We start from the raw sequence: 69,495 nt of genomic DNA on the forward strand, positions 1-69,495 counted from the left end.
GCCCAGAAGGCCGAATTACTGCCCCCCAGAGCCCCGAGCACGCCCCCACCTGCCATCTGCTGCTGCCTGATTGCCTGCTGCCCACGTGCCCTGCCATTTGCTGCCTGCACGTCAGCCCGGGGTGCTGTTGCTGTGACTACCCCTGCTGGAACCGAAGACTCCCGACTGCTATTCCATCACTCCACAGCCCAGCCCCAGGACCCAGTTGCCCACCCACACTTGCCTCTGGGGTTGCCATGTCAGGCACTACTCTGGCACCATTGGCAACCCCCAGCCAGAGAGGCAGAGGGCCACCAGCTTCACTGCCACCCAAGTTGGTGTCCTGGTGGAGCAAGTCCTGGGGCAGTATGATGCCCTCTTCGGAAGGTCGGCCGTCGACAAGGAAGGACGGACTCGGATCTGGACGGACATCGTGACTGCCATCAACGCGGAGGGGGTGGCAGTCCGCGACTTCCAACATGTCAAGAAGCGCTGGGAGGACTTCAGGTCCAGGACCCTCAACAAGGCCCGGCGCCTCTTGAAGGCAGCGGATGCTAAGGGGCGCCGGGGCCACCTGTCGCAACATCAGATGAGGGTCCTGGAACGCATATGCCCAGCGCTCCACGTCCAGGTCCTTGAGAGGCAGACCCGTCTGGAGTCGAGCGGTGAGTGTACATGCATACTGATTGGAAGCTGTGCGTGTGGTGGTGTGCCAGTAGTGTGCGGGTTGTACATGTGGTTTTGTAGGGCCATGTATGGATGTGTATGTACAGGGCTGTGAGGCTGACACATGCAAGTCCTTTCATGTGTGAGACACATGGATTCTGTATGTGTGGGTAAGCATGCAGGCCAAATGCAGATGTGTGAGCACACATGTTTGGATTACTGTGTATGTAAGTAGGCATGGTTGTGGTGTCACACATGGATGTTGGTTCCAGCTACATGTATCTGCACCGTGTACATGTGCATATGTGTGTATTTGACATGGGTGCACCAGTGATGCAACATGGATGCATGTGAGACTGATATGTAGAAGACTGATTGCCAGATGTGACATGGATGCCAATCTCATCACTGCGACTGTTGGCGGAGGTGTACACATGCATGTAATTGTGGTGGCGTGTGTGCATGTCTAGTTCACTCCCTGTGTTTCATGTGATGTCTGGCTCACCTTTGGCTGCTCATGCTTTTGTATGTGTATGGATGGTGCTGGCTGTTGCAATATGGCTGTGGAATAGCTCATGTGTGTGAGTTGCAATGACATGTGTGTTGGGGATTGTGATCCCATGTCTGAAGTTTGACAATGCCACTCATGTACAACTGTCATGTGTGTATAAGTCCATTGTACAGTGCCCTGATGCCTGTCTCCTATCTCTCCCTGTCTGCACCGTCAACTGATGAAGAGGGCGGAGAAGGTGCTGTGGAGCACAGCGGCAGGGATCGCACCGCCAGCCGGAGACGCATGGCCCGGCTCCCCTCCCAGGTTGTCATCTCGTCGGGGAGTGAGGAGTCCGGTGCCGCGTCCCAGGTCGCAGCCGAAGGGGCAGCTGATACCCCACAGGGCCTGATGGAGGAAGATGGCACGGAGTCATCCAGGTTGGTGGGGGGTTGGGTGGAGGAGGAGGTCGTGCAAGGGACAGAGACGGGGTCTGGAGGTGGGGATTCCACTGGTGCTAGTGGTGCAGTGCAGGGGCAGGGACAGGAGGCAGCACAGGCCGCCGCGGAGGTGCCTGTGTGTAATCCTGTCCCCGATCCTGTGACTGCATCTTGCACCAGCAGGGATACCTACGTCCAGACCCGTTCTCAAGGAGAGGATTGGCTTACACCAACTGGCTTCCTCTCCCTGCGGATGTGGCTATCCGGCACCGGGTTGAGCCTGTCCTGGGTGGGGTGGCGTTGCGTCAACGTGCCATGCAAGCTGACCTGCAGTCTTTTCATGAGGAGACTGCACGTCTTCTCGCATGGCTCGTTGACCGCGTTGACCCACTGGGACAGCTCACCAGGGCCGGATTCCTCCGTTTTCTGGACCTTGTTCCGACCCCCTCCTCAACTGAACCCCCTATGCGCCAGTCGTCCTCCGTGCCATCTTCCCACCCATGTGTCACCTGGGTGCCCTGTGGAGCTGCCTCTGACCCTGCGGCCAGGCTGGTGGAGGACACCTCCCTGCCACAGTTGGGAGTCGGACGTCCAGCAGGGGTGGTCACCTCAACAACTGCACCCCATCTGGAGGAGGATGTGCAGGCAGCAGGAGCCAGGGCACAGGCAGCGGCACAGCAGCAGCAGCAACAAGGTGGGAGCCATGATGGCTCGGGGCCTTCATCATCGGAGGGGCAAGCATCGGCCGGAGGGCAGGGGGACCCTGGACAGGAAGTGTCTTCTGTGTGGCAGCGGTTGGGCCATGCGATAGATGCGGAGCGGCAGCGGGTGGAAGAGGCACGGCTCACGATGGTCAGGGCGGAGAACTCCATGCGTAGGGCCCTGAGGGGGGCCGAGTGCCTCGAGGCCATTCCCAGGGACCTGGAGTTTCAGATGTCATCGTCCCTGCGAACCCTCGGGCCATGGAAGAGGACCGCCTCCGGGACATCGAGCAGGAGTTCCATGATTCCCTGGCCCGGAACATCAACATGTGAGCCGTTGGACTTGCCCACTGCCCTTGTAAATAGTTAGTTAGTATTAGGTTTCCTTTGGTTTTTTCTTTATTTTGGACCGCATTTTTGTATATAGTTTCTTTATTAGGTAGTAGTTTTTGGTAGGTTTCATTTCACAAGTTGGGCTCATGGACCCTCGATTCTTCAATTGTACATAGTTTTACATTGGATTTTTTGATATTTTTTTTGTGTTCACCATGGAACAATGGTTTTTACTTTTTTATTTTCCCTTGGATTTTATTTTTTGAACTGTGACTGTGGGCAACATTTCTTTTTGGATTTCTTTTGCTTATGTTTTCTTGATTTTCATTATTTATCTGACATGGACCATTTCTTTTGTTATTCCCATTGTTGTGTGTTTAATTTGATTTACGTTCATGTTATCTTTAATATATTTTTTTTTTTATACTTCCATTTGTGGCATCATCTCATTGGTTTCATGCATGTCATGATATGGGTTTTGACATTCACTTGCACCGATTGTGTGTGTGTGACGGACATGTGTTCATTTACATACTTGCCATTGGGGTTGTATCATGTAATTTGCATTTCTATGTGGGTGGATGCAATAATTGGGTGGGTCTTTGGCATGTGGAGGCTGGCCATAAGGGCCAGGGATCTAGATTGTGAGGATGTGTTGGCTGGGGACATGTGTCGGGGCCTGCTGGCAGGTGCCCTGCACTGCTGGGGGGTGGGGGTGCAGGGGACATGTGTGGGGGCCTGTTGGCAGGTGCCCCTCAGTGCTGGTGGGTGGGGGTGCAAGGGGACATGAGCGAGGGCCTGCTGGCAAGTGCCCTGCACTGCTGTGGGGTGGGGGTACAAGGGGGTAATGCGTTGGTGATCACTAGTGCAAGGTGACATGTGGCTTGGCTGGGGGGCATGCCCATGGTGGAAGGGCTGCCTGCGGGACATGACCAGGGGTGCAGGGTAGTCCCCTGTGGTGTGGTCTGCCTGCAGGGGCCGTGGAGAGTGTAGAGGGAACACCTGGGAGGACCCACACTGCCAATTCACGTGTAGGACTCCCCTGCACCCCCGGCTGGTTTTGGAGGCTAAAATACATGAATACGCTGTGCGCGGATATCGATTTTAGCGCACGCGGCTGGCACAGATATTCGCACGCGCACATTGTGCGCCAGCCGCATGCGCCACTTTTGTGCGAAATTCTATGAATTACCCTGTTAGAGTCTAGGAAATGTCTTATTTTTTTTAATTCTTTTTTTAAAAAAAATGTTTTGTTCCTGGTTGCACAATGTCAAAATAGTCAATCAATCAACACAAGTAATAACAATCAAGTCATCACAATTTACCACAGCACAAAAAGTCATAGAAGCAACATATAGCGAGTTTGCCAACCACATAAACCAACTTCTTAGTTAGGTTTACATTATCTTAAGTTTATCAAACTTGACTCTTGTATAAAAAAATGTAAAACAACAATCATACATAATATTTCCTCTCCACTAGAGATTCTGGCAAAAAAGTTATTATTCAGGACTGCTGGATTGTATATAAACCAAGTTAAGTAGCGATATCTGGTTTGGGTGAGTGCCGTGCAGGATAATAAAATGTGTTTTCTGTTTTGGACTGTAGATGAATCCCCACATAAATTGCATGCTACATTTACTTCATTCTGAGCTCTGACTTGGCAGATCTCTCAGGTCGGGAGAATATTAAGACGGTACCTCAGAAACTGGTCTGCCCAGTATGAGTTTGGGAATTTCTTTAGGTCATTTGGGTGTCTCCCTAAAGCCTTATCTAATGGGGACAAACTATAGTATAATGTATATTGCCGCATGGTTGTCATTGTGGTTATCCAATCTGACCTCAACATAGCAGTTTTTACAACATACGGATAGCTTATGAGGTCTTCTATTGAGGACTCCAGGGTAGAGAGAGAATCGTTTCAACTCTTCTCTTTCATTTATTAGCCGCCTTACATCTTCCTGATTCTAGCTTAACCGCCAAGTCAGCGTACAGAGAATCCTGTACAGGCACAATACATTTTCTGTACAGCGTTATAATTCTTAAATCTACCATGCAGCTTAGTGAAGTCAACCCTAGCTCAAATCACAAAAAAGCCACAGGGACACACTCGTAATCCTAGAGTGCGTTTCCATATCCTAGATTCTATTTTACTAAAGGGAAGGAAACATAATTTATCACTGATCTCAATTCCATACAAAAGGCTAGGGATCACCTTCATTTTGTAATAATATAAAAGATGAAGCAAAGAAAATGTACAGTATTTAGATTTTTTTTCTCATCTGAGCACTAGCTTGCATAGCCTTCGTTAATAGATTGTTCAGCCGCTCCTGGGAATTATCAGCTGAATTCAGGGTAAAGCCCAAATAAGTCAAAGATGTAGAGGGTGTTATATCTTGATCCCCCATATACCATCTGAATCCCATTTTCCTTTTGCTATTATGAGTGAATCTTATAATCGTAATTTTCTGTTTGTTAATACACAGATCATTCACCCGTGCACATTCTATGAGGGCATCTAGCTAATTTGGTTATGATCCCTCAGCACATCATCATCATCAGCATAGGCTAAATATGGTATTATCAAGTTTAGAATTCTTGATGGAGCAAACAAAAAATCACCAAGAATGAACCAAGATAAGACTGATACAGATTAAACAGAAGAACCGCTAACACACAACCTTGTCATATGAGCAAAAAAGGTCTTTGTGGTGTTCCCCAACCCATTAAGCTGAACTCGTAGGGTGGTCTGATCATGTAGGTTGGTCAATATCGTAACTAGATGGTTTGGTATTTCCCATTCCTTTAACATACGCCACAAAAGGTTATGATTGACACAATCAAATGCTTGCATGAAATTTACTGCAGCGAAGTAACCAACTCACTACCACACCATTAAGACCGGTACCCATCCCACAGCTGAAGCCGGTATGAAGTTTCTGTAAGCGCCCAGAATCGGTGGCCCATTGTTTCAACTCTTTCAAAACTAGTCCCGAGAATATTTTGCAGCCACAATCAGAGATATTGGATGGTATAAGTTTTATGTATGTGTTTTCGATATGAGTTTTATATATCAGAGATATTGGACAGTAATTTGTGGGACTTAGTCTGTTGCCCCTCTTATAGATCGGAATAATAATGGCAGACAGCCAAGAAGGTGGTGTCATTTTAGTTGATAGCAAAGACTCAAAATATATTGAACAAAACCTTTGCCCACATCTCCGGGACCAGTTTAAAAAGAGCATTTGATAGTCCATTTGGGTCCTGCAGCTCTAGATGTGGATGCTTTTTTAATCAATGCCTCAATGTCTTCTACTGTCATCGCTAGGCTCCAAGCCGCCATACTTTCTCAAAGTGCCTGATGCATTCATTCTCTGTGCTTGGGTTGGACTGCAGGGAGATCTGCGTTTTCCCCCATTGAGTTTATTAAATCCCAGAAGTTCCTAGTGTCTTTCTTGGTAATAACTTCCAACATTTGCCAACCCTTCTCCTGAAATGTATATGCTTTGTAGCATCTCAACCAATTTTTAAACCGTTGTTTACAGAGTTTAATGCTGGTCAGTAGTAAGGGCTCTCCTAATAATCTCCTTTTTACATTACATATTTCTTTTTTCAACTGTTTCTTTTTTCCTTGTATCAAGATATCAAAAGGATATGATTGAGCGGAAATTCTTGGGACAGAACTGTTTGTCCCCCATTTAAACCTATCCACAAAAGCATCAAAATAACATTGAGTCTGGTAGGCACCACTTTCAAACTCAGGGAGAGTTTTCAAGCAGCTGATAAACTCGCTCTTTGAACTTACTCAAGTTATCTACATGCTTAGAAAGTCTATTTCCCACAGGAATCACCTTTAGCCCACTTAAACCACCCTCAACAGCTGACTGGGAATATACCCTAAATGTAGCTACCAGCTTCCTGTGATCACTCTCCTCACTATCCAACAAGCTCAATTCCTCACATAGATTAAATAATGTGGGTGACATAGCAATATAGTCCAAATGTGCTGTGGACTGTCCAACATGCCATGTTGCTCTCGCCGGAGTATGAACTACAATCGCACCATTAAGGTGTCTAAGATTCCAGCAAGCAAACCATTCTCTCCATTTGCTACCTGGTGAGAGTACTCTCGCTGTCATAGTGTCCTCCCTTGTCTGACTCGGACCTGCAATCCGCGTAAAAATCACCTGCCATTATAATGTTGCATCCCTTGTGCACACAAAGAAAGGTTTCACATACTGCCCCACAGCTTTCCCGAAAAGAATCACAGTCCACTTGAAGCGGATTACAATATACATATACCAGTAGAATTGGTTGTTGCTGACAAAGATATTTTACTACAACCTTTATTGCTAGTACCCCAGAACATTGTTCACGGAGGATCTCAAAGTCTAACAATCCCGAGTTATTTACCAGAATAATTAGCCCACCTGATGGTCTACCCATAGAACCTTTTGTGGCCATTCTACTCTATAGCCGTCTACAATTATCGGCTCACATAACAGTCTCCTGTAAAAATAAAATGTTATGGCTTTTAATAATGGCCCTTCTGTCCTCGGAAAACCAAAAAACTATCAAAATCATGAGTGTTCTAGGCTCATGAACCGTATCTTATGCGTGTGGGTTGGTGATGTTGGAGATAAGGTGCAGGTCCAGTTAAGGGAGTTCATTTGTTTCTGGTAGGTGTCTTAAAGGATGGTCAATGCTTCTTTGTGCCTTGCTGACGAAAAACAGTAGCTAGGTTGCTATTGCATACAGTTAGCTTGAATCCTAGGTCAAACAGGACATCCGGATGCGTGCTAGTAATGAGGTAATTACTGGTGAAGACAACTTAATTAGGGCCCAATTTGTGCTACTCTCCCATTTGGGAAGTTCTACTCGAATTACATCAGAGTTGCCAATTGCAGACAGCCAGGGAATTTATTTCAACATGTCCAGTCGGTGGGATCGATTCAGGAAAGGATGGTCGTATCTCAGATAAAGTTCATCTATTTTTACCAAGTTGTTCAAAGCAGCAAAGGAGTTGGGATTGAAATAAGTACAGGAGTTTAGATTGTTGACCAATCTATTTCTCCTAGTGAATTGTGGTTGCTGCATTATTGAATAGGCCATTTGTCGACTTGGCCTGCTCTCAATACCTTCGCTACTAGGCACTACTGAGGCTTCAACTGAAGGTTCGGCATTAGCAGGCTCTATGACTGGATCTTTCAACTGTAGTTTCAGCCATTTATCTAAAGGGCCACTCAGTTCTACTTGTTTGGTAATTCTGTTGCCTCCGGCTTTAGTTCCAACATAATGGCCCGAACAAGCCGGGTCCGTCTGTATGTTTGTCTTGGCGGCTCTGGCGCCCGAATCTTAAGTCGGAAAGGCAACTCGCTTGAGGCCTTGCGATCGAGGCTCATTGATTTTACACTTAGCCTGTTTTGGTGTTCACCCAAGACTTCTCATCATTGAGATTTCAGGACACAGGATTTCCATAGCGTCTTCTTCAGTAGCCGCAGCAATTGAGAGTGGGTCCATCTGGAGAGGCAATGTATTGGACACTACAGTGTCTTGGGGAGCATCCAAAAAATATACACCTTTTTCATTACCAGTAGCTGTTATTTCACCCAATTGACTGTCTTCTGCCTCATCCTCCAGTGATATCGCTGATGAGTTCTGCACACTCACTGGAGGGTTACACTCAGCACGTAGATTAGCGCTATTTTCTAGAATCACGTCTACCACCTTTGTTAATGGACACTTATGTCTTGCGGATCTGCTGCAAGATTAGAACACAAAAAAATGAGCGCCTCCATTTTTGCAAGAATCGCATCTAGTGATGAGCTAACGGGGGCTAATAATCTGGTCTTTGATCTGCTGAAAGATTAGAACACAAAAAAATGAGCGCCTCCATTTTTGCAAGAATCGCATCTAGTGATGAGCTAATGGGGGCTAATAATCTGGTCTTCGTCGGTAATATCTGCAGAATCATCTCTAAATGAGACCGATTCCTTTGAAGTCTCCAGAGTAGAATTGAGTGCCTCCAAATTAGGGCTTGCAGACAAGTTGGTCCCAATTATGCTGTCAAAGTCTTCAGCCTCTCGGCCCAATGACGTCCTCCTGATGTCTAAACACATTTTCAGCAATTGACCACCATTATCAATTGTGAAGGATTTATGAGAGGTCGTCATATTGTCAGTGATTCGATTCTCATTTCCTCATCATCCATGGGTTTAAAAAAAGAATGCAAAGCTTTTTCATGAGGGTTGTAAAATTAGGATTTGAAATTAATATAGAGAAAACTCGCAGCATGGTCTTTTCCCCTTGCCACAAGAAGAGAGTTCTAAAAATGACATATTAAGATTGGAGGAAATGAGATAAAACAGGTCGACAGATTTACATATCTAGGTATTGATTTAAGATGCGCCTTCAAATGAGTCCTGGGAGCGGTGCTTTCACCCTGGCACTGGATGTCTATAACGTGCAAGTTAAGCAGCACTATATATAGTGTTGAAAAATGGGGTATTCGACAACACAATAGGAGTGGCAGTTTTTGAACAAACATTTTTAAAGCAGGGGTTACGGCTACCAGCTTATACCTCCCAGGGGTGCACAACTGGTTATCACAGAGGGCCGAATGTACCTTTGAAATTGCATACAGTGGGCCGGACTACTAATTGTGGCGTGGAGCGGGGGAAAAGGGATCACACGGCATATAGAAAAAGCGTCCTGGTCATGAAGACGGAGGACTTAGAGGATAAGTACGGTGACGAGGAAGAACAGGACCACCTGTCTCCGTCTTTCTTTCTTGCCCCTCTTCCTCTCTCTCTCTCTCTCTGTTACTATTTCTGTTGCCCTCTTCCTTTCTCTCCCGTTTTCCCCTCTTCCCTCTGTTACTATTTCTCTTTCTACCCTTCTTTCTTTCTCTCCCCCATGTTACTGTCTTATTTTCTGTCTTTCTATTTCTTCCTCGCTCTCTCTTCTGGTTACTATTTGTGGCACTCTCCCTCTTTCTGTTCTTTCTCTCCCCTACCCCTCCTCCTCCTCCTCTTTCTTTCTCTCCCCGTTACTATTTCTGTCTGCCTCGCCCCTCTTCCTCCACGTTACTATTTCTGTTGCTCTTTCGATCTCTCTTTTCTTCTACTACCCGCTCACTCTCTCGTATGTCTTTCTTCATCTCTATCGTCCCTCTCTCACTCGCTTCTCCTCAACTCTTCTCATTTTAGTAATCCTTTTTTGTAACTCACTCCTAACCTCTCTCCACTCTCACATTATAGTTCTTTCTCTCTGCTCGCACACACACATTGCTATGCTGAGGGGGTCAGGGAGCATTTTGCTTGAAGTGCCAGGGTGCAGCTCCGCCACCCATGTAAGCTACACTCCAGGAGTTTGCTCCCCTACCTCTCTGTGCCACCCGCACCACCTTGCAATCTTCCATTTTCTCTGGCAAGATTTCTTCCACATGTGGCAGGTCTGCCGCGGCTCATGCAGACCCTCCCGGGCTGCACTGTCCTGCATGGCTGATCTGGCTTTAGACAACCACCGCACGACAGCCCCTCCCTTCAACCGGCCCTCTCTGCTATGCAGACAGAGTCTGGGAGCTATGTGCCTGACGTCCCAATTTAAAGTGGCATAATAAATTGGTTTCTTTTGGACTGACCCAAAAAAAAGGAACTATTGCCATGCAAGCACACAAACCTACTCATGCATCGGTATGAGCGCAGCAAAATAGGTTCATGCATCAAATTAAATGAATAAATTAATGTAACGCAAAAAAGCAATTATTTATGCCCAAGGAACAAATACATGCTGTCCAGGAAGTTCCTGGAATGCAGCACTATATATTCCGCAAATGGCCAATGTATTTGTTGCTTTTATTGCCAAAACACTATGTACCAGTAAGTCACCGACTGCCATGTGCCAAAAAATGACTTTGGAACTTAAAGATCATCTGTCGCCAGGGTAAAGGTCCTTTATCAGTACAGACAGGGACAGCGCCCAGGCCTTTCAAATGAAAGGGGCCGCGAGCCTCAGGGGGGCACCCAGCAACTGTCCCAATATTGTGACCTCTGTAGGGATATATGGTTTGAATAAAGCGACGCTGAATGCGACAGCCTGGTCCTTTCAGGTCCCCCTGATCATCCTGCTAATGACTGATGTTCTTCATATGTACGGTCAGGTTATGGGAAGCATGGTTTCACTGTTGCCTGCGCTGCGTGAGGACGTGTGTTTTTGTTTGTGTTTCTTTGGTTGGATGGTCGGACACCTCTATCCTAAGTGCCATACACTCACATGTGCAGTTAGTGAATGCATTGCCTTTGTACAGCTCCATCGATTGTCTTGGCGAGCGGGAGCCGGGTAGTTTAGCGGTAATACGTTGGTGCATGAAAGGGGAAGTTTGGTCACAGTGAGACTTGCATGATAAACGTGCTGCACATTAAGGCAACTGGGCTGTAAATACATGAATACAGTATAGATACATACTGAACAGTAATTTCCCATCGGGATAGGGCAGGCTGGGCAACTAGGGGGGTTAAAAGGCCGCTCCAAAGTGCCCATTCACGTGATAGCAGGTGGGGTGTAAGCACTGTCTTTAATAGGTACAACGATTAAATGGCCTGGATGACAGAGAGAAGAGCATTACTCAAGCTGCGTTGGCTGAAGCCATCCAGCTGTCACTTTCATTGGGGAAAACAGAAGTGTCACCTCATTGCCTTTCAGCACTGGTTCCTCATCGTCAGCCACTTGCCTACAAAGAAGGATTCATTGCTACTCAGTGGGAATTCATCGTTTCAGCTTCCTGCTGAGCATCAATGAATCCTTTTTTGTAAGCAAGTGTCCGACAGCTGGCTCGTGATACTTGACGGCTATTAACCTTATCTTTATCTCCATTATAATGCATGCCCCCCACCCCAAAGGGTGCTTTGCGTTCTAAGCAAAGGAGGGGGTTCATACATTATAATGAAGATAAAGATCAGGTTAACAGGTGACACCAGCAATGGTCACGGGCAAACTGTTAACTTATGTAATGAAATGCGGCCACCTGCTTTAAGTGGACCGGGTCTCATTACAAAAGTAAAACCTCTTGCGGGGCCGCAGATCATGGGATGGAGGGCCGCATTTGGCACCCGCGCCTTATGTCGGGCAGTAGACTTATGTTGTTAGTAGAACTAAGCGAAAGAAGTATTATGAATGATTTAGCCATTAGACCCGTCCTTTATTGGGTTCGGCTTTGGTCATCACCTTAGTTATTTAAATATAGGGAAGCTATTCAGGATTTATTAGCACACGATGGAGGGTCTCCAGTTCCTTGGTGTACGGTTGTTAAATCTCTACTCTCAGGCCTAGGCTTAACCCATTTTTGGACTAACATGGACTTGATCGATACGAATGCCAAAAATGAGGTAAAAGAGGCACATTCAACCAAGACTTTAACAGGTGTGATGATAACGGAACATAGCCTGTATGTTGGTGACTAATTACTGGTCCCACAAATCCATCATGCGACGAGAAAGATATATTGACATGATTGTACCCCCCTTTGATAGATCACTTTTATGAAATTCCACTTTGGAATATTACCTGTTGCATCGCTAATGAATAAATGGAATGCAGGTATTAGCGAACAATGTCCGACCTGTTAATTGGCAAAAGAAACCCTGGTAAATGTTTGTTCTTTTGCACAGGTAACAATACATTAAGAACATTTTATTTAAAAACCTTACTGAGAGAGAAGCATGTAAGATCTGTAAGGGACTGAAGATGATGCAATTATGATCAGAGTAAGCATGTTGATTTATAGAGCGTGACTTATAAGGAGATGCCTAGCAAAAGAAAATGAGCCAAGTAGGTGATTGGCATTCCATAATCTATAGCTGCCCCAATAGGATTTATAATGGATCATAGCCTGTGGTTTTATATAGTCAAGGATGGATTGTTACTGTGTATCTGCACTAGAGGTCTCTGAATCAATGTATTCCATTTTATTCTTTTGATTTCTTTGTCACTTAATTGTTATATGAATGTGTTCAATTGCTGCTGTATGACATATTGTCGAATGAAGCAAAATGAATGAAAAGAATATAAATCACAAATTTGAAAAAGTGCAAACTCAATTCCCCCACTGCTTGTGCTACGCAAGGTGTAGACATCTCTTCATAGCATTACAGATTCCCCCAACACTCCATGGCATGGCCATGGCTGTTGTCCTGATTTCTGATACCTAGACACCAAGTGTAGGAGAGCAACATCACAAGTCTATATTGGCGGCATGGCCCTGTTCACGGGCAACACTGTCACTCTGTACTGGTCTCAGCAAACTCCTTGAGGCAATGGCAGCACAATAATGCAATTACAACAGGCTCTTTGGAAAGGCAACATCACCGACATAGACAGGAGGGCAATATTGTCATTTTATTGTACTGTCTGGATTGTAAAATAGCCCCTTTGAATTTTAATATGAATGAGACCACGGTGGTTGCATAGTGTGAGGATTGATTTTAAGACTGCATCAGGAGAGGTAGCCATCATTTCACCTTGTATTGGTAGCATGACTATGACATAAGAGGTACTCAGAGTGGCACCTTCGAATGGTAGTAAGACTGTGTTGCGATGGTGCCCTTAGTGAAACCCTGAATTAGTGTATCATACCTCAATCATAAGGCAAAGACCTACATTACACGTGTCACCTGAAACCAAAGAAGATAGTAGTGTTAATGCGATTGAGTATATTATTGGCTTGAGGCTCCATCTGTTTCTTGAGTTGGCTTGTTGTTAACTGCACAATGGTCAGAGGTAGCCGGTACCAGCAAGACAAGCCCAAATATGAAGACTCACCGTAGGGCTAGGGAGGCAGTAGTGTTGCACCATTTTCATGGGAGAAATAGTCTTTGGCAAAAGGAAATGGCCACCTAAAGTATGGACTGCATTGTCAGCATTACTCACTATCAGAGTTATCTTAAAGGACTACTCGATTGGAACAGAAGAGGTACAGTCCAAGCCTCTGCAGACATGAAGTCATGTTGAGTTTCTGCCCAATAGCTGCACCTGGAGTCTTTGGATGTAGACCAAGAACTAGTGTAAAAGTTTCCATTGCAACTGGATTTAAGTCACTGGGACAGTCTGGTTTTTTTAAACAAAAGCTCCACCCTCAGACTCAACAGTCGTCACTGCCGTTGGCACCGAATGCATCTTCTACGGCAAAGCTTGCATAGATAAAAATCCAGTCGGTCATGATCCAGCAGATAAAGTTACTGGATCATCTGTGCGAACGGCGGTTGCCATTCATTAGCATTCTGAAGCAAAGGTTTCTCGGTATCTGCCAACTCCTCCTGTGACGCCCTTTCTGCAAGAAAAAATATGGTCACAAAGGATTAGACTGGATACAGATCACCATCACTCATTATGCACTGCTAGCGAGGGTACGGGTACCTTGCCATCATGGCAAAACCACGTGGACCCTGCTAGCGAGGATGCGCAGTACGGGTACCTTGCCATCATGGCCAAACCACGTGGACCCCCTTCCCTTTAGATGAAATGTATACATTTGAGTAATCCAACTAAACCGTTCCACCCGTCACTACTTCCTGTATATGCATCGAGAATGGAAGTCCAGATTGTCTAGAGATCCTTTCATAGCCCTGTAGTTATGAATCCCATACTGTTGCATGTCTCGCTGTTCCAGCGTGCACAAAATTCACAGTATTTATGAGTCGGCCCACATTTCTCTCATACCATCACCATACATTCCATTGGGTGCTCTCTCTCCGGTGTTCAAATCTCCCAAGAAACATCTATTACCCCATGGGCACATCCTTCCCAAACCACTTAATCAAAGGCCTTGCTTCACACTCAACCACCTTCAATGGATTCCAAATTTCGTAATAAACATTGTGAGGATTGCTTACATTGAAGAGTTTCGCGTTTCTATTCCCTAAATAGGTTTGGTAAACCAAATATTGTCTTTCGAATGATAGCCTGAAGCGCAGGACCCCCACCTTCTAGAGCCCTCTTTCCATCTCACCATTGCTCACACCCCTGGCTATGCCCACCTGCTTGAGATGTGTGCTTCTTGGACACAAACACAAATCATCTCCTTGCAAGCCATTCACCCAAATTGCTTTTCAGAGAGTGAGAAGTCCAGAGGTGTGGAGTGGGTTGGGGGTGAAGAATCAGTAGCAAGGAGGGATACAGAACAGATAAGAAGCATAGGCAGTAAGAAAAGAGGGAGCAGAAAGGAGAAGAGCGTTAGGAGTTGATCACATAGGGACTTTGAGGAGGACTACTTTGGGAAAGAGGATCTCTGAGGCAGGTCACTCCGGGGTTAAGGGTTGTGGACATGAAGCGTGAGGAGGACTAAAAGGGGGCCCAGAGATGGCCAGCTGTAGTTGCATGGGCAAGTGAGTCTTTCAATTGTGTAGGGAGAATGGAAGTGGTGCGAGAGTGAATGGAAGTGGCGACGATGCTCGAGGAGTCTAACCGCAAAGCTAATGACATTTGGACCATGGGAAAATGAGTGCAAAATACATGATAGCAGGTCTCAAAATGTGCAATTGCCTTAAACCAATGGCAAGTGATAATTGACTCTTGGTGAGCAAGAACCAGTGTGCTGTGAGGAACAGAGGTGGTGAGTGACTGTGTACATGGCTAGTACATGCAAATCTAAAATTGTGTAATGTAATATAAGTGGTCTTGTATAGCGCCTGCCTGTTACTACTGGTGGCCTTGCTGCGCTTGGCTATACAAGAAAAAAGGGGTTGGGTTTCATTAATGGGAAAGTGGGAAAGGCAGTTACAAAACCTGTGGTATTGATGGGGGCAGGTCAGAAGTACCCGGTTCCTGAGTGCCAATCTGCTTTCTATGTGTTTGGCAGCAATACTTGGGAGTATGATATAGGCGAGAGCCTAGGATCCGATAGACTACTGCGCTTTGGGTCTGAATATCCGCTGATGTGGGAGAGTGCGACAGGTTTAAAGGAGAGTTTAGTTGTGGCTCAGTTGGTGTTGATGTGCTCACGGCTAGGCCTGTGCTGCTTGTTTGAAGGGGGTTTGTGTGTAGTTTAAGGCGGTAGGAGCGCTTAGTGGGGAGATGGTTAGTGAGAGAAAGTGGGAGTAGGCCTTACAAGGCAAAACAACCTCCAACCCTGCACTCCCACCACTGGCCACTTCCATACAGGTCCCTTTTCACTAGCTCATACTTTACTCATTTGTGTCTTTCTCTCTCTCTCTCTCTCTTACATTGTATCACATGTGAAACAAAACAAGCATCTGTAAATTGGGAGATGAGCGGGTAGGGTCAGTCTGTAACCTCCAGTCAATTTCCATAATCTACAGCTGAGGGTTATGGGAGGCAAGACGTTGGTTCTGAGAAAGGGCTACTTGAAATTTGGGGGGACAGTCACCCATTTTGCCCCGCTTATCATGGTGGTTGGCAGGCTGAGAGAAGCCTCAAAGTTCACTCTGCCATGCTCAGGTGCTGTGCTCAGTGGCCTGCTGGGAATTCTGCCTGTTAGGGCAGGGCCACTCTTGGACAGAGCAAGAAGGTGTTTGTCAGGCGTTGAGTCGCTGCTCATTTCACCCAGAGGTATAACCTGCTGTCTCCCTCAAGCCCCAAACTCTTCTCACACAATCCAATATGAAAATCCCCCCTTCACCGCCACTAACAGACTCACCAAGTTGTGATTTGGCATTAAGCCTTCGGTATCAAAGTGCAGGGGATTCTTCATGATGAACACAGCCGAAAAGATGGGGACCGGTTTTGGATTCCTAAAAAATGTGCTGCACCTTGGTGTAGAAAAAGGGGACTGGGAGGTGCGACAGCTACAGGTGGTGAGGAAAGGGGTTCTTTGCAGATCTAGCTAAAACACAATCCAATAGAAGAAACAACAGATACGTGTCCTTTTCCAACACCTCGGGATCCTCCAGTGGTTCTGATCCCTCCCTTAGTAATCATATGGGTTCTAATACAGGAGGTAGAGGAGGCCCTTCAAATCAACAGGGTTTTCCCAGGGGCAACCAACGAGGACGCCCAAGACAGGGCCCAGGAATGCGTACCAGGCAGTGGTACATGAACCAGTGAGCCGAGATCAAATCCCTGTATTTAACTTATCCACAGAGGCTTTGAACGCGGTAGAAGTTAGTCTTTTTTTTCAAGGAGTCTTTTTTTTTTTTTTTTATATTTTTATTGGTTTTTACAAACCTTTAAAAAAAAAAAATCAAACACAAAAACGTTCACACATCTTCACCAAGTTTCCCCTGCCCCATTCAAGTTCCTTCCCTCATTACAGCTTCCTCCTCTCTTTTCAAGTATGGGCCTTCAGCCACGGGCTCCGTTCTCCGAAGTGCTTTCCTCCAGTGGTAATAAACGTGCTTCTATGGTTTCCAGCAGTCTTGTTAGAGGCAGGATTAATTTTAGGTCGGTTCCTTGATACATTGAACTCCACCACTCATCCGCACACAATGATGGGTGGACTAAGCTCCATGGACCCAAGTGTAAGGTCCTCTCAGATCTCAATTTGGTGCAAAATAAAACTAGATGTTTTAGTGATTCAGGACCTTTAGCCTACATTCCGGGCTTAAATGGGCAAAGCCCTTCCATGATCGGAGGCGATCCTTCGTTTTGAACATGTTTAGCCTAAACAGCATAAACAGTCTGCGTGCCTGAGAGTTGGGAAATAGAGACACATACTTCTGAAGGCTGTTAAAGGCACGTGCTTCCAATGGCGCATGACTCGAACTTCCAGCAGCCGCTCTTTCCGCACAGGTCTCGTCCCAGTCTGTCCGCCAGATCTTTAGTTTAGCTGCATCCGGGTTCTCGTGAAGCAAATCGGCCGTTATATCATATTTTTTCAAAATTGCCTCACATCTTTTCAACCACATCTGGATAATTTTAGAGTTTCCAGGTTGGATATTGTGAAGAATCTCGAACTGTGGTATCTGCGCTCGACTGCAGGTTTTTCGATACAAGCTCAACAAGCTCCAACAAATTCTTGCGTGCAGGGATATTAGCGCCAGTTCATATCTTATGCAAGATGATTTCACCCCCCTAGGGAGTGTTAATACTCTCGACCAAAAGCAGATTTCAAGATTGGCCCAGGTCTCGTAAGGGCATCCCAGCGCATTTTCTGCACCATAAGACACAACCGGTATCACCTTCTGTTGGTAAAAGGCCAAGACTGGACGTAGTGAGAATTTGCCAAACTTCTTGTTAAGTATCAGGGCTTGGTTTGCGAGTTGGATGCACTTCCTTTTAGTTTCCGCGAGCCAAGGCCCGTCGTTGATGGAAGAACTGATTGTCATCCCAAGATATTTGACACATTGTGCGACCTGCAACTTTTCATGCCCCAGTGACCAGGCTATTCTTTTCCTTCTACCTACGCCGCCGCCGTTCAAGTTCTGCAATACCAGTACTTCACATTTCTTGATATTAATTACAAGATTATTGGACGCGACATAATGTTGTACAGCATTCAATTTCCTTTGCAGGCCAATTGGTGTCATGTCCAAAACAATCAAGTCATCAGCATAAAGCAGCCAACTTAGATGTGTGTTAGCTACTTTCGGGGAAAAGGATTTTGCATTATTGATCGAATCGCCAATGTCGGAGATGAATAGTCCAAAAATGGCTGCTGCTAATGGACAGCCCTGCTTTACACCCCTATTAGTGTCAATGGGGGCAGATAGCAGACCCGAACGGTCTAGTCTCACTCGAATGGAAGTCTTTGAGTGGAGTTCCTTAATGGCTGCCCTTAAGTCTGCTGGACAACCCCAGTTCTTCAATTTCTCCCACAAAAGCGCTCTATCAATGGTGTCGAAAGCGTATGAAAAGTCTATAAAGGCTAGGTACACCTTTGTGTTCGTTTTAATTGCCTCCATTTTGATTATGTTTATCAGTAGGAGGTTTAATGAACAGCCCACTTGTTTAACAAAGCCTGATTGACGTTTGTCGACGTGTAGAGAGCTTATTGACCACGCTAATAGTTTCTTCTGTAACATTGTTGCGTACATTTTCCCTAACACGTCTAACAATGCCACAGGCCTGTAATTTTTCGGATCTGATCTGTTACCCTTCTTAAAAATAGGCACGATGATCGCACTCTTCCACGATTTTGGGGATTGCCGAATCTGTACTATTCTATTGAAGAGTGTCTCGCACAGGCTTGCCCATATCTCGGGGAACTGCTTAATCGTAAAGTTTGTAAGCCCGTCTGGACCTGGAGCCCGAGAGTTTTTTGCTTTCTGAATGATTTCTATTATATCTTCTTTTCTAAATTCCAGATCCCATGGTTTAGAGCAATCCTCAATTCCGACCTCCGAGTGTTCAGTTGACATGTATAAGTTTCTAAAGTGCGATATCCAATCAGCCTCTGACACCATACAGGTTTGAATTGCTTCTTGGGGCGCGTGCACATTGTTAATGAGAGACCAGAAGGCTGATGTATTTTTATTTTGTAATGTCCTCATCAAGACTTCGGCGTCTTTTTGTAGTAACATGTGTTTGTGCGATTTTAGCCAGTTCTTATACGATTGTTTTGCAACCTTAACTGCTTGTATGCGGGCCAGTTGACCCAAGGATTTAGAATGTCTTAAGTTACTGCGTAGCGTACGTTTATGCTTTAGTACCTCCACGTCAAAACTGTGAGCACGCGCATGGCCCATATTTTTTAGACCTACCCTTTTAGGTTTAAATTGCTGTAGCAGCTGCTCATATTCCAACTGCTGACTAGCCTTACAGTAGTCGCTTGTAAGCTTTTCGAGCTCGTCTTTCTTTAGGGATAAACGCACTCTGTTCGAGGTAGCCTGGATGTTATATTGCCACTTCTGAGATGGAATTTTTTCGAGTGCGGTGAGTTCTGCTATCAGCATATCATGGTCACTAGCGTTTTTCTTTATGATCTTAAATGAGACTATACGCGGGTGTAACTGCTCGGAGACAAACATATAGTCAATCGTTGAAGCCTGGTCTGCACGGCGCCAGGTATTAGCAGGGGGCATGTCGTTACAGGTATTACCATTTAACATTTGGAAGTTACGAACGGCCATCTCTTCTAACCATGCCTGCTTCAAGTATGTTTTTGACCTCAAGTTCGGTGTTTTCAGCAGGTCAATATTAAGGTCTCCACATAGCATTATGTTAGGCCATCCTGAAATTGACACCAAAGAGTCCAATATCTCCATAGTTTCGTCCATGAAAACTTGTTCGCCGGCCTTTTTATGATTCCAGTAGATGTTGACCACTATTAAGCAGTCCACCGCCAAGCCTGCTATACCGGCCCGTTCTAAATGGGTAGATTGAATGAAGGGTGAGTGGTTCATTGAACTTACAAGTCTCCAACCCGAGGATCTTCTGATCATAGTGGCCAGCCCCGCCATAGGACGCCCTTTACTAGATTTAATGGCGGGATTAATCACCACCTCAAAATCATTCGAAATCGGGACTTCCGTTAGCCATGTTTCTTGAAGGCAGATTATCTGCCCTTCATTGATCCAGTTTGAGTTGAATAAATGTATAAATCCCCGCGTGTTCCAAGATACAATGCTACACGTATTTCGAGCCGTAGGGTTCTGGCATTATTGCTGAGAGGTGTTTGCCAAGGCCTTTGGTAGCCAGCCCCACTCCAGATCTTCTGTGCTGGATGTCTCGGATTGCACTCCAACATCTTTAATGGTGATCTGGGGTGAGCTTCCGTGTATTGTTATGGTTATCTCGTCTTTTTGATCCGCCAGAACCGTTTTATGAGTCGATACGTCCTTCTCAACTGCTCGTGGATTGTTTATACCACGCAATGAATTTTTATTATTTCCTAGACCACAGGTTTTCTTTTTCCCAATGTCCTCTAGCACCCTATTCCCTAATGATGGTTTCAGAATGGATACTCGGGCTACAGGTTTATACATATTAACCACGTCACCTGTGTTAGGTGATACTTGCTGTAATCCATTCCATTCGTATACGTCGAAGCCCAAAGAGAATAGTGCTGCATTTGCTTTCATGATTGTTGCTACAATTAAAGAGGACGCCACATGCAGCACTACTTTGTCGTTTCTGGTCTCATCGTAAAATTCCACAATCTTCAGGTCGTTTGAACTTATCGATCGTAGAGAGGGGACCGAATGCAGCAATCTAACAATGTTTCCTCGGTTCAGTATTAAGTTATCCGTAATTTCAAGGCTCTCAATTATAATTTTATTGGTCGGCATAGACGAGGAATTTTTTCCTGACGAAGATCTTTTGCTAAATTGCACATGTTTTGGCACTTCCTTTGTGTCTCTAAGGCAACCCATATTTCGTGTCGAAGGCTGTGTACTGTCGACTCCTTTTTGGTCGTGTGATTTTTTTCTTTCCACATATACAGGGTTACGTACCATCGATGTAGTCGCCTCTGATGTACTGAAGAGCTCTTGATGGTTTGCTGCCAGAGACCGCAGCCTCTTTTCTAGTAAAGTCAGAAAGGGAGGGCTCTCAGAACCTTGTGAACATGACAAGGCATGGTTGTTTTTGTTGACAATCTGGCAAATTCTGCCACCTGGCATCGTTGGTCGACCCATATCATGAGGAAACTCTTCTTGATTTCGATCTATGTTTGATGTAACGGTTCCCGTTACGAGTGCCTGGTGACCATTTGTGCGAGCTTGTGTGGTTACGCTCATCGGATGCTCCAGTGCAATTTGTTGCTCACTCCCAGAAAGTAACGGTTCGTTTCCAAGGTCTATGCAGTCCTCATCATCGTAGGTTGACATATTCAACAATTCTATTGAGGTCTCTTGCGTTTGATCTATAGTGACTGAGTCAGTGTTAAGTGTGAAAGTTGATTGGCAGGCAGATGTTTGTTGTAAAGGCTTATTTTGCAAGGCCGAACTACATATGCTTTTATTTAGAGAGCTGACTGCGTTTTGAACCACATTGATGTTTCGCAAGAATTTGCGAGCTCCATTTAAGGACTTTTGTTTTCTGCTCGGTTGATTCTTAGTTTTTTTTAATTGAGTTGTCGAGTTCCCGTTTGACCTTTTTGCTTGAGGTAACATTACCACTGGTGGGTGCCCTCCGTTAAATAACGGATAGGTGGCAGTCTGAACCCCTTCCAAGTTTTTTGCAGACGACTCTGCGGAGGAGTTTTCAGTCAAAGGCTGCTTTGAACAAGCTGACTCCTGAATATCCGTTTGCGCTTGATTCAAAGTGCTCCGAGCTTGTTCAAAGGCGGTATTAAACGAGATGTCTAAGGAGAATTCGCAACCTGTACCACTAGGAGAATCAGAGTTTTCAGTTTGATGTACAGGAGGTTTCTGGTTTGGGTCTCTCAAGGTTTCCATCGATTGCACAGATGCAGCAGACAGCAGTGCAGATTGTTCTCCACTCTTGTTAGCTACTTTTAGCAGAGTGCAACTTTCACTGTCCGTGTGGACTTCTTTGCCTAAGTTGACCACAGACGGACCTTGAGCACAACTTGCTTCGATACTTTTGACCAACGGAGTTTTAAAACAACCCCCTTCTTTGGGGTTGCGTTCTCTAGTTGCGAAACAACCCTCAGATTTAAATAACGCAAGTGCTTCTCTAGCAACATCAGCCAGTAATTTTTTATCCAAGGTGTCATTTTGCTTTTGCTCCTTTAGGAGGTTAAAGGATAAGTCAAGTCTCTTTGATCCTTCTTGTTGACTGTGCTGTGTCTGCTCACATACTTGCTCTAAGTGGATTAACTTAGACAAAGCTAAAGCCACCGTAGTAGTTAGATCCCTTGTTGCCTCATGCAAAGTTTCGTATAATTTCATGAACGGAGCCAACGCAATTGTTGTTGATGACAATAAGATAGCCTGCAAATCTTGCGGTGATGGGCGAATGTCTTCGTTGGGCGAGGACTCGTTGACTTGATAGTCCCTCGTGGTCGTCATTAACGGTACTTTGCAGTGGCGTATTTTAGGGAATGGCCGTTCCATAAAAGAAGAATCTTGAGAATCATCTAAGCTTGTGCCATTTAATCCAGAAGATGCCGATATGGCTATGGGTATGTCAGGTACTGTGTTTGTATTATGTCGAGTCGAAACTACCCTCTTTTGAGATGATAATAGTTGTGTGGGTGGATCATCAGCATTAGCATTGGATTCACAGCACCTGTCGAATTTTGCGCGCTTATAACACACTTTGTGCCATATATCCTCATTTGCACCTGACAGCTGGCAGTTTGGTCTTTTGGCTAAGGGTCTTTCCATTTGATTTGAAGGTTGTATGGAACCTCTGTTCGGCAGTTGCCGATGTAATTTGTTAAGTGCTATCAAGTTTCCCAGTACTTTGTCTGCAATTCCTAGGGAATCTCTCCTGTTTGGGTCGTGTGCACAAACGCCCACTCTAGGAGGCTCACTTGCGCTTGGGATTATCGCGCAGTCTTCCAGAAGAGGCTGCGCCGCGAACACCTCATCGTGCAACTCTTCTCCTTGGTGACTGCAGCACAATCCGGCTGTCCGGGCGGGATTAGGCAAGGTCTCATAACGAGATATCTCCACGTCTGGCTCTTCGCCAAGACCAACTTTCTGTGAGTCGGTACACTCACCCCTGGAGCATATCACTCGTTGATCTGATCTCCGCGCCTTATTCGACGACGCGCTTGCCTTTTTCTCGCTCACAAGGCGATCTCCGTCACGGTATACAGATACAACGTTATCCCTCCCCTCAGTAGACCGCCTATACACACCCGGCAATTCTGGCTGTACCATCAGTTTTGAACCGGTCACAGACGCCACTGTTTGTATCCCACTTCCTAATGCGGAAATTCCGCCTGGAATGATGTTAGCGGGCGCCGGTACCGTGAGTGTGGCCGCTAACTCCTCAGAAGAAACAAGGGGAGTTAACTCAGGATGTCTGTCAGAGCTATTTTGGGTACTGTCATCGATTCCCATTTTGGCCTGAATTCTATAGTTTGAGGCAACGGTTTGTGAGGTTTGGCCGTTTTCTGCATCAGCACATGTGTCGGGTAAGTTAATAGCACTCGCTCCGCTCAGCTCGACTATGTCGTGCTCACTTGTTTGTGACTCCGTTGTACTAAGTGGCGTATATGGATTGAGCACGACCACTTGCGTACATAAGATTGTGGGTTCTTGAGGAGCAGTGCCAGTGTGATATCCTGGCTCCTCTGTGCTAGGAACACATGAGAAGTAACGACTTACTGTGTTCGTCGGCCCCTTAGTATTCGATACCGCCGACCCTCCGGGTGCCTCGCGTTTCCTTTGCGCTCGTGTCCTGGATGCTGATGGGGTCGGTGAAGGAAGTGTTGACCCAGGCATAATCCCCGGCGGCTCGCAGCTCGCCACAGCCTAACAGCCAGTGATTTGAATACAGCCCTTTGCTCACAGGGCTTAGCGCCGCAAGGGCGCTGGAGGCGGCCACAAGTAGGTGGGAGAGGTCAGGTGACACAATAGCTCCTCCCCCTTAAGGGCACACGCACCTCCGTGAGAGCAAGGTCTTTCTTCGATATGCTTCAATGTACTTCTCCAGGCAAGCTTTCCTTTTCCAAACGCTCGCCACAGCCTAACAGCCAGTGATTTGAATACAGCCCTTTGCTCACAGGGCTTAGCGCCGCAAGGGCGCTGGAGGCGGCCACAAGTAGGTGGGAGAGGTCAGGTGACACAATAGCTCCTCCCCCTTAAGGGCACACGCACCTCCGTGAGAGCAAGGTCTTTCTTCGATATGCTTCAATGTACTTCTCCAGGCAAGCTTTCCTTTTCCAAACGCTCGCCACAGCCTAACAGCCAGTGATTTGAATACAGCCCTTTGCTCACAGGGCTTTTCAAGGAGTCTGTCTTTTGTACCGGCAATGAGAGCAGACTGCTTGGACACAGAAGTGGAATTACACAGATTTTTTCGTAACATAGAACTTAAACATTATTTTGAGATTTTCTTGCCGAATCAAAAGAAAGACAATCAATCAGCGAATACAGCGAAAGTTGTTCCCAATGTGACAGGACTAAAAATCAAATCAGGGTTTAATCCACCTTCGTATGCTTGCCCACCAGAGATTGAAACTTTTGAAAATTGGGTAACTAAAGAAGTTCTGAGGGCTACTCAGAAAAAGAATTATACCCCAGATAATTTGAATAAAAACGAAAGGGAGGCCCTGAAATTACTGTGTAATCGGAAAAACATCACGATCAAACCCGCCGATAAGGGGGGAGGGATAGATCCTATCTACAGAGAATTATGAGAATGAATGTATGCGTCTGTTGGGCGATGAAAATGCCTATCAAAAGTTAGTTCAAGATCCAACATCTAGACTAGAAGAGGAAATTAAGAGTCTGACCAACCATGCAGAAAGGGGATCGTGGATCAGCAGTGAAGAAGGTTGTTTCCTCAGAAAAAGCCACCCTAGAAAGGCGGCTTTTTACATTCTGCCTAAAATTCATAAAAGGATGACAAACCCACCAGGTAGACCCATAGTGGCGGCGATAGACTCACTACTTGAACCACTCTGTTTATGTGGAATTTTTTCTTAAACCCTTTGTGGTTAAGATGCCATTGTATGTGAAAGATTCAGGAGATGTGATAAGAATAACTCAGAACCAGGTGGTAGAGGAGAACGATATCCTAGTCACAATTGATGTAGAGTCACTCTACACTTCCATCCCCGAGACAGAATTTCTGGAGGTGTTGGGCACAATTCTTAATAAAAGACCAGAACCACACACTCTACCAACAGAGTTTATGCAAGAATGTGCACACATCTCGATGACTGAGAACTTCTTCCTATTCAAACAAACCCTTTTTAAGCAAAGAAAGGGAGTCAGCATGGGGGCAGCATTTGCGCCAGATGTGGCAAATTTGTTCATGGCCGAATACAAGAGAAATATATCCTATGCGAACATAGCCATCTGAAACAACAAGGTGATCTGTGCCAAGGCCTTCGGGCCTGGTACAGACACATCAACGATGTGTTTATGATATGGAGGGGAACTAGTGAAACACTGAACCAATTCCATCAGTGGTTGAACACATGTGACACTAATATCAAATTCCCGATGGAATGGCATAAAAACCAGGTAAGCTTTTCAGATTTACTCATTAAGAAGTCGCATCAACAGTTGGTCACTACCCTTTTTCGCAAGACAACCGATAAAAACACACTACTACACTATTCCAGTTTTCACCCAGTGGGCCTTTGCCAGAATTTACCCTATGGTCAGTTTTTAAGGATACAGAGAAACTGTACCGAAAAGGATGAATACAAAAAACATGCAGAGGATCTGAAAGGAAGGCTACTAGTAGAGGGTATCCTCAAACATTGGTAAAGAATAATCTAAAAAGGGCACTGAACAGGAATAGAGATGAATGCCTTGTACCCAAAGAAAAAAAAAAACAAGACAGATTAGTGTATTCAACTACTTTTAATCCGGTAAGCAATGAAATTAAAAAGATTGTGAACCGCAACTGGGACTTAATCAAACAACCAGGAAGTCTCTTGAAGAAACCCATTTTTGCCTTTAAAAAGAACCAAAATCTTAGACAACGTCTAGTGCACACCTACAGAAATTTGAACTCGGAACAAACTGCACTGAACCAATGGGGTTTACCCCCAATTACAGGCCACTATAAATGTGGTAACTGTGTGTTCTGTCCATTGACAGAGACCAGACATGAGTTCAACTATGGGGCTATAAAATGGAAAATGAATACACACACAAACTGTCGTACCAAGAATGCTATTTATATTATCCGATGCCCCTGCAACTTCTTGTATGTGGGAAAAACGACAGGAGAGGTGAGACAGCGGATAGGGGAACACTGTAGTTGTATTCGGAACAAAGTAGCTGAAAAACCCTTGGTGGACCACTTCAGTCTGAAACAACATAAGGACACTGACCTAAAATGGTTCGTGCTACAGACTATTAAAGTATCTAAAAGAGGTGGGGACATATCTACTATGCTCCACAAATTAGAGCAACGATGGATATATCGCCTAGATACGGTGAGGAATGGTCTGAATATTTTGGTGGAATGGGGAGCCCTGATTACACACTTAAGAAAGTTGGAGTGTGTATAATTCCGTCTCACTCTGTATGTGTGAATAGGAAAACTGGTGCTCTTAGCATACCCAAAAGGTAAAATAGTGGTGATTTCAGATGCACATCGAACCCACCGGCTTTGTGTGAGTCAAGGGGATTGAGTACTCTCAGTATTTGATTTTGTAGTCATTAATACACATCTTTTTCACTAATAAACTTTTGACTAATGGAGAGTGCTCTGTGAGTATACATAAACATTCTTGCTGTGCCCACGGGCAATTTTGTGTGATCAAGAAACACTAGGAACCACCAAGGTGAGTAGTCCTTTCTTTGTGTCTATAAATGAAAGCTTAGATGCAGCTTCTGTCCCCATTTGTTTTTGAGGAATGCGCGAGTTTTTAGGAATACGCGATGCATGAAAGAGAAAGGAAACTAGGTAAGTAGTCCTTTCACTATGTTCACAAACTGAATATTTGAAGCAGTCCTCTTTCTACCGCGACTAATACGTGAGCATAAATAGACATGCGCCATGTTGATGTAAACCGCGCCGGAAGACGAAATGCGAGACGGCATGCAGTTGGGTTCTGGATAGAAAAAACAAGGTAAGCGGGAAAGTGGGGACAGATGTTTGTAAGATAACAGAGGGAATTGAATGGCAGGTGAATGCGGACAGTTGTCTGTAAGATAACAGAGGGAAAGGAATGGGCACGGATTAGAGAATATGCCTTTTACTAGATGTAATGGATTGCAACCAGAACTAAGGCACAGGAGGGGGCATATAATAGAAGGGTGGCCACTAAATATGAAGAATAGCGGAGCAGACATAAGAGACAGAAGTAAAACAGAAGAACGTGTAGGGAAACAGCAGTCTAATGAAAGTAATAACGATTAGTTTGATGTAAAATGATACGAACTTAGAGGGTTAGATCTTATTCTGTCCCCTTATTGGCCTACAGATTCAGAACTAACATAACGGCCGCAATTGTTGGCGGCTTTTCTGGAACTAAGAAAAGACTGTAGAATTTAATCGGAGCTGTTTGTAAGTATTTTGTCGGCACTTCCATATAAAAAGAGACTCCCCTGTATTTACACCTGTATTGAAGGTGCACCTTTTCCTTTTAGGAGCTATTTGGAATCAACAGGTTCCCCGAGATTGAGTTGTGAAGAACCCCTCTTGAAGAAAATGTCTGAATGTTCTGCAATAAAATTGAATATTGAGATAGAATTGATTTGAGTAAGTATAATGCTCTAAAAACAGTGATTTAACATGCAAGTTTGCATCTTGGATGTGGGCAGATGGAGGTGGCCACTACATTGGGATGTAGACAGGATTAATCCAGATAATAATGGAAATGGGTGTTAAAATGTATCGCTCATAGACATTGATGTAATGATTACTATTCAGAATCATATCTTCACATTAAATGTGCTAAAAATTAGAGGGAATAGCCTATGGTAATAGACAATGTATTAAATTGAGTTATTTTAGTGTGTTCTGATACTGTATATTGTATTTTAGGTGGTGATACTCACCCTACTTGATGCTTATGGGAATAAAGAAACTCCCCTAAATTTTGTCCTGAAGAAGGTTGTATGAACTAAGGGTCGACGAATGTTGACGTCCCGAAAAAAGACAACCGAAACACGTGTAGACGAATGTCGGTGTGATTAGGAACACACAGACGGAACCATCAGATGATTGGATGGAGGAATTTTGTTCAATGTGTAAATAGAGTTGGAGGCCGTTCCTATATGAGGCAAAATATATATGTCAATAATTTGATACAAAAAAGCAAAACGTAGAATGAATGGTAGGAGTAAATCAGTATGAGTGGAACTTGTAGATATTTGTTTGTTTAAAAGTTTTAGTATTTTATATGAATTTGATATGTAAATAAACGCTTTTGTAGAAATTGACAATTGAACATTTATTGGCATTTATGAATAAATAAATATATTGAGAGGCTATTCCCTGTTCCGTTGGTCCAACCTTTGTTAACTATGAGGTGGATGCAGTGACAGATGCGTTTTGGGGCTGGGGGATATGATCGACATTCCAATATGACCTCAATCTTGAGTATGCAGTCTCTCTGCCCATTTCTAGCTAAGGGTCTCAGCTGGTTCTTCTTACTTGTGCCTCAACTAAAATGATGGGAGCAGGGCAAAAACAGCCATGTTGTATTCATCTATATTCTAAGGGCTGTCCTCCCAAGGGTAGGGAGGTGCCGTCAGGGATTAACAATTGCACAAGGTATGAGCAGCTGTTCCCTACAGGAGGTCTCCCGGAGCCAGGGAAGGTACTGTGTCACCCATTAACAGCCATTTAAAATGCAGAAGAGAGGAAAGAAGGAGATAGGATGCCAGACTGTCCCTCTGGTGCACATGGGTTGTTGACGGAAATTGTGCTCTTAGAATTACAACTTTTACAGAAGTTGGTAAGTTGTTTTAGGGAAATATCAGAGAAGGCAGCAGAAAGTACTCAACTCTCTCTCCTAAACTGGGTAGCTACTGTGTGTGCCCTCTGTGATCAGAAAAGCAATGACACATTGCCCTCCCTCTAACTCATGCTGAATCAGTTGTGAAATGTAAACAGGGTATGTACAACACAAAGAAGCAGCTTGCAGCTCTCAGAAAATTCAGCAAAACGGCTTTTGTGCGGATAGGATAGGCTAATTTGTAAATGCCTGGGCTACTCTGTAAAGTGGGTCTAGGGTTGTAGAATGCTGCCTCTAACAGATCATTTTGTCTACCCTGCCTAGTGTAGCGACCTATAGACACACGCACAACATTTGTGCACCCGATAATAGTATAAATTAGGTAAAATGTATGCCAAAATGATATTGATGACTAGCTAACGGATGACACTTTCCAAGGTCCTTGGGCTATCTGCTTGTGTTCCTGTGTTCTCTTCATACAGTTAATTACCTGCATCCTCCAGACTGGCAAAATGATGGAATCCTTTTAGATCAGCAGAGAGCAGGACTTGAAGAATCGGAGCCTAAAAGATGGTCAGAGAAAGAGTATGAGCTATGCACTACATTTCTCAGTCTCAGACCCATCAAATACAAAGACGCATAGAAAAAGGCCAATCAATGGGAATTTTACCCAATGTCCATACCTTCATATCTACGTTAAAAGCACTTCTCTGACTCAGATCTTCTTCCAGACGTCGCAGCATTTCTCAGGCTCCCAAAAAGCCCTTAAAACCTACAAGCCAAAGACTGAGAACTTCTCCCTATAAGACTCAACACTGCTTGGACCCGTACTGCCTCCTCAACAGACCAAATACACTTTACTTTATCCTCAATGAATCCCAAACTGCAAGAACCATACGGTCTTCAGAAAAGATGCTCTACGCCCATACTATCACTTTAAAAGGGCCAACACTACACACACACACATACACGCACACACACACGCCCCTCCCCACCTCCCCCTGTCACCCTGAAAGACACGAGAGTACAGCTCCATACCTTCAAGACCTAATATCCTCTCACCCATAAGGCTTATAGCACCACAGGTTCCGCCATGAACATCTAAAATAGTTCACACCAGGTAGGTTAGCATGCTAATCGTGAAAGAAACAAAATTATACAGATCGATATTTTTTCTCCCATTAAGAGGCAACATTTTAACGATCTATGCCTCGACACTGAACATGCCACAGATTCATACATTTATAATTCTTTCCAAGCTTTCCACAGATCCATAACAGCACCCCAAAAGATCCAGCATTCACCCAATGCACCACAGGTTCAGACCTTCTCAGAATACCTACCATCCATCACACCTTCACCACAAATTAACAAACACTCCACAGGCCCACCATTTTTTGCCGAAGGGCCTACATTGGCAAAAGCTGTTCCGTAACTTTTTTTCCAAAGGTTTTTAAACCTCTACCTACCATAACCAACGTCCTAACACACCATGATCATCCATGCCTCCTCGCCATGCACTCAGCACTCCCACCTCATATACCGTATTGGGGAATGACAATTGGACATATCACTTTTTCCTCACTGGAAATGCTCATCTTGGCAAGGAATTCCCGTGAATAAAATCTGTTTAAAATAGGACAGCCTTGACCAGGCATTGAACTGCAGCTGTCCCGTGCCACTCATCAAGATGGCTGCTGCCCAAATACTGAGCATAGGGCAATCAGAAAAGCAAAAGCGGCACCTCCCACTTCTGAATAACAGTTCTGCAGGAGTCCTTCACAAATGTAAATACATGTTTTTGAATGAGAGCAGAGTGTAGTTACCACGTTCTGCACGTTTTGTTTTTCTTCCGTTTTTGGCTGAGCACCATGGGATGCAAAGAAAGTGGATGTTTTTCTTGTAATATGCAGCAGAACGTATCATGGCTCGGCCGGTGTTATAAAGGGGTTATACATGTCATTGAAAAGCACTGTACCTTTCACTGGAAACACAGTACATCACAGAGCTAGGCCTTCACACAGACCCAACAACTACTTCCCAAGTAACTCATACAAGGGATCAATCTATAGCAAGAGTGCAATGATTTACAGTGCGAGTCCAATCAGCTTGTCAGTACGTCCCTACTCCTCCACTAAATTCAATAGAGCGCGCTGACTACTTCAGCCACAGCGACTTCCGGAAGACCGGTAAAATAAAGTTGCTTAGAATGACTGAGGCCCAGCGACATCTGAGCAGGCATTTGCATGATATTTTATGTTAGTACAAGAGGTAGGCAAAGGAGGACAAATGAGTGCATTTATGAAATGAACTTGATCGCCTGTTGTAAAAAAATTACAAACTAGTTTGAATTTATTTAATGACCGACAGAGCAATCCCATTGCTGTCTGCTTTACACAGAGTCAGCGGGAGATGGAAACCTAAATACAAAATTCAGTGCTATGTACACTAAAATTACAGGGGCGTGAGGGGATAATACGAAATAGGATATAGCAGGCTCGATATCATTCAAAAGAGTTGCGTGATCCTTTATTCCTGTGGATAGAGCGTAGAGGTTCCAGAAGTGAGGACCAGAGCGGGAGGATCACCTGGGTGAGGGGTCTTCGGGGAGTGGCACACCAGATGGTGAGACACAATATCTCCATCCCTGTAACACCTTTACCCCATCCTACCAGGTAGGATATTTAGGAATTCTACCGCCGCTCCCCCTTTTAAAACATGAACACTTTCACACGGACTGCCCGCTATGAGAGAAAACAGACTAACACCTGAGCAGTATACCCAACGTGTCCCAATGCAATGGTTAGGGCAGGTCAGACAATTACTGACCATCATACACACCTGACTTCCATTAAGTTTCCCCACACAGATTAGAGGTGGAGCATGAGAGCACACACTGAGGGAGGCAAAGCACGTGAGGAAACAGCAGTTTCGAGACAGCAGCTGAACGAGAGAAGAAAGAGGGCAAAACACAGAAGGTGATTGCAAGGAGGGAAGCTGCCTTGACCTTTTCAACAAGGAACCGTTACTTTCCTTACACCTCAAGAATAGAAGACATAAGACCAGGAAAGCAGGCTGAAGAATACTGCATTGTGTGTCTGAGATACCGAGGCCCTCAATACGGGGAGATGCACCAACCGCCGTGGTACCGTTCTTGATTCCAAAAACAAATCAGTGTCTGTGAAATCAACACAGCCGGTGAGTTGGGTAGACCGATACAAGACTGTTAAGATGGATTTCTGAACTCGGACCTGGAGGGCCCGAGGTTCAGAAGGCCAGCCTAGTTTCTTGGAACAGGGTAACCTCTGGACAAGCCAGACCAATCAGGGTAGCGATGGCGGCGGTGAAGACTAAGTCTCAAGAGGGGTGAGGGTGACTGAAAGACCTCAATGAGCACACAAAGCAAGGACGCTTACAAATTACTCCAGACAGGTGTTATATTAAAAATATAGACACATTTATTACAAGGCCTTTGTAACATCGACCTTAGCAAAGAATCACAATAATACTAAAGTAAACCAACACATCACAATCAATACGATATATATACAAGACCGAGGGGTCTAAGGAGTTATGAGCACGTAATATGTAGACCACCTAGATGGGGAGGAAAACAGGCAGTGCAAGTAATTATTATACCCAGTTCGACATCAGAAATGCACCTAAATAGGAGGAAGTCCGAGCCCTACGGAGAGAGGAGCCTTATGCTCAAAAGTACCTGCACGCGCTTGTACCAATGGACAAAATAGGGTCTCTTCAAGGGTCTCAGGCAGTTCAGGAAGGTGAATGAAGCTATGAAGAACAAATCCCCACTACTCAAGCAAGGCCTCCACTTGTGGGCCGAGGCAGGGTGAGAGTGCGGGATAGAGTCGCTATTTTGCAACAGCGGTAGAAAAGAAATGGGCTCCTGCGCGAGGGGCCACTGGTTGGGGTATGGACTACTCACCGGTCCCCGACGCGGGCAGACCCAGACTTCGCCAGTTCAGTTCACGTTGCTGGCAGGTTCTGATGCGATAAACAGGACGTCTCGACACCATATAGATTCTGTCGTAGCAGGATGCAGGGTTGAGGGTGTCCCCAATGCAGCGAACGTGCACATGTTGTTACCACAGCAGGGCAACACAGCAACTGCGTTTCCTCTGGTCCGGGCGCACTCGTCTCACTTCAGACCTGGGAATGCCAAGTGTACGAAATTCGGTGTGAGGGTGCATGGACACAGAGCTATAAGTAGACCAAGTTTCGAGGGCTTCCCCGAAACGGCGGCAGGGATAGAGCAAAACGTCCTGCGTAAGCTGGTCAGCCCACTGGTTGGCCCAGGGACACATCTGAAGAGGCTTACTTGCAGGGTTTAATGAAGGTGCTGAGAATAGTTGGTCCCACTATTCCAATGGGTCGAAGCGCCTTTGCAGACCTTCTAGGACGATCAGATGCAGAGGGGTCTCGCAGGACGACAGCGGATCAGGGTGCCAAACCTTCAGTGGGTCACCAGCGGTTCCTCGACTCAGCTTCTTGTTGCAGGATACTTGCTCCTTATCCCTTGTTCGGTGTGAACTCAGGAGATCGACATGGTAGTGGCGTTTCCAGCCTCCTCTTATCCAAAGTTCGCTTTGCACCAAAGCGGAGAGGACCCAATGGGAGATCTGCTCTCATACACTCACACCATACGTGGACCTATCACGGACCACAGTGGTCCCAGGCATTCAGGACACTCCAAACTCTCTGGCACCCAGGATGTGTATTGGGACCAGACATCCCAGCCCACATCCTGGAGGCATACACACAAGGCATGCAGAAGCCTGCAAAAGGGTTGGGTTTCGTGGGAAAGTGCATGACCAAATAAGGACGGACCTGAGTCGGCTCGACCTGGGGAAGGTGAAGGGGCAAGACGGTCAGAGGACAGGACAAAGAACCTCGTGGCATGGCCATTTTGGAGCCAGGGCACCTATCCGTGCCAAACGCAGTAAGCACAGATAACATGGCAAAAAAGGGTTCAAAACACAAGAGAAACGATAGCTGCCACCAGTCCTGTCTGTGACACACTTGCCAGTTCATAATAAGTCCAGTGAGAGTTTCTAGGGCCTTTGGAATGACCAGAGACACAAGAGTGCGGTAAATTAAGTTACAGTGCACTCTTGTTTCATGTTGCACAAAAGCTGCAACATGAGGAAAGGACTAAGGGAAACAAAGTCTCCCAGTACTGACTGTCTTAAGGGCATGTCAGTTTCCCCATAAGAATTGAGCGAAAGCCCAGAGGAGTGCAGCGGAAGGCAGCGCTTCTCTGGCAAAGTCTAGATCAAGGTGTAAAACAGCAGAAAAATGTTTGGGAGTTGACACAAGGAGGGAAAATTATGTACAATTATGAAATCTTTTCTAACAAAGACCAGTCTGTGTTGGCGCCAAGGTTCCAAGCAGCAACACTGCATGGCAAGCGCTGAAATGAACATTGTTAAAACTCTTGTGATAAGAGACGCAAGTAAAGTTGAACTGCTGATGAGTGATTGAACTTTAAAAGCAAGATACAATACCTTTGACAGAGTGGTCCGGCACCGCATGGGTGCTAATTCGAAGGTCTCTGTAAGGTATCCAGCTGAGAAGTGGTAAAAGCGAAAGTGAGAAAAGGTTATATCAAGAAGAGAACGAGTAATTGTGAACCGAAGTAGTCCTGCGACGGGTCAAGCAAAATACCTCACACAGTCGAAAGTATTTGATTTTGATGAAGTAGAGAAAGTTTGGAAAAGTAGATACGTTTTGTCTGAGCCCGGCAGAGGGAAACCAATTGAAGGTTTTGTTTTAAAGTGGGTCTGAGCCCGGTGGAGAGGAACCCGGGGTGAACAGTAAATCACCTGAGAAGTTGTATATGTGCAATACTAAGAAGAAAGGAACATTAATGTTTGTTGTGTTGCATCAGGGCTTCTGGAATAAGAGACTTTGAATGGCAAAGAGACTTTGTCACAGAAGGCCCTGATGTTGAAGTTTTGAACTGCATCCTTGTGCTGGAGAAGCCAGATAGTGTGCTAAGTTCGAGTGTGCCGCCTTGTCCCGTGCTGATAACGTGGGGAAGGGAAGCCAACGGCTTGAATATCTTGACATCTCATTTCTTGAACACTGCATAACATGTGGCCTCATTACAAGTGTGCCGGTCGGCTAACAGCGGTGCCGGTACAACTACCGGCACTGTTGTTACCGGACCGGCACACTACAGAGTCTGCGGGCAGGTGCCGTCCTGGCTGCCGAGGGTCAGACATGGCGGGCGGAACGGCACCCGCCCGCAGACTTTCACGGAAGCACCAGCATCGTTATTAACGGTGCTGGTGCTTCCATCATCCCCATTCTCATTGAGTGCTATGGGACTCAAATGGGAATGGGGATGAACAATTTACCAGTGCCCGATTTCCCGGATCGGCGGTGTCGCAATCCCCCAGTGATTTTGGCAAGCCAGGCGCCGGTAAATATTGCAAGTCAAGCGGCAACCCACCAGTAGCACCGGCAGAGTTACTGCCGGACTTGTAATCAGGCCATTGTTTCCCACACTATTTGTATATAGAAGTAAAGATTGGCAATGGGTTTATTAGTATAGGCCCTTTTATTTTGACAGACTCAACTAGGACTGCGTTATTATTTGATGTTCGTAGCTTGCTCCGATCTTTAGATTTAGGAATATATAGGTGTTTTTCAAACCCAATTGAAGTTCAATAAACACCCATGAACTGTGATCACTTGTGTCTGTCTTTTTGTTTAATACCATGCCTTCCTTACATAACCCGAGAAATGTTTTTGAATAATGGGTTAAAATAGAGCATTACACAGCAGACTGAAAAATTGGGTAAAATACCAGACAGTTTTCTATCGGCTTTGGAGAGTAACGCATGGAAAAATCCAATAGATGCAAGCCACCAGCAGTGCACATGAGCATTTCCCAATGCATTTTCATGATGTCTTTCCCCACAATATAGACATGTATAATAATATAAATAATCACGATGGCTGTGCCCATACATTGTCCATATGTGCACCTATACATTACAGTATTTCCATATTAGAACATACTCATATTTGCCAATAATGATACAATAAGAAAACATGTCCCACACGTAATAACACTTATGCTAGTTTTATTATGAATGGCCAGTAAAACATGTCATCCCACAGTAGGAAATGGCTAGACTGGCTGCATAAAAAAGGCCAGTCTAGCTACGTAATAACACTTAGCATTGATTAATTCTCAAATCAAAGGCCGGTACACCAGCATGGCGGGTGGTCCCCGATTTAATGAATCAAAGCAATGGCCCAATCACCAGCATGGTGAGAGGGTCTCTGCTTTGCTTAATTAAATCAAAGGTTTGCTTACCAGCAAGGTGAGTGTCGCTCACCGAGCTGGTGAGCGGGTCTCTGCTCGGATTCATTAAATCAAATGCTGGCTTACCAACACGGCGAGCGACTTTCATTGTGCTGGTTAGTGGGATTTAGTGAATCAAAGCAGAGACCAGCTGGTGAGCAGGTCTCTGCTTTGACTCATCCCCAAACCAGAGGCCCGTTCACCAGTACAATCTGCAACACTCACTACACTGTTGAGCGGAAATCCAATTTGGTGGCAGCCCTTTCCCCTGCATGCCCAAATCAGAGCATGCCTGGTTTGGGGGTGCATTTCTTTCATGCAATCATACACGTTCATTCACGCAGCCAGACAGACACTCATCCATCAAACAGACCCCCCCCCAACATATACATTTCTTTTCTTACATTCAGGCAGATCAAGCCCATAATCTGCTCCTCCAGGTCCCACGGCCGGCTCCGTGCAACATAAACGGCAACTGGGAAGCAGGGAGCACCTCCTTGATCCTGCATGTGCATGCAAGGGCACCCCGTGAAGTACGTCCCGCGAGCTCTGAATGTTCAGGGAGGTGCAGGAGCAGACCTCTGCACATTCATAGCTGCAGCACCCCAGCCTGCATCCCCAGTAGACCATGCAAGAATGGGGAAGCAAAACGTCCCAGCCTTGATGGCTCATTGGACATGCACTGAGGGGAATTAACTGTTAAAGGGAAACTAAGTTTCCCTTTGATAGTTCAAGAAGCCAGCCCAGGAGCACTCCGTGCAGCTACAACAAGCAGCTGAAGGAGCGCTCAGTGTGCTTACTGGGCTTGAATGGCTGCTTGGCCAAAACAGGTGGGGTGAGACTCTGTCGCCCATTATGGACAAGCGGTCCTTGTGCGATAGGAAGTCCTTGAAGGAACGTGACAATGTTTGAAGCATAGGAAGTAGCTACATGAGAAGAACTTTGGGGATTTATTTTTTTATTAACTTTCTTTTTTAATAAGGGCAATGCCAACACCAAACCCTGTACCCTTTTCCTTGTTTTGTGATTATTTTTTTATTTATTTTTTTTAATTTGTCTTTATTCAGTTTACAAACAGAAGTCATGGTACAAAAACAGAAAAAAAGAAAACCTTAAGGCTTTGATATACAAGACAAATCAGTGAAGCTCAATAACAGCAAATGTTCATCTTGACAAGCCCATTGTCTCTGATTAAGTTCTGTATGAGTACCCGACTTTACCATTCCCCCGTCCCACCCCCCACCCCCCAGTTGGTCATGCAGCATTCAGTTCGATCATTGCAGCATTTTACAAATGGCAGTCATGGTCTATCATTTGTCAAAGTAGCAGCTTCATCGGTGAGAGTAGGGTGATGCATCATGGCGGGTCGCTTCCTATTTCTATTTTCAGGTTTACACGGGAGGGGTCGATGGTGGACCTCGATAGAGTCCGTTGGGGAGATATTTGGTTTTGTAGTCCATCCATAGGCCCTCTACCTGCGCTGAAATTCCATGGAGCGATGCTGTGATATGCTCCATTATGCATATATTGGTGGCGACGTTAGCCGTTCGTTTTTGGTGGGGAATGAAGTTGATTTCCATTTTGTAACAAGTACGGCTCGAGCTGCTAGCAGTAACTGTGGGGACAGGTCTCTCACTCTAGTCCAGTCGTCATCATTTTTTTTAAGGCCAAATAGAATAAAGTAGGGGTCTAACGTTCTGGAGATGCCATCGATTTCTTTTATCCAGCCCAGGACCTCGTTCCAGAAGACTGTTACATATGTGCAGCTCCACCACATGTGCCAGTAATCTGCGTTTTCTCCACATCCTCTCCAGCATTCGGGGCTGGTAGTTTGAAACATCTTAGATAGTTTGATGGGGTCATATTGCCACCTATGGAGTAATTTGACGGCGTGAAGTCTGTATTGGTTCGCAATGGAAGTTTGCATGGCTGCTTTGCATATGGTTCCCCATAACTCTGGGGTGAACTGTTCACCAAAGTCTCTTCCCCATTTGTTTCTCAATAGGTCAGTGTTCCCCCCTCACTTACTATCAATTCTTTATACATCGCTGATATTAGGCCTTTTAGCCCTGTTCTCGAGTCCAATATCTTCTCGAAGGGTGTGAGGTCCCTCATCAGGTACTGTTTCCACCCCGGTCTCGTCAAGATGCCTTTTATTTGGATGTAGTGGAATGTGGGCAGGGGGCCAATCCCGAGGGCTTCAGTTAGTTCTGGAAGGGATACGAAAGAGTTCTTTCTCAGTAGTTGTCCAACTCTCTCTAGCCCAGCTTCGTACCATGTTTGGAACCTTTCAAGATTCGGGATGTGGTCGTTGATTCCGGGTGACCATAGGTGGCTCAGAGGGGAGGGCCATGTGGTGATGTTGAGCATATTCTTGCCCAGAGTCCAAATGTTCCATATGGTACTGAGTATTGGGTGATTTTTGATCTTCCTGGAGATCCTCTGTATGGGGGACCAGAGTCATTCTGACACCGTGGCTGGTGCGAAGTAATGATTATCCATGGTGACCCATTGTAGGCTCTTAAGGTTGCGTAAGTGGGGGATCAGGACTAAGTTGGGAAGCTTCGTAGTATTTTTGCAGGTTGGGGAAGCCAACACCTCCTTTTTCTTTTGGGAGTGTTAGAGTCTTATACGAGACCCTTGCTTTCTTTCCTTGCCAGAAAAATTTAAGGATGGCCCTTTTAATGTCAACGAAGAAGCTGGCTGGGATTCTGATCGGTAGCATTTGAAAGGGTACAGGAATCGGGGAAGGGACACCATTTTGATCGCATTGAGTCGACCCAGCCATGATATTGTGAGCTTCTCCCATCTCACCAGGTCGGCCCAGAGCTGCTGTAATAAGGGAGGGAAGTTCGCCTCATAAAGATCGTCAAGATGTTTAGTGATCAATATCCCTAGGTATCACAGTTTTGCGTGTTCAATATTGAGGCCCAGCCTCTTCTTGGCCTTGGAGTGGGAAGAGGGTAGATTTCTGTTTATTCACCTTGAACCCCGAGAGCTTGCCATATTCATCCAATAGGAAGAGAGCCCGGGGGACCAAGGTCATAGGGTTGGTGACGTGGAGGAGGATACCATCCGCATAAAGTGCCACTTTATATTCTGTCGTCCCCAGGTGAATACCCTCCGCAGTTGGGTCAGTCCTTATTATCGTCGCTAGGGGCTCTAGGGAGAGGGAGAAGAGGATCGCGGAGAGGGGGCACCCCTGACGAGTCCCTCTTTCCAGGTTGAACCATCTAGAGTACTCGCCATTCACAAATATTGCCGCCCTAGGGTCTGTGTATACTGCTTGTATTGCCCTTCTGAACCTCAGGCCCATTCCAACCTTACGCAGCACCGCTTTTAGGAATCCCCATTCGACCCTATCGAAAGCTTTCTCTGCATCTATGGATAGGAGAGTAGGGTCGTTGCCCGTGGTTTGGGATGCATAAATCAAATGTAGGGTCTTGCGTGATGTGTCAGCCCCCTGTCTCCCCAGTATGAACCCCACCTGGTCAGAGTGTATAAGTTAGGGCATTAGTGTTTCGAGCCTTGGAGCCAGTACCCTTCGTAAATCTTTGCATCTAAATTGAGAAGTGAAATGGGTCGGTAAGAGCTGCATTTCGTCGGGTCCCTCCCATCTTTGGGGATTACTGTAATGAGAGCCCTGACAAAGGAGGGGGGGGTGGTTACCAGTTTCAATGATTTCGTTGAAAAGTTCTGTTAAGAAGGGGGTGAGGAGAGAACTAAAGGTTTTGTAGAATCCGGCTGTGTAGCCGTCTTCTCCCGGTGACTTGCCTAAAGTGAGCCTCTTTCTAGCAGCCTGAACTTCCAGATCAGTTATGGGGGATTCCAGCAGTTCGGCATCTAGAGAGGGGATGAGGGGCATGTGTATTGAAGACAGGTAAGATTCTATTTCTGGCTGGTCGGGGTCTGACTCGGAGGAATATAAAGCTTCATAAAAGTTGGCAAAGCTTTCTGGGATAGTGGGGCAAGGGCATGAATCAGAGGAAGCGTTGTCGGATATATGTAGTACCCTTCGTTCGGCTCTTTGTTCTCGGAGCCTGGCGGCAAGAAGCGCATCTGCCTTGTCTCCCTTCTCATAGAATTTTTGCTTCAAAAATCTCAGCTTGCGTGCAATCTGTTTCTGTTCTAAGAGTTTCAGTTTGTTTCTTTTTCCCCTTGCTTCGTTCAGTTTTGCTTGGTCAGATTCTGATTCTCTCCTGTTGTTACACTCCAGCTGAGTGATTTCGGTTCGTAACCTGTGTTCAATAATGTTTCTCTCTCTTTTTTTCGATGCACCTTCTCTTATCAAGATCCCTCTCCAGGTGGCTTTGGCGGCTTCCCATACAGTTTGCTTGGATACTTCGCCATTGTCGTTAGTGTCGAAAAATTGCATGATTTCAGACTCCATCTCAGCCTTAAAGGCCACGTCTTTCCAGAGGGTCTCATTGCATCGCCATTTTCCACTCTTGACAGGTAAGTTTGACTATTGGATGTCTGTGCGGACCATGTCGTGGTCAGACCAAGAGATCGGGGTAATCTCTGAATGTGACACCATCTCTGCAAGCTCGTTAGTTACGTATAGGTAGTCTATTCTGGTGTATGTATTATGGGGGGCAGAGTAGAAAGTGAAGCCTTGTTCGTCTGGGTGATGGTCTCTCCACATAGCCCTCATGTTGTACGTTTCCATCATGGCAGCAAGCCGGGTTTGGTCGGTTCTGTCGTTGAGTTTCACATTGGGGTTGCCGGGCTTACGGTCTCTGACAGGATCGGCCCATTGATTGAAATCGCCACCTAGAATGACATGGCCGGGCGCCTCGAGTAGAATCTTCGGGACAGTCCTAGTGAGGAATCTGGATTGACCTGTATTTGGGGAGTAGAGGGTCGCAATGGTTACATCTATTTTCCCAATGTGGCCACTCACTAGAAGTGCTCTGCCCTCTACAACGGACCATGGCTTGGCGAGTTCAAATTCGGTGCCCTTTCTGATGAGAATTCCGACTCCCCCCTTTCGTAATGGACCGGAGCCCCAAAATTCTGTTCCGACCTGTTTTGGTAAGATTTGTCGTTCCTCGCCTTTCATGTACTTGGTTTCTTGCAGGAGAAGAATATCAAGCTGGGCCCTGTGGAATTCTCTGGCCACTAGTGATCTTTTCGTCGGAGAATTAAGGCCTTTAACATTGAGTGTCCCTACTCTCAGGGGGGTGGCATGCCCCGCATCAATGTTTTCTGCCATTGATTGCGTTCAAAGGAAGATGACTGCTATTGACTGCTCGTTGTTGCATGTCTGTTCTAGATCCCACGCTGCATTGGTAGGTATACGAGATGGTAAGTACTGCATTGACCATTATAAAGTTCTTTAACCATTCCTTGTATTTCCCCTTTTCTTTACCCATTTCCGGTTGATGGCGTTCGATCGTACCCAGGTAAAGACACCGAGTCGGTATCGAACCACCAATAGGGGCCGTTACATCACGCCCCTTGTCCAAATATGACATCATTTTTTGAGTTGAGCCCTTTCATGGTCCCCCCTAATTGTAGTCATTAGGGTCGCGGGGTTGTATCAATGTCAACACTTATTACATGTGCAATATAGTTCACTGCATTGGTTTGATCTTACCGATATTGTGAAATCTTCAGTTTTTCCCCCTCTGGGGAAAAGTTGCCTCTTCGGAATTTCCGCGATCCCTTCGCCCTCTTCCTCCGAGTGTCCTGAGTATGCCATTCTCGATCTTCTCTTTGTTTCTCGTCTCGATTAGGATCGCCGTCAGGGGGGCCAAGACGGTCGCAGATGCATGCTTTTATTTCCTTTTCGGATCTTAGTCTATGTCTGGTTCCTTCGTATTCAAACGTGAGCGAGAAAGGGTAGCCCCACCTGTATCTGACATTTTTCTCCTTAAGTTTCTTAGTGAGGGGGCCACACATCCTTCTGAGAGGCCGCGTCAGCGAAGATAAGTCCTGATAGATCGCAATCTGGGATCCTCGTAGTGTGATCATGTCACTTTTCCTGGCTTTTTCGAGGATTCGGGCCTTGTCCCGAAAGCGATGGAATCGTGCCAGGACTGATCGTGGTCCGCCCGAAGGGGCTCCCGCTCTGTGAATTCGTTCCATGATTGGTTCGTCCACCTCATCATCGGCTGTGAGAAGCTTAATAATATTGTGTAGAGTTTCCTTGAGGTCCGCCTCTGTTTCGCCTTCTCTTTCCGGAATACCATAAATGCGGATATTGTTACGTCTCTCTCTGTTTTCTAGATCATCAAGCTTAAGCTTAAAGTCCCCTTCTCGGAGTTCTAACTCCGTCATCCTATGATCGAGCTGTGTTTCGAGAGTGTCAATGGAGGCTTGATTTTTCTCCACTCCTTCGAGTCTATCCTCCATGCTGTCAAGCTGCTGCGTAATCCTGTCTATTTTGCCTCCTATGTTAGTGCCCAAGTTCTTTATTTCACCCAGAAGGGCAGCGATGTCTCCTTTTGTCGCAGCCGCTAGGTCATTCGCCGTGGTGATGTTGTTCGCCATTGGGGGCTCGGAAGGTGCAGGTGAAGCAGGGGTGTAGGCGAAGTGCGACAGTCTGTGTTTAGCGGTCATAGGCATTTCCAATGGCTGGGTGGAACGGGCAGTGCGTGGGGTGAACAGGATGGTAATGGCTTCTGCTACTGGTACGTCGTAGCGAGCCCCAGCGTCGTATGATTCTTTCGCAGAACGGTGTCCAAGGCTACCTTCTTCCAGTGGAGGTACGATGGTGAGGGCATAATGAAGTGATGCGTCCCCTTAAGAGGTCGCAGGAAGGTCGGAGACCGCTGTTGCTGGATTACACGTGTCGTCGTGGGTTCCCACCGTGGTCTGCTCCCTCGTCGGTGTTACGTTGTGGGCCGGCCTGGGTGTGGGCGTCTGCCGCACCGTCCAAGGTCCACACTGTGGCCTACTCCCCTGTTCGTGTCTGGATGCGGGCCCGAGGGTCCGGGCGCAAGTGCACGCAGCTCCACTTAAGGTGCCGGGATAGGGCAGGGGACAACGCAGGTCCCTGTTGACAGTCCCTGTGAGGGCGAGGGAGTCCAATAGTGGAGGCCGGCAGAAAGCGTCCACCCGGACCTCTACACACTTCACAACACGCAGGTGTCTAGGCCTCGATTAGTCTCGGGTTCAGCCCATTCGTCATTGAGGAGTGGGGTCCGTGGCGGTTGGCGACGGTACCTGTGTGTCTTGGAGTTCAGAGGGAGGCGATCTCCGCGCCGCGTAATGTGGCTCCGCGGCGGCTTCCCTCCGGGGAGTCGTGTTGGGGGGGATGGTGCTACAGAGGCCGGTAGATCTTCTGCGCGGCAACGTTCGGGGATGCTGTCTCCGGGCACCGAGGGTGTTGGCCCTCCCCTTCTCTTCGTATGGGCCAGAAGCTGGTCCCTGTCGGCGTAGTGCGACTCTGCAGGTGTCATGATGCCCGCTCCCGGGGAGCCGGTTCAAGCCCTGCGTCCCCGAAAGCGGACATCCAGTCCCCAAGGAAGGACCCAGCAACCCCATATAGGGGCCCTTTGGACAGTGTCCTGGCGCCTATGGCGCCAGGCTCACAAAAGACATCAGTCCTGGCGCCATAGGCGCCAGGCTCATTATGGGAGTGCTTGGGTGCACTTACCTGATGCAGACCATGCTGCAGGATCCCGGCCTCCTTGAGGCCTGAAAGGAACTACTTTACCTGTGGGACTAATTTACCACCCGGGCGTGGTCGGGGAAGGATACATACCTGATTGGAGGAAGGATACATACCTGGAACTTCTTCCAAAACTATTTAAACCCCACCCGAACAGCCACACGTGCTTCACGTTGTTCTGCATCTAGCAGCTGGACGCTCACCGTGTCTGCTCCTGCATCCTGACTTCTGCCACGCCTGCCAGCATCCTGGATCACCTGCAAAGGAAGAGAAGAAGAGAACAGAAGAGGGAAAAGTCCTTACCTGCAAAAACCGCATCCCGGAGACATCTCGCCGACAATCCTGAAAAGGAAGACTTTTATTTAAAAGCTCATTGCGTCGATCGCTGCAGCGCCGCATTCCACTCACCTTTACAGGGCACCTCTATGTTCAGCAGCGATCATCCGGATTCGCAGTCACGCCCCAGCACCTAGGGAGAAAAAGACCAGAACAAAAGGTGAGAGAGAGAAGGGAATAAGGAAAGCTAAATCTCCATGTTAAGACTTACCTGTTGATTCATTCCCTCTCCATTTCGGGTCCGCGCCGCATCCTGGCATTTCCGGACCCCGGCCCCTAAGGGGAAAAAGAGACATCAGCGTTAATGAGCGAATGAAAAGACATTACCAAAAAACGCTCATTAAAGACTTACCTGATTTCTACAAGGATTTCACCTCTCATCTCGGGTCGGTGCCTGTTCCCCGGCATTCCGTACCCCGGCCCCTATGGGGAAAAAGACACTAGCATTAGTACATTAATGCATGGACACAAGGGGAACCTCTTATCAAAAAACTTACCTGGAAGCCAAGCAAGTTTGGTTCTCACCAATCCGAAAATCCAGTGAAGTAACTGGATACCAACGCGCCCCTGCATCAGAAGCAGGATGGAGAGCTCGTCCTTCCAGACCCTAAGGTGAGACGCTACGAGGAATCACAGAAGGGTTTCGAGGAGGGTGAGAGGGGAAAGTGGGAGGCCGATTGCATTACCCCTCAGACAGTTAATCCCCTATTTTCGCCTACAGAAGGATACTTCTGCGAGCCAGACAAGCCAGATTTGGGGGCCCGGTCCAGTCCGTCTTCCGAACCCTGCGCATCACCTTAGAAGAGGTCACAGCAGCGCGAACCAGGCCAGCGTCTCCGTGGGAGTCAGGTGAGCATCAAAGCGGGGCCTACACGCGGGGCCTCGGGTCTCGTTGACACGCTGCCTGCGCATGTGGTGGCGTCGTCTCGGGGGCTCTTCTTCCTCCAGCTGTTTCAGGGGGTGCGGAGGTCCGTTTCTCCTCGGGATTTTTCCCAGGCCGAGGGGGGGGTGTTCCGCCAACACTATCTCGTCGAATTTTTGCGGGGGGGTACCAGGAAGAGGAGGCTCATCTCATCTTCCGGGGTGATGCTGACGGAGCTCACACAGAGAGTCTGTTCATCTCTGCGCCCCCTGGTGGCCAGTGATTATTTTTTTTGTTAATAACAAGTTTTATTGGGTTTTTGTACATGTATACAAAACAACCAATATCCAATCAAGACAAAGAAAATAAAGAACAAAATTGAACACAACACTAAAACATAAATTGCATACATATGAAAAGGGGGGGCAATGCGCATGAAAATTGAGATTCGTCCGGGAGCACACGCACATCTATTGCGGATAGACACATATATACAAAACCAGTTGTATTATCGTTCGGCTTCACAACCGGTTGATGGCGAGGCAGTTCTTTGTATTAAAGTCTTGGCTTGATAGCAAGGCTACGTAATGCTGTTCATTCGCCCAAGCATCGCTTGCTCATTGTATTTGTTCCCATTTTCCCCATATTTTATCCGCCTTGTCAGGGCAGCCCCTCACTTGGTATATTCGACTTTCCATCAGACTGACCGCATCCACGTCCGTGGACCATGGGTCATATCTTGGGCAGATTTCAGACCCCTACAATTGTGCAATGTTACGTTTGGCAATCCCTGCGGATGTTGACAGCAGTAGTCTTTCGAAATGGGATAGTTCTCCTTCCTCTTCAATACCCAAGAGGAATAGTTTGGGGTCATTAGGTATCGGGCGTCCTATGACCCTCAATAGTCTTTCGGTACATTTCCTCCAAAAGTATTGTATGTGCGTGCACTGCCATAGGATGTGGTAAAAGGTGCCCTCTTCCTGTTTACAGCGCAGACATTTGGGATCGGTTGCTTTCCCCCAGTTATACAATGTTAGGTCGCGGGTAGTATATTCTGTGGAGGATCTTTAGTTGGATAAGTCTGATTCTGGCCGAGATTGCTATATCCCTGGGGTGCATCAGGGCCGAAATCCAATCCTCAGGAAGTATCGGGCCGACATCTCCCTCCCATTTCAGCTTTAGGTTCGATAGTTCTGTCGTGGCAAAAGCGGAAATGGCATTATACATGGTGGAAGTGATTTTGTTTTCCACCCTGTCTACAACTATGTTTCGCTCTATAGGCATGCATTCCGGCATGTCTGTCAATTTTGTTTTGGGATTATTAATCGAATTTTACCACATCTTCTCATATTCCTGTGCTTTTCCATGCCTGGCTTCTGCATCCTACTTCCCCATCTGGTGTGTGCCTGTAGGCTGGGGCAGGGATGGGATGTTTTGTAGGGATACCAAATATACTTGTGCCTGGATATCTAATCAACATTCAGCATAGGTGGCTAAGCAAGATTGCCTCAGCACTTTGATCTGGTCCGGTGTACTCAAAGGGCCTGCTCACCAGCAAAAGGATGACCAACAACGCGAGATGATGGAAGGAGAGAGCATTGAATAAGCAATGTATGTGCACTGGTACACATTACAATGCGCTGCCTTGCATCTTATACACGTGCAAATCTCATAGGGGTGCACAAGCCCGTTTGCTCCCATTCCAAAATTGCCTTAAGATCACTGCTGTGGGAGTTAGGGTGGGCACGGTCACTGAGCAGTGCATTAAAGGGAATACACATTAGGTGCAGCCTGCTGCCCAGAGTCTGCACCACTTTTAGATGACACGAACACTGGAGCACATCAGTCGGACAGCAAAGGGCTCACAAGGTTTTTCTGGTGACTTTGTAGGTGAACAAAGGGGCTACTTGCTTCGGTACGGTCAAAGAAAGGAATACAACAAATAAATGTCCCCAGGTCTCATGAAATACAATGAATATATACTGACCTGAAAGTGCTTGTATGCGTATTTGCAAGACCCAACCATGGACGGGATATTTGTGGTTGTAATAGGAACCGCACCAGCACCCGTTCCATACTGTTCATCTCTGTCGTTCATTACTCTCATCTCAAGCAATCAGTATTTGGCTACCCGTCTCTCTGTGAGATTTATACTTTTGTAGAGATTACAGCGTCTGCTGCTACTTTCTCCTACCTCTTTATTAAATATGGGGAATTTTGAAGCCCCCCTATAATGGTGATGCACAAACTGGAGCGCCCCACACAATCTGTGCTTTTTACATTTTGGCCAGCAGCAAACTCCTTTTGGGAAAGGAAGGAGATGCGTCTCCTCTGCTGTCAAGCCGCTGCGTAATCCTGTGCGTAGGTAAGAGTGTTGAGAGTGAGCAGTTCTGGACCTCGTACTTCAGAGAGAATGATAACGACTAAGGCAGCACATTGGTGGCTGTTGTAAATATTACATATAAATGTGTAGAAGTGACCACGCATTGTAAGGAAGCTCTAACTCATTAAGAGGGCTCTCCCCCAAAATCTTTTGTTTAAATCAAATTTAGTAAAAAGCATAGAATCGGTTTGCAGGGTGTCACAGATGCCCTAAACCAGCTCTCCAAGATCAATAGGTGGTTCAATTACTTGTATTAACAGTCTTAAAGCTTCATGCTTTGGGTATTGGGATTGTGATTGAGGCGAACTACAGGGTTCTTTTTACTAGTCCCTCAGCCTCACATGGGCTCCCTCCACCCTAGCCAGGCCCCGTCACCCAACGATCACATGGAATACCCGAGAATGGTAATCCGTACTATGCTCATAATGACGAGTTACAAACCATTATGGCCTAGGTAACTTGTCATTATGGCTATTAGCAACCCAACTTTACATCCTGGGGTGCTATTAAGCATTTATTTATTTGAAAGAAACATGTAAGGACAAGCGTGCGACCTTTTCTTTCAAAGAAATACTAATCTAACATGGCCTGCATGGAAATTGAAGCGAGGCTCCAAACGGAGCCCCTCTTCCATTTCCATGTCGCCCGCTGGGCTTGAGAGGGCCTGCTCTTCTACTTCTGGTTTGCAGCAGTGTAAATCCATTTCTTAGGACACGGTTATTTCTCCTTGTAAGAAATAATGAAAGGAGATAAAAGACGCTATGATTTAAGCAGCAAAGAGAGAAAGACTACTGATAAAATGACAGAAACCCAATTGTAGGAACCATTAACAACAGACTCCAGCAGAAGTGCCTCAAGCTAAAATAGCCTAATTTTTCCTGTAAAAAGAGATAATGATTTATAGCCAAGTGGTGAGGGGAACAGCAAATTGCTAGGTGTTGTTTTGGGGGGAAACATAAGTAGAATTTTCAGCAGCACAATGGCACCTCAACGGGAGGTACCTCATCTATCCTTGCACAACACCTCATTTTTGGAAGCATGCCAGATTGGAAGTTGAAATCTCAATACAGGCAATACTAGCTTCCAATTTAAGTGCTTTGCCTTGCTATTAATTCCTTCAATAACCTATCATGTAATCAATTGGAAAGTTGGGGGTGGCGGGGTGGTGTTAAGGATGCTGCTAAAAGTAATTCTGTGATGACGCCCCATAATTTTGACAATTCAGATTTTCCAAATTTTCGACAGTTCACAGAGCCACTTCAATGTCGGTCCTAAATGTGGTCCTATAATCTATAGTACGACTTGATAACATAAGTGGGGAGGCTAAAGCACACTCCTACCAACTGGCAGATATCTTTTTATTTTTTTCAAAATGCATATTTTATTCAAGTATTAACCAATAACAGGAGGAAACCAATTAAACATTAGACAACGGAATTAGCACAAGATTGTGATGACACAGTTCATTACAATAAAAGGAAGAAATTAGGAGATGAAGTTTAGTATGCAGCTCATTCATAGCAATAGTCCGGTAAGAAAGCAGTGATGGAGGGGGATATTTCTATAATGGGCCGGTTATGGCCGCGCAGAGTTCAGTTCAACCAGCGGACACTAGGCGGTTTTAGTGTGAGGGCTGGATAACGGTCCGCATAGTCTATAAATGGGGCCCAGGTGTTCCGGAAGGGATCGAGGTTGCCTAGGCAAATTGCCGTGATTCTTTCCGCAATACCAATGTCCCAACAATTAGCCCACCATAGCGGGATGGAGGGGCCCTCGTGGTGCTTCCAAAGGCAGGCGAGGGCGATCTTAGCCGCCAGTAGTAGATGAGAGCATAGACGGGCCGCATTGCCTGACAGTGGCAGGTCCCCCTCCCCCGAGTCTCCCAGTAAGATTATTCCAGGGTCCCATGGGATATTGAGACCTGTTATTGCTCGGATATGCGTTAGAACCCCCTTCCAGTAGTGTGCCGCTTTAGGGCAGTCCCATAGGAGATGGAAAGGCGACCCCTCCTGTTCACACCCCCTCCAGCAGTTGGGGCGGTGTAATATAGTACCTAAAACATACTTTATATCCCCCTTCCCTATTAGTAACACACTGGGAGCTTCTGTGGAGTCTTGACCAAATTTTGTCCCAGGCCTCAGGGTCCAAGGGGCGCCCCAGGTCCCACTCCCAGTTCAGCATATACCTTTCCTTCAATTCGGGGTTGGCTTTTTCTAAGAGTTTGTAGAGGGTGGAGAGCTTACCTCTTGGGGGGGATGTCGTTAGTGATTGTTCGAGGGGTGTTAAGTCCCTGGAGCCTCGCTCTCTGACAGAGCGTTGTGAGATTCAGTGCCGGATCTGAGTATACCGGAATCGTTCCTCCTCGGTGATATTGAACTTCGCCTTACAATCCTCAAAGGAGAGCGGCCGGCCTTCATTTAAAAAGTCTGAGACTTTATGGAGGCCGCCCTCTGACCAGTTGGCAAAGCTTCGGATACAAAGGCCGGGGGAGAAGCCGGGTTGCCCCAGATTGGGGTCAGCGGGCACAGCAAGCTTTTGATACCCCACTTTCTATTTGCGGCTTTCCAGCTGTCCACGGTATTGCAAGTTGCTGGGAGCGGAGACATTGCAGGTGGGGCTTTCTGGGACTGGATGTGAGGCAGGTCTGACAAGGGGGACGTACACCATGCTTCTTCCAATTGCAACCAGGCTGGGCGATCCCCTGAGCGAGTCTATGCGAAGGCATGCGCGAGTTGAGCTGCGCGCCGATATCTAGAGATGTCCGGGACCCCCAGACCTCCAAGTTGACGGCTCCAGGTCATGATTTTCCTGGCGATGCGGGGTCTTCTCTCTCCCCAAATGAATTTCATAATGTGGCACTGCAAAGCGGCAAGGTCTGCCTCTGGAATATGGGTTGGGAGCTCATGGCAATGATATAGAACTCTGGGGCGGTAAGTTCATCTTTACCGCGGCAACCTAGCCCAGCCAAGAGATCTCCTGTTTATCCCACCGCTTCAGATCTGAACGGAGCATTTTAAATAGCTGAGGGAAGTTGTGTTTGTAGACTGACGAGCTGGATTTGGGGATGTGGACACCCAGATACTGGAACAAGGTGTGAGCTCACGGGATTGGCAGATCGGGACATAGGGTATTTCCCTGGCGCTTTGGGAGGGTTAATCGGGAGGACAGAGGATTTATCATAGTTCACCTTGAACCCGGAACATGCCCCAAATGCTTCCAGTTCTTCGAGTAGAGGTTGCAGCGAGCAAGCAGGATCTGTGATGGTGAGAAGTACATCATCGGTGTAGAGCGCCACTTTGTATTCAGTCCCGCCTACCAAGACCCCCTTGATATTAGAATTGAGGCGGATTCTCGCGGCAAACTGCTCCATCGATAGGGCAAACACCAAGGGAGATAGAGGGCACCCCTGGCGGGTCCCTCTGGATATAGGGATGCTTGCCGATTTCCTCCCATTGATACGGAGTTGCGTTGATCGGTGTACATAGTTTGACATAAATCAAGTTATAAAGTTGTGACCGAGGCCCATATGAGAAAGAGTGTTCCGAATGAAGTCCCAGTTCACTAGATCAAATGCTTTATGGGAAATTAGTAGGAGCGGAATTTTCATTCTGTTCGCGGACTCGATTATGTTGAGTATACGCCTGAGGTTATCATGAGTCCCTCTGCCCGGGATGAAGCCCGATTGATCTTTGTGAATTAGCTCGGGGAGAATCCTAGCTAGCCTGACCGCTAGAACCTTGGAATAGATTTTCTTGTCAGTGTTCATTAGGGCGATTGGTCTATATGAGGACGCTTGCTCATGATCCTTTCCCGGCTTCTGCAGTAAGATGGTAGTTGATTCGGCCATGGAATGTGTTACTTTTTTAGTGGATAGAAATTAGTTGAATAGTACTGTTAATTGCGGGGTCAGGATGTGAGCGAATGATTTATAAAAGTTAGGCATGAGCCCATCCGGGCCTGGGGCGGTGTTCTTGAGCGATTTGATGGCTTCTAAAATTTCCTCTGAGGAGATTGGGGCTTCCAGGGAATCTAGGGGGAAGAAGTCAAGGGGGGGGTGAAAAGATTCCAAATAGCACTGCTGTTGGGCACTGGCAGATATCGTAAAAACACTTACATTTAAGTCAGTCTATGCCCGTGTTATATTTGGGAGGGAAGGTTCAGCAGGCATTCGATAATCTGGCAAGGCGGTTATTCAATTCCAACTTAGGCTATCTGAGCCCACCTGACCAGGCAGCTCATTTTCGATACTTGAGGTTATCGGATATGCAGACATCAATGGTTGGGTCTGAGGCTGAGGTTCGAAGATCTTCTGATCCACAGAATTGGTGGCAATGTTATAAGGGGCAATCAAAAAAGCCAAAGAATTTTAAAAAAAAGTCTACCTCCAATCAAGTTGATTTGAGAAAATTCCTAAGGACGGTACTTGGGGAATCTCAGCCTTTTCCCAATAAAGTCTCCGATAATGTTGATGTTGTAATTACAGAGCCTAAAGAAAAAGATCATAAAGCAAAAGAAGATAAATAATACCGAGTCATCAAAAGATATAAGAGTCTGAGGGTGAGGAGGTGGCCAATGATGGCGTGGACATTGGTGTCCAGGACTGCGACAAAAACATAATCCATCTCAAACTTCTGGTTGGAGGTAGTGTACCAGTAGGCCAAGAAGGATTGCCGAATGCAACATGAGAGAGTGGATTACTTCCAAAGACTTTGACACATTTGAAAAGAAAGGGTAACAGGCCCCTGAGTAATTCATGTGGACTGAATATGAAGCTGTAAGGGGGCTATGACTCCAAACTGAGCATAAGGTTTGAGGCTATCTTCAAGGAGGATTTCGATGTTCGACTGAACCACTAGAGAATCCTTTATATTTTTAGAGGTATTGTCATGATGCCTACCCCCGGCATCCAGACCAACTCCATCAACCCCGGAAGCAGGCATCATGTTACCTGGAGCAAACCCAGCAACCCCTGTTAGGGGCTATCTGGGTACAGTCCGGGCGCCTATGGTGCCAGGCTCATATGGGACATCAGTCCTGGCGCCATAGGCGCCAGGCTCATATGTTAAAACTTATCTGATGCAGACCATGCTGCAAGGGATCCAAGCCCATGTGAGGCTTGAAGGGACTATTTTATCTTAGGGACTATTTTGTTACTCGTGTGTGGCTGTGGAGGAATACTTACCTGGGACTACTTTGAAGGCTATTTAAACCACGTCAGAAGAGCAGCACATGCTTCGCGTTATTCTGCATCCAGCAGCGTAACGCTCACTGGCCCTCATTACGACCCTGGCGGAATACGAAAAACGATGGCGGAAATGTAATACCGCCATCGAATACCGCCCGTTGCGATTATGACCCGTCACCGTAAAGTACGATGCGATTAGCGACACCGTAATGAACGCCAACGCTAACTGCACCAAGTACGCGCATGCGCGCCGTGCAAAACCGCAATATCCGCCATGGCGCAACGGTACGCGAATGCTGACCCCAGCGGACATTCACCTAACGCCATCAAGCATGGCGGAAAGTACCATTCCGCCATGGCGAGAACTACGTCATCGCGAACCAACCGTAATGGCCTTACTGAGTGCCTGTACTCCACTCCCTGGCCACATTGCACAACTCCTCGTAGGCGCAATGCAGTCACACCATGCAACCAGTGAAATGTACAAGTCACCCATGCATGCCAACGAACAAATGCATGCAGGGGCCCCAAGTGCCCTGTGAGTGGCCATCCACAATTGGCAACACACCATTGCCGTACTGATGCAGCACAGGCATCTGAAGGTGCAAGTACATCAAAATGAACTGAAAATTCCATGACACAAAACAACAACAGTCCCCCATCGCTTGCCACCAGTGTAAACCAACAGTCAAAGCAGTAACCTGAGGGAGACTGCACCAGCCCTGTACACATGCCAGTAGTCAAACCAACCATCAGCATAAGCACGTACCACACAACTGTACCCAGAAGCCGGAACCCAATGCAGAACACCTCACAATACATCGCGCCACAAATCGGAATATGCCACATTACTAGCCAAGAATAACGCTACACGGTTAATATCTGAATATAAATTTAATGCACATCAAAATCACCAAGCCCATACAGCCATTTGAGCATAAACTCACAAATGATCAGCATTACTGTGGGCTGCATCCGCAATAAATGACCAGCTTCCCCATGTGTGACGCCCTGTACCTTCATGGCACACAGGGGCTACATCCACGTCCAAAAAGGCAACATGGAAGCGCCTAGGACCGCAGGCCCGTCCCATGAAGTAGGCACTAGTCCAGCTGGAAGCTAGGTATGCTGCACCTAGCCACTAGTACTGCGTAAGGGCATGTGGGCCATTGGCGATCGTCCCATAAGATCGTAATGGTGCTCCACTGATTAACTCGAAGCTGCAGGTCTCGACTGTAGAAGCCATCTGCAGGAGTGGCGTACAGATGGCAGCGGCAGAAGGGGAGGAGATACCTGTCACCCAAATGAAAAAAAAGATAGTATGGGCATCCGAACTACATATGTATTACTCACTTCATTCAACACACCAAACCTACAACCATATGCATGCTAGCCCACTCATAAGGATCAATTGCACCCAAAAATCACTTGCGAATCATTACGACACAAATCGAGGTGAATACACTATTTCTAACGAGTGTCTGTGTGCATGCGCCTGTCAGAACAGGATCCATCAGATGGGATCATCAACGTGCATAGACACAAGTGATTGAAGGCGCGTCGAGACAGGGAGGGTTCAACAAGGGCCGACAGACGATGGTCCCACTATGGCAGCCTTGCATCACATAGCGCAGGGGAAGGGGATAGATTCCAAATAGCCATGTACATGGCAGACTCCCAATTAAATCATCTTTCCATGCATCCATTCATCATTCCCTCATCCCGTAATGAAAACGCCTGAATATTCACTCACATAACATTCGAAATTTCCATTGAGTCTGTGCGTAATGCAGCCTTCAAAATCCACTGTGCTCCTGCCCGGATTCCTTGTGTAATAAAGTCACATGTATTTGGGAACGTCCTGCCTTATCGTCCACTACGCTACAGCGCATCCCATTCAAATCATATCAATCATTGCATTCCAGTCATGGGCCCTGTCCCAAGGACATTCAACAATAGAACGTTACATTTCCAGTCAGACCTGTGGGCGTCTCCACGCCGCTAGTTGAAAACTGAAAGCGCTGTCCTTCGAATTCCTAATTTGCAACATCACGTTGAAAAGGCATCTGTGAACGCTTTTATTCACAAATACATCTATGCAGTGCGGCTGTGTGTGAAAATGGTAACTGGCCTCAATCACTGATGGGACTCCCCGCCGTCGGTGAACGTCGGTACAGTGCTGCATGAGGGTCCACCGTTGATCGAGCACTACATTCCACTGACCCTTCACAAGTCTGCTTGCGAATGCAAATATCGTATGTGCAACAATGGGACCATAGCAGAATTAACATATAAACCAATATTCCACAGCCTTCGGGATTAAGAACATGAATGCAAATGCAAGATGCCATGCGTCGAATTGCAGCGTCGTGTGCGGGACGTGCTCGCACGAAAGGCATTGCAGCTGACACAGGTGGAATGAATCACCACAGGTGAAGGCTATACAGCCTGAAAACACATAAATTGCATACCCAAACCCCTCCCACAACCACACCCACTCCAGAATGCTACCGGCAGGACTAGCGATGTTGGGCCTGGGGGACCTGATTGCACTGCAAGTACTCCAACTTCAAGAAGAAGACGAACGCCAACTACTACAACAACCGGCCGCACAGAGGAGACGCAGGAGGAGGAGGAGGAGAAGGAGGGCAAGGAATGACCAGCAAGCCCCACCAGCACAGCCACTACCACCACGCAGGCAGCCCGCAATCCCACGCCTCCGAGCTAATCCGTTCAACCTCACAGCTGAGCAGATCCACACCCTCTACCGTTTGGACCGGGACACCATAACCGCCATTGTCGACATGACACACGCTGACCTTGTCAGCATGATAGATAGCCCAACCGCCATCCCACCCCTACTGAAGGTGGTGTCTGTACTCCACTTCCTGGCCACAGGCACCTACCAGCACACAGTCGGACAGTTGCATGGCATTTCACAGCCCCTATTCTCACGGACACTATTCCAAGTGCTTGATGCCCTCCTGAAGCACTCAGACGACTACATCTCTTTACCACGCTCGGAGCAGGAGCTCACAAACGCAAAAGTGGGATTCCATGCACTTGGCGGCATACCGGGTTGCATTGGTGCCATCGACTGCACCCATGTGGAATTGGTTGTCCCACATGCCATGGAGGCCCAGTACCGCAATCGGAAACAATACCATTCTATCAATGTACAAATGGTGTGTGACTCCAACATGATCTTTACACATTGTTCTGCCCGATTTCCAGGATCAACACATGATTCCATGGTCTTGCTGAACTCTAGAATACCACGCTACATGGAGCGACACGCAGGGCGCCGATCCTGGCTACTCGGTGAGTCTCATTTAATGCATGAGTATGTGGGGTAGGTGATGCGTGAATGACCTGGCAGGAAGGGGGGGGATGCGTACGTAGCAATGACATTCCACAAACATCCTTTGTTGTCCACATACAGGTGATGGCGGGTATCCACTGAAGAGATGGCTCCTTACACCAATCCGGAACCCACAGGACCAGCATGAGGAGGACTACAACCATGCCCACTCACGTACCCGTGTGGTCATAGAACAGGCATTCGGCCTACTGAAGGCTCGTTTCCGCTGCCTCAACAGGTCTGGCGGGGCACTCCTGTACCGCCATGAGAAGGTGGCAAAGATGGTCATGGCATGTGTCATGCTACACAACATGTGCGTACGTAGGAATGTGGCCATGCCCCCCGACGCAGAACTGCTAGCACCTGAAGATGGTCATGATGAGGGTGGGGATGTGGCAGCACCTCAAGGGGTCCGCGAGGCACAGGAGGCCCATGAATTACGTCAGAATCTCATAGATGTATGCTTCTAGCACTCACGCCTGGTGGCTGTTACATGGAAACGGGACTTGTGGCACTGTGTGTGTCTGGAACATGCACAATGTGGACTGTACGCCAAGATAGGCCTCGTACACAGAGATCAATGTCCACACATCTCATTGGATGAATATGAAGAATTGTATTGCAGATGTGAAATGACATTACACACCCAATCGACCCGCCACCCAAAGAAGCACAACACACCCCCTCCACCCTCCTACCCCGCCCCCCCTGAACACCAGTGTCCAATGACGCTCATTGTCAGTGGGCAGACGCTATTGCAAGCCCCCTCTCCGGGTATCAGGGGCACCCCTGCCTGTGGAGCGCCGGTTCCTCCCAGATCTACGTTGGGGGCTGCCCTGGACGGAACTTGCAACGGATGATGTCTCTGCCTGCTCACGTCCATGCATGTCCCTAAGGGTTTGTGAGAGCTCAGTGAGCACACGGCGCACAGCGGCAAGTTCACCACATACATCTTTGGACGTCGCATGCAGTTCCCCCCTCAGGCTCTCGGTGCTTCTCTCCATTTGTCCCCTCAGGCTCTCGGTGCTTCTCTCCATTTGTCCCCTCAGGCTCTCGGTGCTTCCCTCCATTTGTGCCCTTAGTGTCTCGGTACTTCGCTCCATTTCTGCCCTAAGTGTCTCAGTAGATGTTTCAATGGCTGCCTTAGAACCCCCACATTCATCAGCATGCTTCTTGAGGAGCGTGGCCATTTGCTGCTGTTGCACTATCATCTGCTCGAGGGACTGTTGCCTCTGCTGGGCCATGCCCATTTGCGGTGGTGTCACAGAGGGGCTGGACGCCTCATGTTGCCTTGCAACAGGCCTTGTGGGGGTTGGCCAGTCGTCGTCTTGTGGGTGCCCCTGCGTGGTTTCCTCATGGTGTACGGGATGAAACATACAGGGGGATTGGGACAGGTCATGGATGGATCCTACATCTACAGCACCGTTTTCTGTGTCGGAGCATGCTGGCATGAAAGCAGTGTCACCTATGGTGCTGCTGCCACCAGAAGCAGTGCCTTCTGTGGCATCCATTGGGGGGACCTGTGGTGCTGCTGTTGTGGACATGCTGGCTGCTGGGGTGCCTGTTGATGTCCCCTCCAGTGTGCTGCCACTCGATTTGTGCTGCTGCCGTGTCTTGATCCGTGCAGCTGAGGTGGAGGGTCTTTGGCCGTTGGTCTTGGCCCTCTTTGCAGGTGTGCTGGTAGGGGTGTCCTGAAGCTCGTCGTTGGAATCGGACCCTGTGGTGGAGTAAAGGAGAGCGAGCGTTATTCATGGGTCTGTGGTAATTGTAATGGCAATTGTATCACATGCATTGGGGTGGTACCTGGGGGTGATTTGGGTCAGGGCCTTGGAGGTGGTCTCATTTTTGTGTGCATTGGGGATGCAGTTATTTTGCAGTCTGCAGTTAGGGTGTGCATGCTGCACATGTAGAGTGTGTTTTTGGGATTTTTAAATATTTATTTATTTAATCTGACTTTTAAGGGGCGCTGTCATGGCAATGTATGTGGTCGTTCTCCTGGACATGTGTTTCTAGTGCACTATGGGGACACATGGTACTTCACATGGTTGGTAATTGTGGATTTGGCATAGTTTCATTTGGGCCACCTACCTGATTCTTCTGATGTCTGCACTCCTTTCTCCATCCCTCCGACTCCCTCTATGCTCTCCATTCCAATGGTGGAGGCACAGATTTCTTCCCAGGGGGTCAACTTGATGGGTGATTCCGATCCTCCCCCGGTAGCTGTGGCAATGTTCCGGTTGGCAGAGAGTATGCTCCGGACGCGTATCCGTAGGTCGTCCCATCGCTTTCTGCATTGCTGTGGGTTGCGGGGTGCGGTCCCCACCGCACTTACCCGCTGTGCCACCAGCGCCCATATGGCCTTCTTGTTCGCAAGTGCCGTCCTGGTCATTTGCGTCGAGAAGACGACGGCAGCGTTCTCCTGGAGGGTCTCTGTGAGCACGGTGAGTTCCTCGTGGGAGAAGTGGACCTGCCGCTTGCGGTCGCACGCTTTTTTAGCAACTTTTCCCATATTTATTTTTTTTACTGGGGTGGATAACGGGTTGGGATGTGTCTCAGGGTCGGATTTTTAATGGTTGTGTGGGATTCTGATTTTATAGGTGTACGGCGTGCTGTTTCCCGTTCCGGCCCCATGTTTTTACTTCCGTTTCCGTATATTTACGGTGACCGTATTTTGCGCTGACCGCTCATTACGGTGACCGCTAATATGGGTGGCGGAATTGCACCTAGGGCGACGTACGACGGCGGTAAGGGGCGTTTTGGGGTCATTTCCGCCATCGCGGACTTTGCACTTCCGCCATGGCGTAATGCTCGTGCCCGATGGGTCAGAGTTAGCCGCACTTTCCTCCATCGTGCAGTGGCGGAAACGCTATTTACGCTATGGCGGTCATGTCAGTTGATTTCCGCCAGGGTCGTAATGAGGGCCACTGTGTCTGCAGTCAGCATCCAGCATCCTGTCACGCCCGCCTCGAGTCCAGAGCGCCTAGAAAGAAGGGAAAGAATAAGAAAGGTTAGAACAAGAACTTTACTGGATTTCTTACCTGATTACGGATTCAGCGCATCTTCGAACCAGAAACAGACTTCATTTTAAACGCGTTGCATCGCCAGCAGCAGCGCCGCGCCATACTCACCGTTCCTCGCAGCATCTCTACAATCTGGTGCTGTCTCCATCACCTGGTTGCCGCATTCCAGCGCCTAAGGGGGACAAGAAAACAACAAGGTGAGGCAAGGGAACAAACAAGGACAATCTCTTGCCACCATATGCTTACCTGATTTTCCCGCAGGAGATATTATCCACCAGCACGCCAAATCTTCCTACGCTGCACCTGCAAGAAAAGAGAAAGCAGCGAGTTAAACCTTGTCATCATTTACTGGACAGCGTTACAAAACACAGACTCCTACCTGAACGCTTTCAGCTGCCACAAGACGATCATCTTTTGGGTCTAAGCTGTAAAAGAAACAAGGAATTGGACAAGAGTGATTAATCAGACATTTTGAACTCATTAGAACTATATACTTACGGCCTTTCGTCCGGAGGTTTGGAGCCAAGATTTGTACAGAACTCTTCCAATATCCTCAAGCCAGTGAAGTAACTGGCCATCAACGCGCCCCTGCATTCTTCGCAGGATGGAGAGCTCATCATACAAAACTATAAGGTGAGCTTTGTGAAAGGGAATGTCAGAAGTGATAAGTGGGGATGCAGTGAGGTGTTAATACTCAAATCCACGGGTGGCTAATTCCCTTTCCCCGTCTTTAGGAGAGTACTTCTACGGGTCAAGCTGACGAGGCTAGGTGGGCCAGTCCAGTCAGTCATCTCTACACTACGCATCACGTTGGTGGAGATCGTAGCTGTCCAGTTCCGCTCGACAAACCTGTGGGAGCCAGGCGAGCGCAACAGGTATACTGACCCAGTCTACTGTGTCTTCGGCTGACGTAAAGCAGGTTGAATTTAATGAAGGATTGTCATTGAATAAGGCTGCACTGGATAGTCCAGCTCCTTTGATGAGCAGCAATTACCCTCAAGATGGATGGGGATGCAGACCTTAGTCATACATAAATAATAGAGCTGACTCAGGAAGTTGATAAAAGGAAGACGGTTTTAATATCAATTATCTAAAACAGGGAGCATAACGAACATTAACGCAAACGCTCAATCTTCAAACTCAAAATACTTTAAGAAAAAACTGCACATTTATAAGCAAAATGTGTCATCAATGACGTGTGTACTAACATCATCCGACGTGGCAAACTACAAAAACATATACTTATAAGCATGGGCTATTGGTTCTGAGTGAACGTCCAAGTATATGATCCATACTAGTCTAAAAAGTGTAACTATGTTATTGGTTACTTAACATCAGGTGGGGCAAAAACGACCATTATGAACGTCACTAAATACATGACGTCCCATTGGTTTACACACTATAAGACCCTGAATACGCAGATCCTCTACAATTAGTTGGCACTCTATCCATCTTCAGTACTTTTCCACCTACGTTAGCAGGCCAGCCATCCAGATGCTGACGAGGTTGCCTTAACTTTAGCTTCCCACCATTTAGCATTTCAATCCATCATCACCTCAGTGGTCTGCGGTCAATTAGGCCTTTGAACTTCATCCTCGAGTGTTCTTAGCTCTGAGAACATTAGGGATTGAGAAGCACAGTCTGCCTTCATGCATAGGTGTGACCATCTCGTTCATCCAACTTCATGCTTCCACGTGACTAGAGACCATAAAAATCGAGCCTTTTTGTGTAATTAATAGTTTGTTCTAGTAGACCTCTGATGTCTTCCTTGTTATGTTCATTTCTTTTGAACAGGAGGTTTGTTCTTTCACACAAATTTGTATCCAAAGTCAGTTTACTCCAGTTTTGATAAGACCGTGGCTTCTTGGCTCGCTCAGCCTTGCCTTTCACTGATACTCTGCTTGTAATTCAATGTCTGCTTTGTAACTGTGACACACTGAACTGAGGCCGTTTTGCTAATGTCAAACCTTCTAGAATATCTTTAGTGGAAACATCCATAATTCTCTCATTCCTATGTATGTATACGTTGGTGCTTGCCACAATCTATTTACTATAAGCGTAGAGCTAGCTTCACGATTACCATGCTGCTTGTGTTTCTTTTACATCTGTACACGTATAAAATGATTTGATATCTTCATCTGTTTTTTTGGCATACGTTTCTTCACCTTGAGCCCAAGATGTCACTTATCCTTATTGCTTTCTTGATGCCTTATAGAATATCCGCATTCTCCAATTACTGCATCTTTTCTATATACTTTATCTTCAGCTCCATATAACATACTTGGCAATGGCTAGTGATATTACCATTCATCCTTGCCAATTTATTGGTTCTGCTTCTTCAAGGATTTCATTCAGATGGCCATCATGTTTCTTTGTATGCAGATAAGATTTTCTCAATGGGTACCTTGGCTCCCAGATTCTCTTAGGTACTGGCCCTTTCACTGGTACTGGACTGAGCCCATATTCTGCTCTTTTTCGATTCAGCTGTTCTGTATACGTCACATAAGGGGCAGGTCGATTGAGATGGGGGTACTTAGCTCCTTCTCTACAAGGCTACACTATATTTGTACTCATAATTAGCATTCTCTTTTTTGAGGAATGCCCAAGAAGCCTTACACCATCGAGGATACCATATATATTTTCCAGTGCTGAATGCTTCTGACAAGAAACAAATTATCCATCCTGTAAGGCACCTGATAAAGAATTTGATGGCGAGCAAGGATAGGACCATAAAATATCAAAATGACAATTCCAGTCGCAGGCAGGTTTGCAGTGTCGTTGACCGGCCCGATAAACAGATTGGTCATAGTTATCATAATTATTATTATTATGATGATGATGGTATTTATTTAGCGCGGACATAGCTTTGAGAAGCAACAGAGAGCTTTACAGAGGTATAAACCAATACAGATACATATCAGAGCGCTTTTCAGTGGTAACAACAGAATAGATCTACAGTGGGGTGGGGGGGTAGGATACAGAGGGGGACAGAGGAGAGGTACAGCTGTACCAAGTGGTGGGGAGGAGAGGGGCAGGTGGCGTCTAGCAAGTCAGGTGGCACAAGTGCCAATGTGATGGCCTAGGTGTTGAGGAGGAGAGCCTTGCCTTGCCATTGCAAACAGGCTCCCACCCATTATATTAAGAAGAAAGCTGTAGAGCTGTTGAGTTGGAACACTAGAAAGTAGAACAGTTTTATAAATTAGAATGCAGAGGATGTTTTTAACAATTCTGATATTTTATTGCAAGAAACATGGCCGTTAGAGATACCAGTACTGGATGGTTAAAAGATTATTTTTTAGAAGCCAAAAGGGGACGATGGTAAGGCCTTTTGGAAGTCTTTTGGTAGTGAAAAATAACTATTTGTGTTCTACACCTCAATTACTGGATAGCAAGCTCCTCTCTATGCTGGCAGAGATATTAGTTTGGGATAAACGTGTTATAGACCAGGACATCTTACTAATTCATTTATATTGCAACTCACAAGCTGAATGTGAAGACATTCTAAGAAGGGAGCTAGATAGCCTAGTACTACTCTGAGCAGAAAAGAGGGAATCCGCCTATGTAATTTGCGCTGGGGACCTTAATTGTAATTGCCTGGATAGGAGGGTAGATCTAAATGATAACTGCTTACCAGTCTCCTATCTGATTAACTGCTCACACAACACTCAAGGTGAAATCAAGAGGTATCCTCTGGGTCGAGTTCATGGGGAAATGGAATTTTATTAAAAAAAAATCAATATTTACAAGGTGATTATCCTACTCAAACGGCTTGGTATGCAATGACCTCACACTCAACCATTGATTATATATTTCTATCTTCTCTTCTTTATGAGAAAACATTTGTCACTGGAAGTGAGACATTTGTTTTGAAGTGATCATGCAAAGTTATTTTTTAATCTTATTAACAGTGGAAAGGGTAGAGTATAGGACACTAGGTTCAATATTTTAATTGTGAACTTGGGTAATAGATTGAAATCGTCTTCAACTATAACTCACATTCATTTATTATTGAGTGATATGAAGGACAAATGGGATTATTCTGATATGGAAGAGAAATGCTCGCTCATGAAGTTTCATGAAACAGTAACTAATTAGTTAAGTTACTCTGTTGAAGAGATGTGAATCAAATCCTTTGTGCATGTACACAAATACACTTTCGATATTGTAAATCAGAAATAGTAAAAGGGAAATTAGAACAACATTAAGATGGGTGAAACAGCACTCGGGACTAATTCAACATGCTAGTAATATCAGTAAACAAATTAAACAAACATATAGAAACTAACTTAAAAAGGTATAGAGCACAAGAGCACATAAACTCTAGCCAGAAAATAATTTAATTATATTGTTATAAGGATAATAGAGGGATCTGGGCCTTCCTGAATAATGAAGGGGATTTACAACTGTATAAAAAAGCAAATTGTATTTCAGAATCTGTTTGGGGAGACCATTTTCGAAAGCTCTATGTTCGGTTGACAAAAGAAACCCTGTTTGTCTCGCCAAATATCAGTCAACCTTGGGCTTTTAACTTTGATTGTGATAATATCCAGTGTGCTCCAAGTAAGTTGAATAATTCTAGGGCTTTAGACTGGACGGAATACCTAATACAGTGTTAAAAGCAGATACAAGCCTATGGAGTAACATCTAACATCTTGATGATTTTATTTTTGCATGTGGCCATACATGGATTGACTCCTTGGCAGATTGCTATAATCGGTCCAATCTACGAAAAGGTATTACTATTAAAAAGGTGCAACCCTTTGGGTAGAAAAGAGACAGGTTGACCATCTTTCAAACTGAGATTCGTACACAAATGTGAATCTCACAAAATGGCCTGACTTACATTCTGTGCCATTGGAAAGTATTACGATTTAAAGGCAATTAGCTTTATTCCAGCCAGTTTTGATGTGACCACGGCCTTTGACAGAGCGGATCAAAATCACCTTTGGAGAAAACTAGTATGCTGGAATATTCCATTGGGTTTGTTGAATATTTTAATGCTCTTCCATTCTGATAACACTCTTCAAATTAGACTTGATTCTGCTAGATCTCCATCTAAACATATTCCTTCCTACTCAGGTTAAGACAGGGGTACGTTTTAGCCTATCAGGTTTACAGAAGGTGATGCATGATCCTAACCTTTACCCTCTGGAAATAGGCCGCCCAGCAGTAGGTTGGTTAGCCTGAGACTTTTGGATGCCGCGCCAGTAGGTTTGCAACAAAGCTAAGATTACTTTTTGAGTTTGTGAAGGATAATATGGAGATTAATCCGCTGAATACAAAGATAATCAACTTTAAGAGGGATAGCAAATTTAAGAATTTCAGATGGCACAAACAAAAAAAAGATCAACAAAGTGGACCACCTCTCATATCTAGGGTTGGTAATCTCAAACCGATATCAAGCGTTACTCACAATAAAAACCAATGCTTTATTATCCAGACAAACTTTTTAATGGGGAAATACTGCCGCTATTCTCTTCTACCCTAAGTAGAATTTTATAAAACAAAAATGTTTTGCCAAATATCACTTAGGGGTTGAAACTTTTAGAATTTAAGGAATGGACGTGGCTTACCACACGGGAAGGTAAGATTTTGCTATCAATGTTGGGTCTCAATAATTCACTTCCTATTGTGATGATTAAATTAGGTTTGGAGTTAAGATCTTGGACATATGTGGTACAGATTAATACACTGAACCTGTATCTAAAATTATGTGAGAAGAAAGGGAAAATGTGTTTATTGCATTGGGTTCAGTTGCAGAACTAGGCTCCGATTAGTCGCTGAAGATTTTTACTTCTAGCTCAGAGGGACTCATTGTGGAAACTAATATAGAGCAGAGTCTAGCTAAAGGTAACCCTGCATCAGTCAAAAAGAAATTACGAGAATTGGATAACATTGCAAATTGGGAAATATTGTCAAAACATATTATGCAAAGAATATGATTTCTTTTTTTCTTTTTTTACAATTTTAAGGTCACCTATTGCACATATTCAAAAATTCCCTGCTGCCTCGAACAGGAATTGGTTCTTAAGGTTTAGATTCAACAACTTGCATCCATTAAAAGTAATGTCCTCGACTACAAATATGTAAAGATCTACCTAAGTGCAGACTTTGTAGTGTGAACAACTTAGTAACTTTGCGTCATTTAGTTCTAGATTGTTCTGCTTCAGTTCAGAGACCACAATATTTTCTTGAGAAATCTATCCACTGTGGAGAAAGTGTTTTATCTGAAGCATTTTAGTTGAGATTGATGACTGGAAGGCAATTGTCTCTGTCATTTGTATTGGTTGCATTTTTAAAAGAAATATTTTCTACTCTGGGCTTGACTTCTAATCAATGAAAGAGTATAGTGGGACGTTGGTTAGAATATTTTGTTAAAAATGTCACAATCCATTGTGACATCTTTTTGATATTTACATACCCTTTTCAACACAAGGATGGTCAGCCTCATGCAGTTTATTATTGTAATTTAATATGACAGATTTTTAAAAAGGGTAGTAGGAGTGTTGCTCGATTGTACTGTAGAAAGAAATCGCATTATGTTTGTGAAATGTTTCCGATATGTACACACCCTTTTTGTTACAAGGATCGTTAGCCCGATGCACTTTGATTACTGTAATGTCATGTGATGTTTTTGCTGCTGTACTTACTAATTTTAAAAAGAATGGCAACTGCCACAGTCAAGAACATGGTGTTGAGAATTAATTTTAGTACAAATGGAGAAGAGATCTAATAAGCTCAATATTAGTACCGAATTGTTAGTGTTCCAACTTTTGGTTGAGGAATATCCATTTTTTTAAAATATTTTTATTTTTATTTTGAAGGATTGTTCTAAAACGTTGTAACCAATTATATTTGATAAATGTTTTTTTTCACCCCTTCACCATCCCCGATCTCATCCATGGTGTCCCACTCATCTTCCGCCAATTCTTGGTATGCCTCCATGCCAGATCTTACTGTTCCGAAACCGGTGCTTCCAGCTCGGCCGTCACCACCCCCCTCCTTCTCAATGTGCATGTCCTGTATTGCCGAATTGTCTAGTCGGAACAAAATATCTCCTGCCCCCCCTCACCTAACCCATTCCCCTTCTTGCCTCCTCCTTCCTGCGCCACACTCAATTGGGCCAATTCTACCTGCTTAGCCTCCTATGCCTCTTCTAGCTTCTTCTGTACCTTGCTGTCCTTGGCGGGATAACACTCTGTCAGTATGTAGGGAGGTGGGGTTGTCGCCGGTGTGGGCAAGTATATCGGCCCTGCACGTGGGAGTGCGGCTTTGTTCTCCTGTGTTGTCCCGGACATTACATTTATAGCAATCCCCTCTGTGGTTTCCCCCCTTTCATCAGTTAATCAGGATCCTCCACATGCTCCATCATCCTCCACAGATCTAGTATCTCCTTCCTCTTTTGAAGCCGTTTACCCTTATATTTAGCAGCTAAGAACGTGTTCATGTGATCTAGTATCTATTGTGGGCCCCCTGCTCTGGCCAGGAGCCAGGCATCCCTCTTCCTTGTGTCTCTGCCACCCATTGGTAAAGATACTTCTCCATTTTGTCTCTGTACAATGCTATATATTCTAATGGCATCCCCCTACCATCTTCGCAATTTGCGTGCCCCAAAAGCCCACCCTTCACAAATATGCGCTGCACATACTTTAATTACAAAAGTCACTACCAGTCCACTGTCCCCGCTTCCCAGTCACCCGCTGTGGACACCCCCCCCCCCTTCTGCACGCACATACACGCCATTACACTACACGCTCTCAAAACAAATGATCAACACTGGCCCACCTCAGGCCTCCACCTCTTGCACATAAAATCGTGATACACTAAAACAAACAGCTAAAATAACAAGCTATGACCACAACCACTACTTCCATCGAGTCCACTAACTATGCAGAGCTCCTAATTTTGCCTTTATCTCCTTGTCACAAAACAAATGGCGCCTGTTAGGCAAAGTTTGTAGTGTTCCCAGGGGGTACTGCATGCAAACAACTCTGACTACAGGTATAGGAAACCCAACCTTTTGTGTAAGCTTGTACTACACAGTTTTGGTAGCGTGTTGAGCAGCCAGGTTTATCCCAAGAGTGGTCAATATGGCACAGTGAGTACTCACACTATATTTTTGAAATAAACCGTCAAGGTCTGGTCAGGTTGGAAGGGACTTCTGGCGGGTGGTTCTGAAGTCCCGGCTATCTGGGTCAGCTCTGCTCTCTGGGTCTGTCAAGCACCGGTTCTGCTCACAACGGTCTGGTTTGTGGTTCCGGATACAGCACTGCCTTCTGGATACTGCTACAGGTTCTTGCAAAAGTTCTTGGCAAAGAATTCCAAACAGCTCGCCCGGCTGTTGAATAGTTTGGTTGGTTTTGAGGCCTGCTGAAGAGGATTCAGCTTGTGGAATCAGGCCTCTCTGCTACAAATTCTGGAGTTAATTTCTGGTCTCTGGAGATTGATGGATTTGAAGTCTGGATCTCTGGATGTGAAGTCTGAAGTCTCCCGGCAAAGCGTCCCGCAAAAAAGTGGAAAGTGAATGTCCCCACCTGTCCTGCACTGTCTGCTTTTATGTGTTTAGAAAGTGGGTGTGTGCGTGGCATAACTGAGCCTGCCCCTCTCTACTTGTCATTGGCCCAATTCTCCCCCCTCCCATGATTGGGGGAAGGAAGAAAATGGATTGTCATCATGATGAGGTCTGTTTATGGGTCAGATGACCCTCCCCTGGTCAATTTGCCCACAAATCTATATTTGATTCAAATACATATTTCCCAGATACACAAGTGGTTGACATTACATGTACATATTACAGATGAATTAAGACAGGTCTCTGTTCAAGCCCCATGTTGCTGCGAGCTGGGATTCAGAAATGACAACATTTTGCGCTTTTTGGTCGGTTTACCAATATCGGACATTTACCACAAATTACACAAATGTGCGCAAGGAGTATGGACATTAATTGATGAAGTGTCAGATTTTTAACATGCAGACATTTGGAGTAAGACCCTATTTTCCGCTAGCAACCCCCCAGAATACACCACAGGGTCCTAACACCTCTTAAAACGTGCACAGAAAGATCACAAGAATAATGATATTACTTATATAATTCTGACAAGTCCGTACTATGAATTATCCATCTTTTTTTTTAAATTATGCTCTGGCCCAAAGGGGTGTGGTTTCCCCCAAGCACATGGTGGAGTATAATGATATTACTTATATAATTCTGCCCGTACTATGAATTATCCATCTTTTTTTTAAAAATTATGCTCTGGCCCAAAGGGATGTGGTTTCCCCAAAGCACATGGTGGAGTTTCTGGTTTGTCCACTTCCCCCAAGCTCAGCTTGCTAGCAGAGGCACTACCCCTCCCAGTTTCTCCCAAGAGGAAGCCATTTTACGACCCCCCCCCCCAATATAACATTTGCCTGAGTCCAGGACAGGGCTTTGTGCAACTTCCTGCAGTCCCCAGTTGCTCCTCCCTTAACCCAATCAGAGAGGTGTCATCTCCTTTTGGCAGGGGCAGCAGGATGCAGCTAGGCCTGGGAAGAGTGGCTGGCCGGTTTCTCCTGTCGGGGGTAGTTGTCAGGCAGAATTCAGCTAAATGTCACTTTAGTTCCCAGTTTTCTACATTCAAATCCAACTTACATGCAGCCTTAGCAAGTCTTTCCTTGGCCTGGTTTGGGTTAATTTGTTCAGTTTCACACCAAAGTCTGGTGGTTTTAAAACGCCGGCTTTCTGATAGTGGTGAGTACTGGTATTGCATCCATTTTTGACATTAATAAAATGAATTCCCCACAGTTCTGGGTTGCTTTTGGCAATCAGCATTGCCATTCCCAATGGTTTCAGGCTACTGTGTGTGTAGCCCAATGGTGGTTTTTAGGCAGTGCCCTCCTGTGCTCACAACATAGGCAAAAATGGGTGGCAGCCTATTCTTCATGTTTTCCCTGTGCACTCTCTGGGGAGTTCTGGCCATCATGATGTTTTCAATGCCAGTAACGCACAGTTTTATGGTAGGGCTTGGATGCATGGGTAAAAACATCCCACACACCTCTACGGTGGTCCAGAGCCAGAGGTTGCGCCTATTATGTGATAAATATGCATCCCTCAGGAAGAATGTGCATTTATGCTGTTTTCATAGATTGGAGTACAGCATTTGATACTGTGCTTACGGCTGAAGTGTGCAACACTGTATGCAGGCCAGGGATGCCGATCCCCTGCTAAAAGCTATCCAGAGCTTGTATTCCGGGAACAAAGCTGTGATAAGGTGGGGTATGGACGGCAGCACATCAGGCAAAGTTGGGATACAGATGGGCATACACCAGGGGTGCGTCCTAGCGCCCAAACTATTCTGTGCATCCAGTAATGGGGCAATAAATAAATTGCTGGAAACGGCAACATATGTCC

At 46.2% G+C, this 69,495-nt stretch overlaps 1 long non-coding RNA gene across 1 annotated transcript; it reads right to left on the reverse strand.

The window, feature by feature from the left end:
* Nucleotides 1-12,953: 12,953 nt before the first annotated feature.
* Nucleotides 12,954-29,572, reverse strand: LOC138581946 (uncharacterized). Its single transcript, XR_011304896.1, has 2 exons — nt 29,498-29,572; nt 12,954-13,935 (listed from the first exon to the last, which is right to left on the reverse strand). It is a non-coding gene; the product is annotated as an uncharacterized lncRNA (long non-coding RNA).
* Between the last annotated feature and the right edge of the window lie 39,923 nt (nt 29,573-69,495).

The sequence above is a fragment of the Ambystoma mexicanum genome, chromosome 3q, assembly GCF_040938575.1.
Source record: "Ambystoma mexicanum isolate Mex_15411 chromosome 3q, UKY_AmexF1_1, whole genome shotgun sequence".
NCBI lineage: Eukaryota > Metazoa > Chordata > Amphibia > Caudata > Ambystomatidae > Ambystoma > Ambystoma mexicanum.